We start from the raw sequence: 60,948 nt of genomic DNA on the forward strand, positions 1-60,948 counted from the left end.
CAACGCCCATGGGTACGTAAGTAAAGGTGAAGTGGGTGACTTGCAGGCATGTCGTACACATTTTTTATTTATTCAACCCTCGGAACCCTGCGCATTGTGCAAGCAGCCCGTCAGTGCTGTTCCTTGCGTGTAGCTTGACTGTTATGCTACATACCCACCAACCTCAGCAAAGTTAAGGCTAAGGCTAATGGATGTTACACGCACTTCTGACCTACAGGTCATGCTGTTATATGGTGCCCATATGCCACATTCCAGATACTAGTAAGGTGTGCATACAGACCCCCAACTGACCACAACCACACTTCCAATGAAACGTCAATGTTAACACACGCACATGCACGTTTTAGGCCTCCGCGCTCAAACGTCTCGCATAAACAATAAACGTTAAACCAGGTTGCACTTTGACCGATCAGGGACTCAGATTGGAAAAGTGACACATGGATGGCGTCCCTTTTTATTCATATAAATGATGGCCGCTTAAAAATTGATAGTGAAGGAGAGTTTACTAATTTCGGTTTGTATATCATCATCCGAAGAATTCTATGACACCAAATCTTTTGCATATTCACGGAGCCCTCCAACGGCCAGTGGTTAAAAAAAACGAAATCTGATCAGTCATCATTAGTCGTCGGGCCATGTTCGAGGCCCTGCGACTAATGATGTCGTGACAATATTTGATTAGCTGTACGTTGGTCCCATGACGTGTAAGATAGTGATTGGTCTGGACAAATTACGGTACGACCTTAGACGAAGAAATTTGCAAGTTTTTGAACGTTCACCTGGAACAGATCTGTGAAAGAAAAAGCCTAGAACAAGATTTACCAGATTTGCACCGCTTTGGCATTTTGCACCAAGACGGCAGCATCACCACCCGTCATTAGAGCGTGCAAATTGCAACGCACAACGGTACAGTCCATACACACCTGTGCTCCCTTTAAGAAGCAGCCGCTGCTCTCTATGACTCTCCACAAACCTGGACAACCCAAAAACTGGCAGCACCCTGTTCTGTGACAAAGGCTTTGTGCAGAGTATTGATGTCCACTGCACACCATCGCTATGACAAAGGTTTTAGGACTAAACTCAAAGTTGTGCCGACCCAAAAGCAGGTGTATTCGGATAGAGCAGTGGGAAAGTGACCAGCATGAGGGACGTTCAGATCAACAACCTGCTTGCAAGGGGAAAAATGGTGAACAGAGGTGGACAGGGTGTTGACTCAAAGAAAAAGAGGGAGGGAAAAACAAGACAGAAAGACAGAAACGGAGAGCAGCGCAGACGATGATTTGTGGCTCTTTCCAGTGTGCTAGCGTTACAGGAATGGGCCTCCAGGGCAGCATGAAAAGCCTCTTGATTGTAAGGAGTGGTAACTGGAGCTGCCTGCTCTTTGCCATGATAGATTTATTTACATTTCAGCGCCTGGATCCTACTAAAAAAAAAAAAAAAAAAAGATTAGAGGCAGCCAGGGCATCAATATTTTGTAGTAGTGATGATTTTTAGCCGTCCTCTGTCCTTCTACTGTTTCATGACTCAATGCTGCTGCTGCTTCTGCACCAGGAACAATTGAATCATCTGCTGCTGGACGGCACAGAAGTCGGCCATTATTTCCATTTGGGCAACTACGGCTCAGAGATTCCTGGGAGTCATCATGTCTGTAATTAACTTTAACTAACACTTAATCAATGACTACTTCATAACCATGATTGCATTACTGCATCCAACTGAACACACTTCACTTTGTTCACCCTATTCTGTAAAGGCAGACCATCACTTGACTCTGAAAGGCTTTAAAACATGCGGACCAAAGCCCCCCGCTGAGCCAAATATTAGCCTAAATTAAAGCATAAAATTATAAACGGCAGTCAAGGATTTAATTTGTGCCCACTGTGCAATTACAACAAATCAGAAAGGCTCAAATCTCTTTTAGGAAGCGGTCCTCCCTGCGTTCAGGTGCTTTGAATGTCAGGTCCTGCCTTCCTGAAGTGTGGAAAAAAGATCAATTCTTCATCACATTTTCCAGGGTAAACTCTCCAACACAGTCTGACCTTTAAAACGTTTGTGTCCAGCTGATCAGCTGAGTCTGCTCACAGTGGAGTCAGGCCTGTGGGACTGCAGGGAATTAAAAAGGGTACGTGTTGCTTTCTGCTCTAAGATTTTTATTATTTTAGCAAATTTCTTCTTTGTTTTTTTTTTTAGGATTTAGCCCAGAAAAACTGACTGTCAGAGTAAATCCCCAGACTCATCGGGCTGTTTTCATCAATAGGATCCGAGTCCAAGGACACAACGCAGATGCATTTGTGCAGCACCTTTCACACACAGAACCAATTAAAGGTGAGTTACAGGCTGAAAAAGGTCTAATGAAATTGTGAAAAGAGGTTAGGAAAATTAATTTAAAAAAATACTTTGGAAAATGACCCAGACGTTTGCAGCAGCATCCGTTAGAATTTCATTCAGAGTATTTGTTTTCTTAAATTTCAAGGAAAAGCAACCAATTCAAGTCACATTTTAATGTTTTTGGAGAAGATACATTTTTGCAGTAAAAAATAATAGTCAAATCAGGAATTATTTAGGGCATTGGTATTTAAAGAGGTCCCGTTTGAAAAAAATCTCTTGAAAGTTAAGATCCAGACTAAAAGCGATGCCTCAATATTCAGTGTGATATATTTTTAAGTAGCCGAGGATTGGTGGCACATCTACATGTAATTAATATCAAAATCTCTATATAAATTAATACAATACAATTTAAAACTTTTTGACAGTACATATTGTATTGACCGACGTTAAACTGTTCTGTGTTGCTATCCTCAGTTCGTGTTAAGTGATTCTGTCGTGTTCTGTGTTTCCATTGGTGCGCCAGTCAGTTAGATGAATGTGATTGGATGAGTGTGGGTGGAGGCGAAGGAGCAGCAACAATTTAAGCTACATTGAAGGCTTCACATTTAACAACCTCTGACTTTTCATGACGTCCAGGCACCATTACACCGGTGTCAGAAGTCAAGCAAGGGATTTTTCGGCTAGCTAGGTAAAGCTACCCGTGGTTTTTCTTAACTACACTTTACTGCGCATGGGCAGAGAGAAATTATGTCATTTTTTTCAGTCTTGGCAGACCACTTATAGTTTTGTCCATTTTACGATGCAGAAACCAGCTTTGCATTGCACATTGAACATTCCTGTAGCCACAATAAACGCCTCTAAATAAACTAAATAAACAAACCAGTAAACAAGTCTCATTATGCAAATACAGCCAGCAAAAAACATTGAAAATAACCAGATACTTTTGGAACATTATTTATGATATGATGGGATTATCTGAAGACAAAATCCATCCTCCTCTCTTTCCTCAAAACAGTTCCATCACCCTGCCATGTAGATTATGGTCTTCAGTTCCATGAAGAAGTCCTTTTCTATTCCATCAAGGCCCGTGCTGAGAGCCCGGTCTGTCCAGTTGTTCTGCATAGGTTTTTATTCACTTTAGAGCCAAAAATGTCCGCCCGACAGACACAGTGGACGGGGACGGTCAGTGCCAAACACATAGATCTGCACGGCTGCTTCATGATTCACTCTCCCGCTGATCTCCTTGATTTTCCTGCTAAATCATCCATGGAGGACATTACAGCCAGCTCTGTTTTTAACTGAGACGGATCAAAAAGTGCTCCGTGGCTCTGTGTCAAACTGGACAAGGCCGCATGTGGGACAGTTTTCCTGTATTCCTGAAACTTCTTGGGGTCATCCAATCAGAAGCCTGCTAGAAGGCCCCGCTGACACGAACTCAAAATCTGATTGGTTGAAAGAAATGAATGACCAACATTGATTTTGCATCACAAGACCTTCAGAACGAAGAGTGAAGTAGGAGTCCGCTAGTTAGTGACCCCTGATTTAGGGTGTCGCCCGTCATTAGTGTGACACTTTAGGAAAAGAAAACACAATCTACTACAAACGAAAAAACATATACATTTTTAGGTGAAAATCCCCCCTGATGTTTTTTTTTAAGACATATTGATCTAAAAAAGAGAAATCATAATTACCCCTAAATTACCATCAAGTATTTGATAACAACCCACCGTAGCACAAGGCCTCCATTCAATCACTGTGTCCTTGTTTGATACTTCAAAAGCGTCTGCAGTGAGCTGTTATGAAATCTTTTTATTCCTAAAACCCTCTTCACATGATGAGTTATTCAAACTGAACAAAGATTGAACTTCTATTAATAAAATAATAGATTCTTATGTTAACATTTTTTAGAAAATTGGTTTTAGTTTAAAAAAATTACAAGAAATTGCTTTAAGGACAATGTCTTTGATGCTCAATTGACGATGGATTTGATTAATTGGTTATACTCATTCCACTAAATATTTTTAAATCCAGGCTAAGATTGGAAGAGAAAGTCACTTTTAACTGTACCTGTTTCACAGAAGCTCTCATTTTTATTTTGTTTTTTATGTTTTAAATGTTGACATCTTTATTGTAAATGTAATTTATTTTTTCCCTCAGCCAGGACTCCCTAGAAAAGAAGATTCTTAATCTCAATGGGACAATTTCTGGATAAATAAAGGTTAAATAAAATAAAATACTGTCTGTCAATATGTCAGAAAAACAAAGGAAGTTATATTTTTTGGCTGAAAAAATGAGATTATCGACAGTAAACACATTTTAAAACTTTGTCTGGAGAATGTGTTTGTGAGTAAAATGTTTAATTTCCTCTAAACTCTATGAAGCAGATAAACAGTTGAATGATTTTTTTAAAATTCTAATGTAGACTTAAAATTTACATTTCTTATATATAATATTACTCTAATGTATCCACAAAAACCCAAAGATCCAATTAATTGGAGATAGTTTTCTACCAGTTTTTGATCACGGACATTCAATTAATGTCCTTATTTATGAAGCTAATCTTTGCAAACAGCTGTTGGACAATAACTGACATTAAAGCCTTTGTTGTCATTTAACAAAGATTTCTAATGACTTTAAAGTCAGTACACTGGAAAACAAAGAAAGCCTAAAACTAAAATCTAACCTTAAGAAAATCTCTAGAAAGCAGTACAATTATCTGCCTGTGCAGAAAGTCATTTTTACTGAAGAAGAAATAATATAAAATATAAATATCTAAAAAACAAAGGAGGTCCACACACGCATTCAAAATGGGGAAAATAAGCTTAAAATTATTAGATAGAATTACTTCAAATTAAATGTCAGAGACAATAAAACTTTGTTTTTTGTGCTTTATTAAGGTAATGGTTTGCATTTTGTAGTTTTTATTAACCTAACAAAAAGTCGTCATTTTGACCATCTTGGCCCATCGTACTTATTCCTCACATCATGGTCAAAACAACTGTGTTCAACGTAAAAAGCTGTGGCTTCTTCATGTCAGGAAGTAATTCTGTTAGATAAAATGCAGCATTTGTAAATGAAGCAACTTGAGTGTTTTTGAGTCTTAAATTAAGTTTTTCTATTTTCCAGCATTTGAAGCAAACAGATTTTGACTCATTTTGATGATAATGTCCTTATTTCTAAATCTGAGCTCTTAATGAGACAAAAAATGTTGATTGTAGGAAAAGCTTGGAAAGGTGTAGAGCAAATAGATGTTAATTGATTTAATTTAAGGTTTTGAATGTCTTAAAAAGTGAGAATTTAAGTCTTTAAAAGGATCAAATAGTTTGAAGTGTAGGGAGTCCATTCAAAAATCTGTGGTTTTAAAGCCTTCAGGCGTGTTGTTTTTCAGCTACTGTCCATCTGCTGTAATTTAAAAAAAAACCCCGCAGAGGCTCAGACCTTACCCAAGTGTTTAATTTGTCTAATTTAAAAAAAAAAGTTTTATGGTAGTTTCATTGAAAAGCCAGCAAAATCTTTTTTTCTGATAAGTTCAGTCTGTGAAGACTTTTAAAACGGATTTCTTGGTATCCTTGACGATTTAATCTCCTTTTTATATATATTTGTACCTACTGTGAAAAGGTTTTTGCTTTAATTTGCTGTTTCTTTGAATATACTGGACTGAGAGATTTTCCAAATGAGAAGTAAAAGGAAAGCGCCAGCAGCAGCAGCAGCAGCAGCAGCTCTGAGCATCCAACAGATCTCCACAAGCAGACGGCTCTCAGACTTAAGTGGAGGAGCAGCAGCCTCTCCCCCACTTAGGATAGTGGGCTATTTAGCCTAACAGCCATTAAATATGAATTAAAAACCACACAGGCCTCTTTGCCTTGGAAAATGTCATTACATATCTTTATGGCAGCCGATTGTTGAATAAGCAGTTTGCAGGGCTCCCCCGGGGGCAGGCCGGGGATGGGAGTGCAGGGAAGAAGTGCGTGGATGGAGGAAGGGGAGGAAGAAACATGGAGGGAGGTGGATGAGTGCTTGAGCGAGGAGATAGTGAGATGGGACAGATGGGTGGAAGGGAGAGAGGAGGGATATCTGAACAAAAAAAAAAAGAAAAACGGAGAGGCAGTTTTGGATGGAGACACGTGGAGGACGGAGGGAGCGCCGGGAGGATAATGAACAGGCAGGTCCGCCGGAACGGATGAGGTCCTAATAGCAGCTAAAATGGAATCTACATTACTGGTCCCAACCGAGTGCAGTACTTCAGGGGCCGGACCCCGAAAGGAGCAAATAATAGTGCTGGCTTGAAGTGGTGCTTCAGTTTCTCTTTAGAAGATGAGGGAGATGTGAGGAGGGGGAAGGGAGCATTTTATGGAGGCCTTCTTAGTATTTTAAGGCTGGTAATGATATTTAAAAAACATTTTTTTTTTTAAAGGGCTCCATCGTGTTTGTGGCCCGCCATTCAAAACGCCAGACTATAATCACCCGAGCTACACCCCCAAATTGTGACACTATTGTCCGAGAACTAAAGCCATCACCGTAGGTCTGTTTGTTCTTGAATACATCATTTGCTGCCTTAATAAAGCTAATTTCACTGAAATACATCCAGAATACCCCCAGACAATATACATTAATGATATTTTCACAGACGTGCTCGTGTTTGACCTACAGAATAAGGCTTCAATGAATGAGGGGAAAACAATTACCATAATGTATTCTTTAGGCGCTGCCTCTCAAACAAATCCCGGCAGGAGTGACTTTGACAAAAGGGAGAACTGCACAATGGATTTTTTTTTTTTTAAGAACACCAGTGTTTTTTCTTCTTCTTTTCTTTTTTTTTTTAAAAACACCCTGCAAATTGACTTCTCTGTCTTTGTATTGGCAGGTAAATCACACTTTATTTTTTTGGAAAAGTGCGGATTTCATTATGGAGCCCCGCCTCCTTCTGCTTTCCTCTCTTTCATAAGCACAACTGCCATTTCAGTTCTGGTTAAAAAGGTGCTTTTTAGTCAAGAAAAAACTAGATTTCACCCAACACAGACTAAAAAAAAAAAAAAAAGTAAAATATGTAAATTACTAAAAGTTTTGATAAATCTGAGCTTCAATCTTTTCCCACACTTACATTTATTTATTTAAATTTTTTAAATAAATGAAATGGACGATGCCTGATAGGTAATAGACGACACACACAAAACTTGCTGTGTTTAACCCTTTAACCCCAGAAAGGTCGCCGGCGACCCTTACATAACAAACACTTGTTAACATTCCATAACTTTCCAACCGTTGACACGATCGACGTGATTCCAGCAGATTTGAAAGCAGAGAAAAGTAAGTCAAAGACATTTAACATTGGACACGTCAGGTGTTAAAGTGTTAATGAATAAAGTCACCTAATTAAGCAATTATTCGTTGGTAATTTTTTTTTTTTTATCAATAAAGTCAATTTTTAAACTGAATTTTTAAAGCCATTTACCGAACGTCATGAAAGCAGATTCTGTCCCATCAAGCCGCCGCCTTTTCCTGCTGTTTATATGCCGGATTAACACACCGGAAAAATGATGACCAAAGTCTGCAACTTTATTGGTCCAGGTAAATACTTCAAAGGAGAAAAAAAACATGAAAAATGACTTCAAACCGGCCCGATCGTGTAGTTCCAGACTATATCGGATTCAGTTGTTGCTCCACAATAAGAGATCGTTTATTTGAATTTATTTATTTATGTATTTATTTATGCAACATTTATTGCCAAACAGCACAGCAGAATATGACACAACCACAGTTAAGTAAAGATAGTTGGACTTCCACGCTCTATTGTGTCTATTTAAAAAAAAAATTAAAAACAAAAAAATCCCACTCTCATTTTAGAATCATTTTGAAAGTGTTCCCAGTGGTCTTTTGATCTTTTGATTATGATTACGCCCTTTTAAGCCAAAATCAAAAAAATCTTTCATGCAAAGCGGCAGTAGTTCATTAGGAATGGGGCTCTGAGTTGGGGGCAGGACCGTCCACCCCCACTTCCCTTCCCCCATTGCTGTGAGCTCGGAGTCTGGAGCTTGTGGCCCCACCCAGCGTATTTTCCACATCACAAATGAGCTCTTTTTAAAAAAGCTTTTCTTTTTTTTTGTCTGCTCCAGAATTTACACGGATATGACAAAAGAAATACTAAAGAGCTTCTTCCTATATGTCCTCCGTCATTAGAAAAATGCCTCAAAAACATGTTAAAAACAAGAGGTTTAACGTTTAATTGACTTAAACGCTGAATGGACTTCTATTCCAGCGATTTAACCAGATCCATGTGTCTGAGGCCAGTTGTCAATCAAACCTAAACCATTATAAAATTGATTACAAAATCAAATAAATCGATAGTTATATTGTGAAAATACCATTTGGATTGAGATACTATTGGTATATTTTACTGTAAAGCAAAAACCAAGTGACCGATAACACTTGGTTATCTTGCAAGAAAAAAACGAGGAATCTGGAAAAGTTCACCTGCACTGTTCAGTTCCAGGTATTTCTCTGTGAGTCCCGCTGGTGGAGGTTTTGGTGGAAGATGTCCTAGATCGATTTTGAGTTAAGGAATCAGAACGTTCAAATCGACAATGAATCAGATCGTCAACCACAAATTATGATATGAATCAAATTAAAATGGATCGTTACACCCCTAGAAAAAACACAAAAAAACACAATTTCCAACCGAGTGGGTCTTTAAACTGACACATGGCAGTGAGTGAGTGCCAAGGGACCGTCTACAAAGTGAAAGCTCTTAGAAAAAGTGATCCAAAACACAACTCGGAGCTTGTAATTTTCAATTTCGGATTATTCAGATCCTCATAATCAAATGATTCGAAATTGAATTTGAGTTAAAAAAATAAAATAAACATAAAGCTATTTTAAACCTCCAGGTTCCATCAATTGATCATTCACAGATCTGGCAACATGTTATGCTTTTATTACCAAGTTTGCCTTGAACCAGGCTACAGTTCTGAATAATCCATCTTTATCATTTAGGATGTTTGATATTTAACAGCAGCTTTGCAGCAATATTGTTAAATGTTAGAACTTTAACATGTAAGACAGTAAAACAGTAAAATAAATAAAAAGAGAAGTTTCTATTATGTTTTTTCAAGATAAAATGAGGCTGCAGTTTAGTTTAATCCTAAATTTGAATTTCAATATTTCTTGCTTTTACTGAAAAACTTTCTATATAATTGTAATATTTTTATGTTTAATCCTTAAGCTGTATTTCTCAGTCTCATTTGAATTGTTTAATAAAGGTGATTGCAAATGAAAATGACTTTAATAACTGTCAATATTTGTTATCTTAGATTATTTCTATGCATTTAGTTTTTATTCAAAATTAATTGATGCACAAATAAAATGAATCCAATAATTGGCCAATCGAATTCAATTTGGTCGTGGTCATTAAAATGTTATGTAAAATTTAAAAAAGGAGTTTTAAAGTGAATTATTTGTGGTTTTGTTTTACTTTTTCGACACATTTTTACATTTTTGTTCTAAATGCTGAAGGAAAAAGTGAAGGAGGCTGCTGCGATCACGCAGGTTTCAGAGCTAATTAAGCTTCCCCACTGCACAACATTAAACAGCTTGAAAACTCACCTTAAAAATGTCACTTCAATCAGTGCAAACGCTGTCATTTAGCCTCTCGCTGTAAAGCGCCGCTATCATCGCAACATTTTTGCGTTTTTCATTTTTATTCTTTAGGGCGCCTTCCCGCTGACTGTCATGAGCGTGCACGCCCTCCACTGGTTCATCTTTTTATGTACTAAGCCCAAAAAACATTTGTTACTATTCATTTTCTACCTAAAGAAGTTCTTCTTTTGTTTTCTAAAGAACTGAAAATATTTACTTTTTTGATAAATTTATAATGGCAGTAAGAGACACATGAATGAAAAATATTATTTTCTTGTTTTTGAGTAAATATTTGACTGAGCCACTATTTGTCGTGGTTCTAAACATCTGAAAAGGTCAAGAAGATTTTTACTTTAAATCCACGTTTATTCAGTTTTTATTTAGTTAGTATTTGTTTATCAGAATTTCCACATGAATTTCCATTTTCTCAGTAAAACTGAGCCTTAAATCAGAAAAAAGGCGGTCGCTGAGGACTGAGTTTTTCCTTTTTTTAATAAGGAGTTTTGGATAAACTTCCAGGTACATTTTACTTTTTGCTGTAAATGATCACTAAAAAGTTTTGGCCAATATTATATTCATGACATGTTCAGAAACACGTGTTTTATGATAGACTAATGCCAAAAAAGTCATTGTTCTAAGGCTTGACGTGACCAAAAAAAAAAGAAAAGAAAGTTATTTCTATTGCTCCTTCTGAGCTTTTTTTTCTTTCATTTCGACTGAAATGACTGAAACAAATTTCCTGTTAGGCTGGTTAGACACAAACACTTCATCCAAAGCCATTTTAACCTGCGTTCTTTTCTTTTCGTGTCTCTGAGGCACATCATTCTCAGGTTTTCTGGTCTCTCATTTCTCTTTTTTTCTGTGTAAATCGCCTAAATGTTCATTTCTATGGATTGAACTGACTAAAGATGAGGTTTGGCTTACCTGTTGTACTTCTGGAGCTTCTAGTTTACCAAAAATAAACTTTATAAGTCATTATTTTGAAACTATTTCCCCAGTCTGAATGTGAAATACTTTGTGGTACATTTGTCACCTCCGCATTTAAACGTGTGACAGGTTACAAGACGCAATAATGTAAAGTAAACAGCAAAAACAAGTCATCTGTAATGTATTACAGACTAGAAATGTATGTAATTTTTACTTTTTCCTGGACTCACTTTTCACTTTAGCTCTTTTATTTTGAAACACCACCAGTGTAACTTGAGTAGAGCTTTTGGTTACTCTGGTAACAACAAATCTCAGAGACGTAGTCCTCTTATGTGCTGACAGTTTCTGCAGCAAAGAGCTCCTTTTCCTTAGATTGAGACACAAGTGAGCGCACATAATCAGAGGCATGAATGCCTAATGTCAGGAGGAAACGCGTTTCTTCTGTGCACTGATCAAATCCTGATCAGAGTGTAATCAGAAAAACAGAAATACTTGGAATTATTTCAATTTTTAGTTGGACTTTTCTTTTCTTTTTTTTCAGTTTTGTGTCTAACATTATACGACTGTTTTGAGCGCAAATACAGCTAAGGAAAAAACGAATAAAAATGTAATAGAAATATTACAGTTTATTCAGAAATTCCATTTATTCATAGTTGTTTAAGATTGAATGAATTTATCACTTAGTTTGCATCACAAATTCTACTGAATGACATTTATGTAGTGACCTTACATATGTCTGGATTGCTTATAGAGTCCTTTTTCCAAATTATTACTATTTTCCTTTTTTTTTATTGGATTTTCTAATTTTGACTGAAGTGGCACATTGATGCAAATTGGTTTTAAAAAGTCCTGATTTATGAAGCTTTTAAATCATTTGTTTTCCATCTTAGCCAAAACAGGACAAATGGAGGCTTTGCTCTTCCTTTGGCCGGTGCATTGGGTGCAGCGGCCGACAGCTGAGGGAGAATATTTCTATACAAAGACAGATAAAGAACAGGTCAGACGTTAGCAACTGCCAGTTGTATTGATTATGGGATTGCTCTGTCTGAAACAGTCTTGTGCAAAAACAAACAGAATAGTTGAGGAGTGCATGCATGGATGCACGCATGCAGCAGAGTTTCAAGCAGAGCTGCACTCAAGATTAAGATTTTTCTCCCCTATTTCCTCAGCGTCTGCCTGGAAACAGCACAGATTCAAACCAACGGCGTGCTCAGAACAGGCAAAAGCTACGTCTGGGTCGAGCACGGGGGTGCACTGCTTCACTTGCTCGCTGCTTTTTCTCCGCATTGCTTCTGTTTTGTGAGTTGGTGCATGTGTGTGCTTTTGCTCCTGTCAGTCCACTTAAGGGCCTTTGGTTTCAGAGGAGGCCATTGTATTTCCTCCATTGCCTAGCAACCGTCACCAAGGCCAGCAGTCCATTGTTGTGGAGGCTGAGCACCTGAATTGCCTGCTGCCTGTTTCTACTTTTCAAAATTGTACTGTAATTTCATAAAGTGGCGTTTCAGCATTAGAGAGAAGCAGCCGCGCTTCAAATTGGAGGGCTATGAAAATTGGGGGAAGCTTCATTTGGTCGTTACACATCAGGACCAGCGCGCATTTGCAAGAAAAGCCACGCAAACAGAGAAAAAGACGTTCAAGGTTTATTGTGCTCCGAGCTGCTGCTGAGACCAAACAAGCAATTAGCGATTTCTGTCAAATATTCCACCTTTGCTGCAGCGGCTGCAGTGGCAAGACGGAAGCAAAGCGGATGGAGATTGTGCAAAGGTGAGACGCCTGTGGGTTCTGAGGCACGAGTGCGTGTGGCCTCACTTTGCTGTAATGTACTTTACAGACTGAGATGGATACAAATCCACACAGACAAAAACTGAAGAGAGAGAAAAAACGGGAAAGAAATGAACAGAGCAACATGTAGTGGGAGGGATCTGAGTGCTGAAAAGGTTTGTGGGCTAGACTTTTTTCTCAGTGACGTCACTTTTTACACAGTTTCCTTGAATAGCACCTGTGTGCAGGGGGGCTGTGTGTCTGTCAGCCCTGAGTAAAAATGTGCACGCTGCAGAAACATATCTGTTCTGCGCTGGGCGACACAGACAGACTGAGCTTTTGCTTTGCGGAGGCCGACAGCCGCTCCATCTCTCAAACTGACCCCTTCCTGCTTTCTTTTTTTTTTGTCTGCACGTTTTTCTAAAAATCTCTTCAAAGTAACAGGTGGCTTTTTTTTTAAAACATTTTTTTCCTTTTTCCCACCTGAACTGGAAGCGGATGACCCCCCAGCTGTTTCTAAATTGGTAAGTGGAAGCATTTTCATCTCCCATCACATTACATTTAGACCCAGAATGTTTGTTTCACCTTTTTCCGCCAGTCTCATCGGTCAAGCAAATCATTTTTCCCTCACATCTCGCCATATGTCTATCAGTGTCGCCTTCTGCTCTCATTGATTTTTCTCTTGTGCAACTGGTCCAGTCTGTCTCCGCTTCAGCATCAAACGCTGACCAGATGAGACAACCTGACACACCAACTCATTCTGATTTATTCTTTGAAACACAACAAGGGGAGAGCGGATCCTAATTTGGCACCTTTTTGACCCGCTGGATCACGGTCCACTATAAAAAAGAAAGAGGGGGGAAAAAGTCTCTCTTTGTGTGGTCCTGCACACAGCGGGAGATGGCGCCTATCAAGTTTCCCTGCACCCGTCAGTTTTTCTAACTTAGATCTGAGAAAAAAATCTGCAAAAATCTGTCAATAAACAAATGTCAGAGTTGAAGGAGGCGATTAAAAGTAGTTTTCATCCGCCCGGTCCTGTTTCTGCAGAACAGAAATCTGCAAAATGAATTTGCAGCTTCTCCAAAGAAATGAAATATTTTCTTTTTTTTGAGGCGGGGCGGCATAAAAATAACTGGACTTCTTCCCTGCAGTGAGTCTCCTGGTTAAACCAACAGGTGTAGTGTTGACTCACAGCAGCGCGTCTCCTTAGAATCGATGAAATCTGCGGCGTGTCGGCTGAACGCGATCAGAGCAGCGCTGACCTTGCAGAGGAAACTCACAGCTGTGCTCTCTGCTCGCTTGCAGGCTCTGAGCCTTGAACAGTTTGTCCGGCCCTGACGTTGCCCTTTGCCCCTTCGTCATCCTCCTCAGCCTTCACGTCCAAAACACCAGGCTCGCACAGAGCCGACGCCTGAGGAGGGAGAAAATGTGTTTGAGTAAAAAATGAATGAGAATAAGGTGATCTCAGAGAAGGAGCCTGTTACGTGTTGGTCTGTTTGAAATGTTTCCAGATCGTCTTCTGCTTGAAAAGCTGCCAAGCGACTCGTTTAATCTCTGCAGGCACGAGGAGAAGGCTACTTAGGTCTGCCAGTTCTGCTGCCGAGCTGCTTCCTGCGGCCTTCGAACCACCAAGGGTTGCCTAAGAGCTCCAGCAGCCTGAAGATCTCCGTCAGCTCAAGGAGGCCACCTTGAGTACAACGTGCACGGATGCATTTCATGCTTCTTAACGCCGAGGACGCTCCACCCTCGCTGAAACTTGCTGCTGTGTCAGGAGTCCTGAGCGGCGTGGAAGACTAGTGATTTTGTTGTTTTGTGGTTAAACTGACAACAAGTCATTGTCTCCCTCACAGCTCGGAGACCATGTCAGCTGCAGAAAACTGTCCAGCAAAAAGAGGGTGGCAAGAAACTCTCCTTCCAAAAACCTTCAACCATGTGGTCTTTTTTTTAAACGTATTAATATCAATTAGGTTTTTATTTATTGATAGTTTATTTAACCAGAGGCAAAATCCAGCCAATTTAGGAACCTTTTTTTCTTTTATTTCAGACAGTCCTGATAAAAGATCCTCTGCCACAAAAATGGCTGTTAATCCCTGAAATTAAGTAAACAACATTTTGTTTTTAAAAAACTTTCAATTTGGAATTAAAAACACTCAAATAACCCCTTAAAATTCCAGCCTCGTTCCGACAGAAGATCAATTAAGAAAAAAAACAGATGATTTTGTGAACAAAAAGAGGGAGTCTCTGCAGTTTTGCACGGTTAAAGACAAATGTGGGAAAATCAAAGCCCAACAGCGTTGGTCGAACCCATTCGAGTGGTGGTGTCAGCAATAAACCTCACAGCAAAACACGGAAGCTGAAAATTAACTGCTTGAAGGTTTTGCTATCAACAAATTAGGTTTAAAAAGTATTTTTTAGTTTGACTTTGGCAGATTTAGATGTTTCGTTCTGAACGTTTTGTTCTGCTTCACAGACCGACCCGTCTGAAGACGATGAATGAAACACACAGATGTGTTCCTGTTGTGATTATGTTCAGCTTTGAGTTGCCTTTAAAGTTTCTCTGATTTCTGAGCCCAAACGTGTGACGTCCTCTGAGCTGACTTCATCTCTTAATGGAAAATGTGAGTGTTGGGGTTGGTTTGACTGTTCTCCAACCATAAACCACAGAAGCAAGTCAAACTTTCAGAGCCTTTATTTCACACACCTTTAGATAAATTAAAAACTGGACAGACAGACACCAGAGCAGTCAGGTTTACTGGGGCGGCAGCAGGGCTTTAGACTGGTCCACCACCTGCTGGAAAAGCTTCTCCATCATGTCGGTGAGCGGCTTGACCTGCTCGTGGAAGTTGTCGGTCAGGGGCTTGACGTGGCTGTTGAAGTTGTCGGTCAGAGGTCTGATGTGCTCCTCAATGTTGGAGATGTAGGGTTTGACCTGCTCCTGCAGCTTGGTGGCCTCAGCCTGGACCTGCTCCACCAGAGGCTGGATCTTAGCCCTGCTGTCCTCCATGTAAGCCCTGGGATGGTGGAGAAGTGAGTCAAACCAACGGGAAAGTCTGACGGTGGTCAATAAACAGTAGTAAACCGATGGAAGGAGTGAATCGGTCTCTTACTGGGCGGTGCTGGTCATCTCAAGCGCCTTCATCTTGTCCACCATCTCCTGGGTTGCAGCGGTGATGCTGGCGGACATGTTCTCGATCAGCTGGGTGAGCTTGTCCACGTTGGACGGGGCGTCCCGCCTCACCAGAGACACGGCTTCACATCCTGACCACACAGGGGTTTTTTTTCAGGATTTTTAGCTTTTATTTCTCAATTCTTCTGCCTACTTTTGTTTTATTCAAAACAAAAATTAGCAAAATGCCAAACACTTGAACAAAATTTTTTTGTTTGCAGAATTCTTTCAGATGAGTCCGTTCTAAATAAATGCAGAAACGTTGAGTGGCTCCTCATTTCTTCAGATTTTACCAACACGTCTACTTGGGGATTCTGTTTTTAATCTGAAGGCCTCTGAAAAAGTTTTTTTTCAGACGTTCAAGTACAGGACAAAGTGTTTCTTACCATGAGTGACCGCCAGCACAACAAGGAGAGCTGCAACACAGGAGAACGCCATGGCTGCTGATGAGAAGGACCAACCTAACAGGAGTCAAAGGAGTGAGAGGAACGCTGCAGCAATCAACTAAACCGAGAAGAATGCAAACGGGATAAGGTTTGGAGAAGGAGGGATGTACCTGAGCTCCTGCAGGGGTTCTGGACCTGATGGTACCTGCTGTCAGACAGCTGCGTCCTTTTATAGCGGCTGAGGATGAGTTAATCATGGCTGTGCAGACTTTAATCACTTCCAGCATTCAGAAGAGTCGACACGAGAACAATCACTGCTCCGGCTGGACCTTGAAGCTTGATTGCTGCGACAGCAAACATACAAAGTCCACGCCGACTGATTGAGTGGGAAAGAAATTATTCATGACGTTCTGGTCGCTCTGACTCAGTGACTCAAGCTTAGAAAAACCTGAACTTTTGATTCCATGTTTGATTAAATCTGAAGATACACTCAAAGTTCAAACTTCTGATCAGGTTAACTGAATATTGAAAACTGCAGTTTACTTGATCTATTTGTTTGCACTTTACTGTCCATCATTTGGGTTCTTTTTAAAAGTAGATCTTTTAATCATGCAAGATGTGTGTTCTCTTTATTTGATTGTGATTCGGCCAAACAGGCATGTAGAATCAAATATTTTTAAGAAAGGTTTAAAAAAATGCTTAAAAAACAGGTTTCCACAAATCTCTTAGAGTTTTGATGTTCTAACTCATAAACGGTATACTCTCAGCTTTTTTCAGGGTTTGAAATCTGATTTTTTTTATACCAGCTCAAGTATTTTTGATTAAATCGGAAAAATAAAGAGTATTTTATAGTAAATCGACACAGACTTTCATTTATTTTATATAACAATTAAAAACACATAAAAACTCACGAGAACTAAAAAATCAAAATACTAGAGTGGAGACTGAAAACAAAACAAAAAATACTTGTTAGATTTTAATCCCTCTTTCACATGTTTCTATTTTAGGATTGCTTATATTTTTTTTACTTTTTTATTACTGTTTTGGATCTGATAACTTTCTAACTGGTTAATTAAAAACCAAGATAGATTAGAGACAGAGCCGAGTGAAGTGAAAAATATTTTCTGACTGAGCTTTTTTTTTGTATTCCACTGAAAAATCTCGATTTTCTGGATATCCTGGAAAGAATGAGAACCGGGGACAGACAATTAATCTAAAAGATGAAGCCACTTTTGCTTGTCTATAAAATAAAATATTGGAGGGAGGACAGTGACTTTTAGAGTAGAAGTTGTAGTATTAGGATCTGTTGCCAAAGTTTTTACTTTTCAGACATGGAAGCAAAATTAACAAAAGACAAAAATAAAGAGATTGGAAAAAGGAAGGAAATAGCTATGAAGTTGGCATTTAATCAAAAAAAGCAGATTTACTCTTTTATTCTTATTTTATTTCAATTGCTTTCTTTTGTCCTGTTTGTGGATTTCCGACATTGGTCTTTTGCATTTCCGGGTTGAACACGTGTTCCCTCCTTTATCAATCAGCTGCTGATAAGCTCATTGATGAACCAGTGCATATGTGTTCATGCTCCTCAAAGTCATTTGTTTTATGTTTTCATTTATCGTTCACAAGTTTAGAAATCACCAATAAAATGACTTTATAATTACTCAATGAATCCCAATGTTTCTTGAAAGTCCTGTCTTTGTGTGCACACTTTTCTTTGTTGCTTTGTCACTGCAGCATGCAAGGTTGTGCATTGTGGCATCGCTATGGTAACCTGCATATCTTTTGTGGTTTCGCACCCATATTGTACTCCAGGAACAAAGAAGTGATCACAAAGAAAAATCGTATTCCTCTCCGACAGATGTTTGAAATGTGTTGCTTTGTGGAGCATCTCAGAGACGGCGTTTGTGAGTTTCTGGAGTCTGCTGTGCTTTGTGTGGAGTTTTCCTTTTCTCAAAGCACACTGAAACTGTGAAAATCTTTATGCAGCCACGGATGAATCTGCCGTCCTTTGTTTGTTTGTTGGGAAGTCTTGTGATGATTGGTAGCGGGCTGAATGGGTGTGCGTCTTCATCTGGAATGATGATTGACCCGCAGAGATTCTGCACAGCTCTACAGGTTCTGGTATGTGGCTGCGTGATAACACAAACAACAACTTGCTAGCACAACAGTTCAACATCCACTAGGCTAAAGGTCAGGTCAGCTTTAATATCTTCTTACAAAGTGGTAAGAAACCCTTCAATCTACTGTGGACTAGCTACACACAAAATCAAACGGAATTTTAACTTGACAGATTTATACTTTAAATCCAAAATTGTTGTGATCATAATCTGTTTTTGACAGAATGGCGTTCGGGCTAAATTTTATTTTTTTTGTTTCTTTTGCACCACAACAGTTCTGCATGAATGGATTTAAGCTGGCGGACTGGATCATGTGACGGACCACTCTGCTTTTTTTTTTTTTTTTCAGGAAAATCCTGATAAACGTTAAACCTTTGAATGCAACACTTTCATTTAGGGGGTTTTGTGTATTTGGAATAATTGTTGTGTGTAGTTAAAATAGTTTTAGGCTTTTTTAAAGTTTTACTGTAGTTTCGTTTGAAATTTTTCTTGGGTATTTTAACTGTTTTAGGTTTTTATTATTATTATTTGTTTATATGCATGACAGTTGTTAAGATTTTTTTTTTTTTAATCATTCCTCCTCCTGATAAAAAAATAGATGATGGTAAAAACTATTTCACCCAGAAAGCTGAAGTTCTGACTGTAGCAATGAAAATAATATTACAATTAATTAAGTAATGATTAATCTAATAAATATGTAAACAGTCGTGTAAATCACAAATATTGTATCAATCACAAATATAAACTTCTGTGAAACTCTTGAAGTTTGCAGACAACACTACAGTCAAATGCCTTACATGTGCAGTCATGCTCTTATTAGTAATAAAGATGATTCTGATTCTAAAACCTTGACATCAATATTAACACAGAATGTACTAATAATAATTATGATAGAAATTGCAACTCTAATATTAATAACAAGTATAGTCACAATTTTAATAATAGAAATGCTATCCCTTGCAGTATAATAAAGTATTTTAAATCATATTTTTGTTGTGTGAATGTTGACACTAATGTTTAAAACAAATGTATACATTTCTCATTGTTCTCATTATATCAGTGATGACACTAAATATAATACCAAGATAACAACAATTTTCAATTCTTGAAAATATATGGCATGGAAATTTTAACAATGCTATTAATAACAAATATATCATTAATTATATTGCATTAAATTGTCCACACTAAAGTATAAAAAATCATGATTATTTATTAATATCATGATTGAGTAAGTAAGTAAATTTTATTTGCATAGCACCTTTCACAGACAAAGATCACAGGTTAAAATATATATATATATATATATATATATATATATATATATATATACATATAAAAACATAAAAGATAAAAAGCACAAACCACGTAAAACAATCATCTCAAGCCCAATGAAAGCAGTTTCAGTTAAAATGCTTTGCAAAAATAAAAAGTTTTCATGATGATAAATGTAAATTATTTCATAAGGGATAAATTAGAAATCATGATTATTAAAACATAAATTATCGTTTAATATTATGCATTTTTACCAGTAACACATGTGATATTAATCATGAATATTATAATAAAACTCTGCACTAAAAATTAATAACAAAAATTTCATTTTCAAATAAAAACTCATTATTAATCTTATTATTATATTTGACTAATTTTATATTAATAAATGCAAATTTTCTTCATCTCCTATTTTTTCCCTGTGTTATTAATCAAACAAATTTAAATGTATCTCAGTAACATCTCCAAAAGTCTTAATCAGAAAGCTGCATGTTTGTATGAAAGTTGTTGAAATCTGAATGTTTTTTTTTATCTAAAACTCCTGTAATATGTATGCTACCCTGGCATATCTGAAGTTTACTTAGCAAAATTGTGTTTTGTATTAAACTTACTTACGTTTTGTACAATAAAGTTTAAAAAAAAATCTTTACGGAAGTTACGTACTCAGACTCTTTAGTGATTCTCCGTGCGCATGCGCTGTTCGTACTCAGTCAAACAGACATCATGGCGGACGTGTTGGACCTTCATGAGGCGGGAGGAGAAGACTTTCCTATGGATGAGGATGGTGACGGTATTGCGTTGTTTTACACAATTAGAGGCGGACGCACCGCAGTCCTGCCAGCCAAATAATGAAATTCAAATAGCCGCACGTGCGGTCAGAATCACGCTCAGCCCAGACTGCGTGTTTGTTAGCGGGCCGCAGCCGTGTTAGCATCCAGCTAACTCAACGAAAGGCGGTCATTCATCCACTTAGCGAGCCTCTCAGCGGGGGTGCAGCCGTCTGTGTTTGCGAGGGCCGCTTTTAAAATGTTAATTATTTAAACGGACTGTATTTTTCTCTGCACGTTAAAGCTGTTTTGTTTTCTATTAAGCTAGCGCTAGCATCCATGTTAGCCAACGGCTACATGCTGTTAGTGTTGCGCAGATGAGAGAAAAAACGTCGATTTAAAAATTGCACATTGTTCCTAAAAAAACAACCCAAAAACACATATAGTTACTCCATTTGAGAACTTCATAAACTAAACTCTTGTGAATTAAAGGAAACTGAAAACGGCGTCCTTAGGCTTTTATTCGTCTGTTTGCAGAAAGCATCCACAAGTTAAAGGAGAAAGCCAAGAAGAGGAAAGGACGAGGTTTTGGTGCAGGTGAGCTTTCAAAGCATTTTTCCCTTTATTTTTCTTGACTTCTTAGGGTTTGGTTTTGATTCTAAGTTTTTGATTCCAGATGATGGGGCCCGGTCCAGAGCCAAAGAGGACTATGATACTGTGGAACAGGACGGAGATGAGCCTGGGCCTCAGAGATGTAGGTGTTACAAGTGACCTTCATGTTCAGATAGAAGCAAATTAACAAGCTGTAGTCACACTTAGATTGTAAAAAATCTAAGATCTTTGTGTGTATTTTTTTTTATTTTATTTATTTAATTTGATTATAGAATAAATGGTCAATGTTGTGCTTTTCTACCTTTACTAAGCCACTAAGGGCTTGAAAGTCCCAGTCCCATGCACAGTCACAGCCTGTAACCCCCACGAGCGTTGTGGGGTTTAAGTGTCTTGCCCAAAAGACACGTCCACACATGGGCAGGCAAGGCAGGAACTGAACTTTTGATTGAAGGTCTACCTCTGCATCACAGCTGCAGATAACTAATTTAATTTAACCTAAAGTTCATTGTTTAAAAGTTATAAATCAGTTTCACGGCTGCGTTTTAATTTTGACCTATGCAAAAACTAAAAAACTGCTCTGAAACAATGCAGACTTTTACTTTTGAAACTGCGTGAATGCCAGCAGGTCAGGTAAACTCATCTGCTTGTCTTGGTGTGGAGACTGGGGGGTTTGGGTGTCTGATGCCCTGTTCCCTCCCCTCTCTGCAGCTGTAGAAGGCTGGATCCTGTTTGTGACGGGCGTGCACGAGGAGGCCACAGAGGAAGACATCCACGATAAGTTCTCAGAGTTTGGGGAAATCAAGAACCTCCATCTTAATCTGGATCGCAGAACTGGCTATCTGAAGGTGAGTTTAAACCATTTCCTTTTTCTTTGAACACATTTTGTATTTTAAAGACACAACATTTGGATGTCAAATGTTGCTTATGTTCCAATGAACATCTAAGCGGAAGAAGTGAATATTTGATCAACATTAAAAACAAGCATTTAGGCAGTAATTATCAGAGGGAAGGATGGAAGTCATCATATTAATGATGTGGAAGATTTCATTCAGTAGGATTTAATCATATATTTTATAATACTTGTAGAAAAGAAAGTTGGTTGCTAAAATAAGGCTGTTGTGTTCTCAGAACAGTTGCGTGAAGGGGTTAAGAGAGAGCCTGGACTGCCCTTTTGTAGCAGCACTTTAGTTTCTGTGAAGTGAAGCTGATATTTAAGAACAGTCGTATGAAAAACAAACTATTTCGGCTTTATTATTACTGAGGGATTTTCTTTCCGTCTTATTGGTGTTTGGCCGCCACTAAAGGCTAAAATGCTCAGTGTTGAGTCTTTGACTTTTCCACCAAAATAAAAGCTTTGGCATAATTCTGGTCTAACTGCACGACACAAAAATGGATGAGAAAAGCATTTGGGGGGCCGTGAGAAGAAGAGGGTTGACCTTTCTGCAGTTTGTTACTTCACGGTCTGCTCAGTGAAGGAGGAAACCGTCTGACATCTGCACTTTGTGATCAGAACTGTATTATAATAATTGTCAGATTTCAAAGGGTTGTTTTTCAGTTTTAAAACGAGTCTGAGGATACTTAAAGCCTGACTGTCACTGTATTTTCACTCAAAAAAAATATGTTTTTCTCTTTTGGTGCAGTGTTTTTCAACCAGTTTATAACTGGAAAAAAATTCCATTTCACCTAATTGGGCTAAAAAAATGTTTTCCGTTAGCAGGATATCAGTTCTGTGTTCATCCGAACAGACCCGGCTTTTCCACTGGAGTATTTAGAAATGTCTGCTTTGGTTTTATTGGTTTAGTTTAGTTTGTCATTTGCATTGTTTACCTAACATACAGTATAAACAATTAATTAAAAAAATAGGCAGAAGCATATGAAGCTTATTATATGCCTGTCCTTCAATGTCCAAGTTAATCAGTTTAACAAACCAAAAAGTAGGAAACAGTCCTTAATAAATGGAGACAAGTAAACAAAGTCCTTCTACATCTGTGTTTTGTAACCTTTAATATGTTTTAGACTTTTTTTCTTTTAACTGAGAATTACGTCATTTTAATTCATCGCTCAATTCCTTCCATTATTTCACGTCAAGAACTGAAACACATCTTGTCTTGACATTAGATCGAACATTAAACCTGTTCAAAATGAGAAAGACCCCTTAAATTATACTGACCAACTCTTCAATAGTCTGTCTTTTTTGGAACTAAATTACGTTTAACTCTATAAACAATTTCTAATACTTTACTGTAAACAATATCCTTTATTTCTAAACGTTTAGTTAAACTAAATTAGGCCTGCACACTAAATCGCAAATTTGTCGTTAACCCAATATCATTCAGTCATCTTCTATACCCTTTTTTGTCCCTGTCGGGGTCACGGGGCTGCTGGAGCCTATCCCGGCCACTTGTGGGTAAAGGCAGGGGTACACCTGGACAGGCCGCCAGCCTGTTGCACATCACACACCCATTCACACTCACAGCTAGGGACAATTTAAAGTAACCTATTAACCTATGAAACGTGTTTTTGGACGGTGGGTGGAAGCCGGAGTCCCTTGAGAAAATTCACACATGGCACGGGGAAAACATGCAAACTCCACACAGAAAGGTCCCCCATTGGGGTTCTGGTTCAGATCCCCCAGCCGGGACCTGAACCAGGAACCTTCTTGTTGTGAGGCACGAGCGCTAACCAGATCGCTGACGCAATAACAAATTTTGCAATGCCCCTTTGCTAAAGGTTGGCTAAATGTCTGATAAATGGTAACCTTAAATGTGCTAAAACAATATTATGGCAGCTTGAAGTAACAAATCAAATAAATCCTTTTATGCGTTAAGATTGACCAATGGGATGGGGCCCTTTTATGTTAGATGCTCACCTGCTATGTAGACAAGGGTCATTTGGAGTAAATAGGATTTCAGTTATGTTAAATGTAAAATAAACTGTTGCAGTGAAATGGAAATCATGGTTTTGGTTGTTCGTGTATCGCAAGTTAAATCGTCATCGCAATATTAATCACTTGTATCGCAAATCACGAGTTTTCCTCACATTGCGCAGCCATAAACTAAATAATGATTCAATGATAGTTTCTCCTGCATTTCCCCAAATATCTGCACAATATGAAAGATACGGGACAACTATTGATCAGTAAATAACATACAAGCTCTGTTCAATGCATCTCTGGTTTTGAACAGTCATTGATAAAAGATCTTAAATAAAATAAATGTATGTTTGTGTTCATTTGATTCTTAGTCAAGATACTTTGATAAGAATGACTGTGTATGTTTTTGATTTAGAAACTGACATAGCACGTTCAGTAAATTTGGGATAAATAGTGTCTGACTGTAAAACGCTTGGGGAAAGTTGCATCGTCAGTGGCGTCTATTGTGCTGCATGTTTCTTAGCCACAAGGGGGCAGCACGTCTTTGCTGTTAAAATAAATCAACCCTTAGGAAGGAATTGTTCATTTTCGTGTTTTATAAACAGAATGAACTTTTTGTCCTAATAAAATTTGCATCTTTAAAGTAAAGTTAAACATAACAAGCTAATCAATTGTAGTATTTTTTTTTTGCAAAACATTTGTTTTAAACTCTGGTAGATTCAAATGTTTTCATGTTAGCTGTGTAAAATCACAACAATAAAAACAGATGTGATTTGCATCCACCTGTTCTCAGGGCTACGCACTGGTGGAGTATGAGACGTACAAAGAGGCCCAGGCGGCCATGGAGGGGCTCAACGCTCAGGATCTGATGGGCCAGCCTGTCAGTGTAGACTGGGCATTTGTCAGGGGGCCCCCCAAGAACAAGAGAAGGTATTCATGTGCATTTTTATGTATTTGGCTGTGGTTGTAGTAACACACACAGTACAGTTTTTCTTGTACAGTTCTGTTTGACTTTTTTGTTGAAGTCTAGTGGGTTTTATTATGTTCCAGGTTATTTTTTCTGATATCTTTAAGTTTTGGTGTTTGATTATATACGTCTAAATGTTATTGTACCTCAAAGGTTGTAAACATTTCTGTTATTCCCTGTTTATTTCAGGACCGGTGGGCGGAGACGCAGCAGAAGTCCCGACAGGAGGCGGCGTTAAACACCATCTTTGGCGCGTGATAGTTGGAAAGTTTTTGTTTTGTTTTGTTTTTTGTCACATCTTCAAATGGAAAGTTCAAAGTTATTGTAGTATGTTTCTTAGTATCTGTGCTTTACATCCACGTGGAAGCAAACACCAGGATGATTTGTTTAAAATTGGATAAAAACTGGGTTTTTGTGCATCTTTTGGCCAACTTTTGTTGCACCATGTCAATTTTTTTTTCCTAGTTTGCTCTTTGTGACCTGGATTTTATTCCATTTTTTTATTGGCTTGAACTGTATTAAAGTTTTAAAGTGGAAATACATTTCCAGTGTGGTTTCTTTTTTTCAATTGCATAGTTTACATCCGGGATGATCTCATCCTGTGAATGGCGACGCCCCCGTGAACCCCGAAGCACCTGTCACTCTGCCTTCAGTGCTGCGTTCATAGGCTGCTCGGACAAAAGCCCTGTCCCTTTATTTGTCACGCAGCCAATCGGCAGACTAACGTTTCACTCCGTCCTTAAGGCTGAACACTCATTGGATATTATTGACGTCAATCAAACGGACGCGTCAGCGGGATTGGGTGATTATCAGTTGGGGGCGGGGTTAATCGCTAGTTTGACGTTGTTGTTGTAAGTGGTGGAGAAATTACTTTGTCGCTTGTGGTCCGGTCTGGGATTCTACACTGAATTTTTTTTTTTTACACCTGTGATGCTGGTAAAAAGTTGAGCAGTACTTTTCCTGGAAACTTCCATCCCACACACAAGTCGATGTTCGCTGGAAAACTCCCCGGCGGGACGATGGAAACATCTCCGAGGCCGTCAGAGGTGAGCGGTAAAACGATACTCTAGCACACTACTAGCTTTAGCAAACGTTAGCCGCTGATTAGCCTGGCTTCGGTAGCCACTTGCTAGCCAAACGTAACGGTTTCGTCTAGTCTCTGACAAATGCTCATCTCCTCTGTTTCCATCTTCAATTACAATTCTTCTTCTTGCACTTGTCTTGTTTGGCAGGCTAACCGGGGAGGGGTACGTTTTCCCCCCTCAGAAATAAAGTTTAGTCAGGAGGAGGCTGTGTGGCTACGATTCAACAACCCCGTTTGAACGCCTCAAATGCGTTTATGTAAGCATGTGTATTGTCTGATATTTGAAAGAGTAGCCACGGCCACTATATAATCTACCCACGAGTCCAAACGATGGGTGGGTTTCCTCCATCTAAATTCCTGCAAAAGAGGCGATCAGTTCTGTTTTTGTTTTTTTTTAGACGTCCGTTTATATTGTTCGCCTTTCTTGTGATAATCGTAAAGAAATACTTGCAATGTTTTAGTCCTCTTACACAGCTGTCGGCACACTACAGCCCGGCCGGTGCGCTTTTGCGGTGCATGCGTGATGTAACCTTTTATTTAAGGAACCGGCTTAGCGGGAGAATGCCAGAAATAACTGTTTACATTCCGGCTCCCGGACTCCTCGTTTCTCCGAGCTCCCCCTGAAGCGGACGCGGTCGGCTCCGTCCACCGTTCCTTCTGAAATCTCGCCTGGTCATCGGGTTCGTGGTTTTATTAAAGACACCGTCCTGTTATTTGTCAACATGGCCACGATGAGAGGGGATTAGGTTTCCTTTGCTCTTGAATTATTGAGACGTGGTTGTGGACTCAGTCTTCTTTGGGTCGCTGGTAGTCAAAAGAAGTAGGACAGATAGTTGTGTTGCTTTCTGCAGCCCGGCCACACAAAATAAACAGAGCAGAGGTCATCTAGTTCTGCTGCTCACGTCTCTCCATCCTTTGAAGAAACCCAAATGTGTAATCCTCTTTCTTCCTTTCACTTTTGGAACATCAACCTGATGGAGATTTGCTGATCAACACTGATGCTGACTGGAACAGGACCTGTGCCTTCAGTCACTCAAACCAAATTCAGCTCACTGAAAGACCCGCCTCCATGAAACATGTTCTTGTCGCATTTGCTAAAGAAAGTTTAGCGTAAAATCTGAGCATTTCTTCATTCATATTGGATCACGAGCAGAAACAAAAGCTTGTGACATAGGACCTACAATGGTGGGCCACAAGCTCCCTGCCCCGCTCCATTCTGATGCATGCATCATCTTTACCCCTTGTGCTATCTTAGATGACCCCACCTTTACATTAACGTGTTATTCCTACCATGACAAAGGTGGATAAAGGTGGAAAGATTTCATGGACACCAGTGAGGTTCACAAACCATTGAAGAAAAAAGCTTCTAGTGGGTCTGGATGACCCAATTCCCAATGTTAAAGTGCCTAGGATAGCACAAGGGTTGCTGATGATCGAAGTGGGACTTTAAGCATATTTACAAGAATTTGGAAGTGTGGTGAGATTAGAAGAATCCTTTTATATGTTTTTTTACATATGGAAACATCTTTAAAGTCCAACTCTAATCATTTTTTGATCTCTTTTAAAGCGTTCCCAGTGTTTTTTTTTTATCTATGCCGCGTTTTCCCTAAACTAATAAAATAACTGTTGTTGCAGTAGTTCATTAGAAATTGGCCTCTAAGTTGTGGGCGGGGCTGTTGGAACGCAGTAAGCCCACCCCTTATTTCCTGTCATCCATTTGATATGCTCTCCTGCTAGCTTACAGCCCCTCACACCCCCAACCTAACACTACTGGTGCTACAAAAATGGGGAGCACTATTGAAGCTATCCAGATTCCTGCTCAGACGAGGAAAACAAAGACGTCCCTGTATCTGTTTGTCTCCCAGTGGATGCATCAGAATGGAGCGGAGCAGGAAACTTGTGGACCACCCAGTTTGTTTTCTACATCACAAATATGGTCTCTATTAAAGGGCATTTTTTCATCTGCTCCTCATTCACAACATGCTGAAGAAAAAATCCTCAGAAATGCAATTTCAAGCTTAATTTTCTTTACATATGTCCACTATCATGAGAAAAATGCTACAGGAACATGATAAAAACATTGGAGCGGGTCTTTAAAGTGGAGGACTTCTTACATGTTTATGTCCATTTCACGACTAGAAGGGTCGGAACTACCCGTGTAAATCTAAAGTCTGTATTTGGACCTTTAACGTCCTTTCTGCTCAATAAGAAGCCATCTTGGGTTTTGTCCTGTCTGATCAGCAGTGCTGCCTGTCAAATCCAGAATCTAGCGCGAGCAGTGACGCTGCAGAGCCCGTGTCTGCGTGCGTGACGGCCTGGCCGTCTTCAAAAAGACCTCAGAAAACATTGCATTCATTGTTTCAGTTGCAACGAAAGCACTTTCATTTAACATTTAAAGCAAGGTGTGGCTTTCGTTTTCTTTTCCAAGCAAGCAACGTAAAAAAAAGACGAAGAGCATTTCTTCCAATGCACATTTTAGTTCCTGTTGCTGCTTCAAATCAGACATGAGTTTACTCTCAGCAACATTTGCATACCTACCTGCTGCACTTTAACTTTCTATCTATTATTTAAATTTGTTGACCTGTATTTAAAGTTGTGGTTGGGACTATTTACATTTGAAATGGGATGCAGTCAGCAGTTTAGTGTTAACTTGAATGAAACAGAAGACATGAGAAATGGCAAAAGCTGTAAGATGCGCCAATTAAAGATGAAAATAGCAGCAGAGCGGATGTTGACGTGTTTCTTTTTTTTTGCTGAAGTTAAAAAAAAACAGCAGGAGTGAGCCTTTTTGAGACAGATCTCCTGGAATCATGAAGTCCCCATACGTGCCTTTCTCAGCCGGATCTCAGCAGTCTTAAGTCATAGAAACCCGAAAGGATTTGTCAGATGTGTTGGACCGTTTTATGCTGCGTTTAAACTGCGTGTCATGAGCTGACTGTGCTGCTTCAGAACCGCACATTAAAGCACGGAAAGCGGGACGGCTTCTTAAAGCAGACGTTTAGTCGGCTCCCGTCTGTGAGCGAGTCAGTTTTGACAGTTTCCAGAAGATTTCTGACTCAAAGTCTGATTAATATTTAAAAGTTGATGCTTCTTTAGGTTGGTAGAGGACAGAAATCTTTTTCTTTTAAAGATAAAATCTTAAAATAGTGCACCTGTTTAAAGAAGTCAGGTGCACTAGAAGCGATTTAATGAGTTTATTCGTAATTCATTTTATTTATTTATGTATTTTATTGGTTCCCACACAAAGGAGACTTTAGTATTAGACCCCCCCCAGCTCCCCAATGCTTCCATAAAGTTTACTAAATTATCAGCAAAAAGGTATATTTTAATTTAATCTTCAGCCTCACACTGATTTTTCCCCCCTTTAAATATTATCAGTCTTGTTATTTTTTTTATTTTGCTACCATCTTCCCTTACATTGAAACAAACAGGTGTCAGTTATTTAATTACAGTAAAATTAGGCAAACCCAGCTTTTTCCTGCCCCTCAAACTGCATTCTCAACAGCTTTCTTTTCTCTCTGTGCTTTAAGAAACACCTTTGACCAACGTTTTGAATCGACTGACTGGATATAGAGTTCTGTAAACTTGTCATCAAGCTGACACATTAAAATGTTTTGTTTGAAAGGAATAGTCCTCCCGTTTTATGATTCCTCAAATGAAACGACCCCACATCCCCATCTCTTTACGCGGCACGTAGGCTACATTCACACTGCAGGGCTTAATGCTCAATTCCAATTTTTTGGAAAAATATCTGATTTTTTTGCAAGGCCGTTCACATTTCCAATTAAATGTGAACTTTTGTGATCTCCTGTGTGACCGTGAAATGACCCAGAAGTGACCCGCATGCACAGAAGAGTACTCAGCGGTGAACGACATCACTCGTTGTTTGCGGAAGTAGCTAATGTTTTTTTTTTTTTTTTTTAAACCTTGTCCTGTCCAACAGCTGGGCAAACAGATGAGAGCTGAGGGCCTCTTGTGTTGGACATATTTTACTTTAACAAGAGGGGTTATTAATCTTCAGACAAACCAAAGGTATGTCTGAATAAACCCCTTTTGTAATTGAGGCCAAACTTTATTAATTTCAAACATGTTTGAAGATCTTTGGTGTTGGACCGGACGGAAAAGGAAAGAGGGGAAGAAGAGAGAGGGACGTTAGAAAGAGGGGGGGAAGGAGGGTGATAGTAGGAGGGGAAGGGGGATAAGACCATGAAGCAGCATAGAGCAACAAGTTTACTGGTTGTTAATCACCATGGTAAGGCTCAAATGCAGTACAAAAAGGGCGGAGCCTGTCCACACACACACCCAAGTGTCAAACACACCTGCTAGTTGCAAAAATGTCCATCTGTCGACATGTACACAAAACAGATAGTGCTCACACGCATACTTATGCCTTAACACCAACTAGTGTGAAACATTTCAGTCATTCAGTCACGCAAACCGCCAGTGCAAAGGTGAGCCAACACCCGTGCTCAGGTGAGTGCTCATGTTCTTCTAATATGGATGGTGGAATGTGTAAAGAAGGAAGGAGAGCGCCCAGCCATCCCCACCCCAAGACCCACACCGCAGCAGCAGCGGCAGCCGGAATCCCCCCCACGCCACACGGAAACCGGCAGGGAACAACCGCCGCCCGGGCGACCAAGCCCGCCACCCAGGCCAGGGCCAGCAGGACCGCCGCAAGGCCCCCCAGAGCCAGAGAGCAGGGAGGCACAGAGGGAAAGAGAGGGCCGCCCCAGCCCAACCAGGAGAACAGCCCCCCCGCCGCGCCGGGAGAGCCCAACGCAGGGCCCCACCGGAGAGGGACGCCCACAGCCCCAGACGAGCACCCCACCACCACCCAGGAGTTCCGGGCATCCCCCCGCCCAAACCCCAGGTACGAGCCAGGACCCCCCAAGGGAGACCCGCCCCGCACTCCAGGCGGCCATCCGCCCGGCCCACGGTTGGTCCAGGGAGGAGCAAGGCAGGGGCCCGCCGCCCCCGCCCAGAGGAAGTAGCTAATGTTAACAATGGATGTCAACAACAGTGTTGTCAACAGCGGAGCTCTTTTTGCATTATTACATTTATTTTTTTAACGAAGGAGCCAGCACAATGACAATCTTCTCATTTTAAGAAGGCATTGGAGCCAGGATCGTCTGGACCCACTGTTGTGGAATGGGGATGTGTATGTGTTGGGGTTGCACGCGCGCATGTGTGTAAGAGACGAGAGAGGGCGCTTGCAGTGAGGTAGAGAATGAGGGGGGCGCGCATCCATGTTGTCTATTAGGGAGGAAAGAGAACAGTAATAAAAGAAGGCTTCCCCTAGCAGAACTGCTTTTGACTCTTTATTAACCCACTCTGGAGAATCTGAGGGTCCGAACGGGGAAGTGAACCCCAGAGGAGGATCCGCCTTTGGTCTCCCGCGCTTTTGACCACGGTCGGAAAGGGAGAAGGAAATAAAAAAAGTAATCGCAGGGAAGGTTCAACACCACGCTCGGCCATTTCGTTGGAAATTTTTTCAAAAACCGCCCGGTTGCGCTAAGAGCCCTCGAGTTTGGCCTGTGTTGGTGACCTCACTTCCCTTCCACTGACTGGTCTCAGCAGCATCGTCCGCCATGGTTGATGTTTATGTTCTAGTTCCAACCTATTTCAATGCAGAATGATGACGTTTGTAGCGTATCGTTGATGTTCGGGTCAGGTTCATGTGGCCTGGCCAGTCAGACGGAGGTCGCATTTCAAAAGATCGGATCTGTGTCGTTCAGACTGTCATGAAAAGATCCGATACAGGTCGCACAGAGGCAAAAAATACGGAATTGGGTCGTTTGAGCCTTCAGTGTGAACGTAGCCGTTTTCACTGCGGTATGTGCACTTCCACCATCAGCCTTATGGGGTCAGTGTTGAGCGCCGTTTCACCTTTGTTCTGGATCTTTGCAATTGTCATCAATTTTGCAGGGACAATGTACGTCTTGCATCCACCGCAATGCAGCTGGCTGCCTCTGGACGGCGTCGGGTGAATCTGCTCTGACTTATCAGAACGGTTTCTAATTAAAACGCCACTGTGTTCAGTGGCACCAAGTCTGGGATTTACCGCCAGAAGATTCTTAACGAAAAACGTTTTAATCTGCTCTCATCATCGGAGGCTTCATCCACTCTTGAAAATGGAGCCACACACACAGCAATATCTGTCAGGAACCATCAGAGTCGCAGAATCGTTCTCTAGAGCCCTGTCACCAAACTCACAATGGCATCTCGCCTGTGTTGTGCCAGCATAAGGTCTTAGTCTGCTCATAAAGCAGAGAAGAACAGTCGTGTTGCATTCATGTTTACATTTTTGCGGTACACGATCTGCAGGTTGTTAAATGGGTTTGCGGTTGTGGACCTGAACCCGGGTTCCTGGTCACCGTTTACTTAATAGCCCAACATGAGGCGCCCTGTAAAATTAGGAGTTCTGTGCAGTCCAGATATAATCGAACTCTCTGTCCTCATGGGAAGCCCGCCTCCTGCCGTAACCTCACTCTGAGGCTGATGGGAAGTCACCCCACGGCAGAGGGCCTGGTCTGCGGCACAGCGATGCTCACGTGAAGACGAGAGCTGCCAGACACCAGCGCCTGTTTACTTCCTGGATTTAGCTGCGTGTTATTCACTTTCACTTGGATTCAGGGAGATCATTAAATATTCTTCTGCGTTTTCTATTATTTTTAGGAGTGGGAGGAATGTTGTTTGTTCAAAAGCAGACAAAGATCATGCTGGTGTGGAGAAAATGTCTTGGATTTCCTCGAGGCCTCTTTATACACATTAAACAGTGGCCACCGCGCCTACCAGTTAAATGTGACTTATATAATAATGAGCACATTGTTGGTGCACTAAGCAATTTTTCCATAATGACTTTCCTCATGACATTATCTGTGGTTGATCCTGAGACCCCGTGCGCTCGCGTGTGGATTTTGGTCTGAATCAAACCCAGGGCCCGGGTCTCTGAAGGCTCCCTCCTCCTGAAGCCGTCTGTAATTTCAGGAGGATTTCCACAAAAGGATGTCAGCGTGGTTTTGGAAATCCTGTTGTCTTAACGCAGGGGTGTCAAACTCCAGGTCTCGAGGGCCGACATCCTGCTGGTTTTTCAGAAATCCTGTCTCATCTGCTGCTGATTACCTGGATCAGGTGTGTTTAGCCAATATGGAGCTTCAATGGCAGGTTGGTTAGAAAAAACATGCAGGACACCGGCCCTCCAGGCCTGGAGTTTGACACCTGTGTCTCAACGAGTCACGCAGCAGTAATGAAGCTGACGTTGATCAGACGGATGCAGAAGCTACTGCTTCATTAACCCGCTTTCACTCACACATTTGAAATTCCACACAGCAACCACAACCTGGAGCCTTCTTTCAGTGCAGTCTTCTTCCAGCGGTGTGCTGACAGTGGATCGCTTTGACTTCCTTCACTTACTCTCAGGATCAGGCTGTCATTCACATCGGCGCCGGTCAGTGTAACTCCGTCTGTGTGGGGGACGTAGGGATGCCTGTCAGGATGCCCTCAGGCCGCTTCCACAGAAACGGCTGTTAATTAGCGCTCTCTGACTGGTGATTACTTGGCTTGACTGCAGAGAAAAGCCCGGAGCGCAGCTTACCTCTACACTTCTGAAGCCAGCTCAGCACTCACCAACTAGAAAAGGAAAGCTGGACAATGGCGATGCCCTTAAAACACAACCATAGTGGCTAAAGCGTACGTTCTGCTCCAACCTGTGGACTTTTAGGATTTTTTTACTCTGGCACCTTTGGTGGTATGGTTCTTCAGTTTGTCTGCAGGTGTGACAGCTCACCTGAACTTCAGTGCGGCCCAAGGGGGTCTTTTTTTGGACGAGCTTTAACTTCAGCGTGATTACATATCATCACCAATTTTTAAAGCCAATCTGGAAATAAAAACTGCTGCAGTTCCTTGAATGGCCTCTTGAGGCTGTCTTCAAAAAATGAAGTTATTTCCCCTTCACCTCCTAATTTAACCCTTTCACACCTGAGATGTCGCCGGCGACGGCAAAAAAAAAAGACACTCTTTTACATGAACGTACTTCCATTGAACTCGTACTTTAGGAAAGTGCTGCACATCAGCGCTTTTCTCAACTCCAGAATCCGTTGGAATTACATTATTTGCGTAAATGAGTTAAAAAAAACTTCAACACTGAAGCTGAAACTCTGGCTTTAGAGGTTGATAAATATTGTGTAGCACCTCAAGACAACTTTGGTTGTGAAGTGGCACTTTACAAATGATGTGATTTGATTAGAATCAGGATGTACCATAACATTTGTACATAATCCACTTCTCTGCACTTGCAGCAGACTTTAATGTGTCGGTCGCGTAGAGGTCGACTTTTCCAGCTCCTATGATATTTTTACACACCTTTGGAAGCTAACCTGCTGCACTGAGAGTCACTAAAAGCTTTTCGGAACTTTTCAAGAGAAGACATACATTCAACTGTTAGAGAGAACAGCTGGCGAGTTCGGCGAGCAGGAGTACGGCGAGGTGTCGGCGTTCACAGCCCTGTGGTAAAAACAACGACCTAGTAAGGTCCGTATTCTCCCACCTGATGAATAATAAAATATTCTTTGACAATAGTTGTTAATTTATGTGTCACCAGACTTTCTTAAAGGTTACTTAATGCCAAAACCTGGAATGGATTCTACCATTTGAGGGACCAGATTAGTGGAAACAAAGTTCTTCTTTGATTCTCGCCCTCATTAACTTTTTAGTCGTTATTTTAAGGTCAAATTTGAGATTTAGGTGGATTTTATTTGGCTAGATTTGAACTAAACTGCCTTCTTGTTTTTCTTACTGCCGACTAGATATTTAGGTGGCTTGGTTTTATATGTTGCATAAGTGAAAACAAAATGGTACTGGTAAACATTGGGACAATATTAGGATATACAATACCAGCAAAACTTTTGTCCACTTGTATCTAGTACCGTATTCTTGAAGATTAGCAGAGCCTTATCGAAGAAAAAAGCAACCCAAAAAACAGTTTCTTTTCATTAGAATGGAGAATACGTTGGTGTGTGCCGTTCAGAGAAGAGTCCAGGCTGGAAGCATCGGTCCTCTGAGGCTGATGCTGCCCATTCCTGCGAGCTGGACTGAGCGGCAGCGGCTTTGCTCCGGGCAGTATCAGCACAAGTCTGCACCCTCATGCACTTGCATGTTTTCCAGCTATCTGTGTCTGAACCCAGTGTCTGTTTTCAGAAGCAGAACTTCCACTTTCTGCCCAGATCAGGTTTAACTTCAGAAACATTCCTAACTATCAAAGAAGTCCTGCAGCCCTTCGTGTGACTGTGACATCACGGTGGTGATCTTCATTAACTCTGTTTTTTGACAACAGGAAATCAAACCTTTTTCCTCATTTGTACTCGAATTTCATTGGATACGATTTTCTTTCCCTTTCAGAAGTTAGATATCAACCTTTTAATTTTCCAGCTTTAAACAGCACCATCTAAGCTGTAACTATAAGGGGGTTATTCTTTGACGTAAACGCAAGGCTGTTTTTAGTCTTTTGAGTCACATTAAGTCATAAGTCTCTCTATGCCTTTTAAATAGCATTTGCACCTTTTGTTGGTTTAAATCCAGGAATAATTCTAAAGGACCTATTGTCTCTGTGTGACAGACTTTAGAAGATAGAAAAACTGTTAAAGAACACCTGCAAGAGTCTTTTTTTCCCCTTATTTCTTGTGTGCTGCTGATAATCTGAACAAGATAAAGTAAATAAATTCAATCTCTGAGGTTTAAAGAAGTCAGGGGTTAACAGATCCTTTCCTTCTCCCCTCACAAGACCAAACGTCGCATCGTCTTGTTTGCTTAATTGGATTGTGGGTTTCCTCTTGTGGATCAGGGTTGGCTCCTTCCAAGCGAGCAAGCGTGTTATGGACGATGCCAGAGGGAAGTTGTACTTGGCAGAATTTGCCGCATGACTGGCCAGCTTCAGGATGAGGCGAGCTCCGCTGGCGTGGCCTCTGAGAGGAATCTCTGACATCAGCTGAGTCTGCAGGCTGGTGTTGTCTAACGCACAACACCCAGACTCCCACAACAGGCAATCAAGCCCTCACCCAGGCTGAGAGATCTCCAATCTGCTGATCTCATCTCCTCATTTTAAAAGTCGCCTTTTCCCAAGTTGCTTTTTCAGTCAGCGGAACAAGAATAGACCTTTCCTGCCAAGTCAAGCAGGCGTGAAACCGCTAGGTACCTTATTTGGAAAGATGATAGATGATTTTGCAAATACCTTAAGGCTCGATGCTTCACACGACCAAGTGGACTCAAATGTATCACTTTTCTTTAATGATTGGATCAATGTTTTTGCTTTTTTCAGAGATTTGTTGCTTTGTCTCCACCGAGCAGCTGTAGGTTTCTGGTTTCTGACATAAACTAAACACAAACAGGATTAAAATGTTCCCCTTTCATGCTGAGAAAAGAGGGAAGGATTTAACGTGATCTCGTTTGATACTTTAGATAAATCTATATAACTAAAGACCATACATGCAAAACGGTTGCTCTTTAAAGGGCAGGATTGTTAAGGAGATTGTTTTTAAAGATAATTTAAGGTTGGAGAAGCTGAGATTTATTGTTGTTTTTTCATTTTCTTGATGATCAATATCGGTAATATAGGATTCATCCACTCTGTTTATTTGTCAATATAGTTGTAACTGTATATTATTGTGAGGTAAGAAAGTTTCTGTTGCTTTTCCTTGCATTTGTCTTCAACAGGGCATGTTATGAAACCGTGATCAGCGGTTCTAGGTTCTACGTTGTGAGGAACGTCAGTGAAAGTCCTGGATTTCCCCCGTTCCTCCAGCAGACATCGATCACCCTCCTTCCAGCTGCAGCTCCTGTTATGTAACCGTGGAGGCTGGAAGGCTCAGTCAGAAGCCTGATTGCTGCACTCTGCAGATAAAGACAGACCGCGGACAGTCCTCTCACCACATCTCTGTTTGCCTTCCTCCCCTTATTTCCTCCACAAGTGTTTTGCTTAGATTGTTTGGAACCAACTTGCCCTTCTTTAGAGGAACGAAAGTCCTTTGTGTTTTTACCATTGACTGTATAAGAGAACAGGACTGAGCGAACCTTGCCCCCCTGGCGTTCCAAACAGGAAGTACCCGCTGGTCCCAACAAGCCAAAATCCCATAGACTTCTATAGAGAACTACAGTCACATTTGCTCAGTCCAGTTCTGTTATACAGTAAATGCTTTTTACTGACCATACTTGGCGGCTTGGTGATTTTATTAGGACTTTGTCCATTTTGCCTTTGATCTTCTTCAAAAGTTACACGGAGAACTTGACACATTTAAGCAGTAGCACGTTTGTTCTGAAGATCAGTTTAAAACGAGTTAAAGACATGTTGGTTTTGAAGATCGAATGAACCTATTTGGAGGAGTCACACAATGTTTCAAGTAGAGAAGACTTTAGCTCCAAATTCCATGACTCAACTTCCTGTTGGATGGCATGAAAACATTTATTATCAACACAATCTAAAGAATTTGAAGTTGAAGTGGATTTGTTGAGAAAAAGTTGTATTGAGTGGCAGCTAAACTTGTTGGACTTTTTTCTCCTGGTGCGTCTTTTCTATCTGTCCTTGAAGGCTAGTAATACTTTGGAGTCTTTGTGCAAGCAAACTGTAACATTATTGCAGTGAAACAGCAGTATGATACAGGAGGGAAAGACGTCAGTCAGGCCATCTGTCAGCCCACTCATGAGTTTTATACTCTGATTTTAAAAGCTGTTTTATGTTTTTGGAACCTTTTCTAAAATGATTGTTTAATTTGAGAGTCTTCTTGATTCTGATTTGAAATGCTGCTTTCACATAGTCTGTACGGTCATTCAAAACAACAGCAAAGCATCCACTAGTATGCGTCATTTTTCTGCATGTGGTTCAAAAGGAGGTCGGTCTGAAACATTGACTGTATATGAGAACTGGATTAAGTGGCCCCTCCCTCGTGGCATCTCAATACCCGCTGGCTCCAAGAAGCCACAATCCCAAAGACTTCTATAGAGAAATAAACAGCTGGTACTCAGTCATTCTATTGGTCAGGAGAACCGTTCTTGCTCTGTTACCTTTTTTTAACATGCTTTCGACATCCTCTTTGTTTTCACCATATTTTTTCTGTAGTGCAAGTTATTCAAGTAAAAAACTGACCAGGCTGCACGGTGGCGCAGTGGTTAGCGCTCTTGCCTCACAGCAAGAAGGCCTCCGGTTCAAGTCCCGGCTGGGGGACATGAAAAACTACATCAACGGGGGACCTTTCTGTGTGGAGTTTGCATGTTCTCCCCGTGCATGCGTGGGTTGTCTCCGGTGTCTCCGGCTTCCTCCCACCGTCCAAAAACATGCTTCATAGGTTAATTGGCAACTCTAAATTGTCCCTAGGTGTGAGTGTGAGAGTGAATGGGTGTGTGTTTGTGGACATTCTACCCTGCGACAGACTGGTGACCTGTCCAGGGTGTCCCCTGCCTTCGCCCACAAGTGGCCGGGATAGGCTCCGGCAGCCCCGTGACCCCGAAAGGGAAAAAACGGAAGAAGATGAATGAATGAATGATGAATGAAAACTGACCAATCAGTTGTCTCGTGTTGAATGTCTGAAACGTTTGATTGACATATTCTCCCGAGCCCACTTTCAAGTGGTAGGGGTGTGGCCTTCCAATAAGTTCCCCCCCGGTTTGGCGAGAGTGGTTGCCGTAGAAATGTTGACTCAAACTGAACGGGACCATTGACTGCTTACTGACAGCGTCTGGGTCCAGCATGGTGTATGGAATAAATGGCAACCAAATAGACTTTGTTTGATTGGAGCTGGAAATAAACCGTTTTCTGTGGGTGATGTCACATTCACTCACTCCAATTCTCTTATGCAGTCAATGGTCTGAACATGTTTTAAGATAAGAGACAGGAAACACTGGATGCCGGAACAGGAAGTTCACAGTGGTCCAAGAATAAGCCTTTCTGACCACCCCACAGTCTTTATGCTCTAATGGAGTCTTTCGGATAGCAGTCTTCATCCATTGAGATGAAGCTGAAAGGTTTAAGTTTCTGAACCCGAACCGCCATCTGTCCTCGCTAAGCATGGAGCCCATAACTCACACTTATCACCTCTGTTACAACTCCCAACTCGCCGTGTAGCCGGACCATGTTTTGATGCCCTTAATCTCATTACTCATAGGGCTTTGCAATGTGGAGAGGGTGTGCCACATCAACTGAGATCACAGGAAAGGTTTATGGGATGGAGCTAAAATAGAACTGACTCATTAATAGATATGGTTTTCATCAAACCTGGACCGCTGAAGGAAAACTGCACCACTCGGTTGTCCTCATTTGGTAAAGTCTTTGCTCAGACTGCGGAGAAAACCCTGCCTGGGTCATAATAATGGAAGGAATTGGTTTTCTTGTGGAACACTTTGTTCAGAAGAAGTGTATTTATGTTTCACGTGAATATTGGAGCCAGACGGGCTGATGTTCCTCAGATTTCTGGATGGAGTATCACAGAAGTGCTGCCTGTGTCTAACCAGCATGTAGAGAAAACCCTTCAGCTGAGAACTTTACTCATGATCTGGATTTCAATGAACCAGAAGAAGCAACCACCTCTGTAGGTAGATGCTAAATAAGAAAGTGTGTCTGAATAAACCAGTCTTGTTTACAACATTTAAAAAAAAAAAGGGAGATGATTTGTGCTTAAACAAACATTCAGGGACAAATGGATGGAATTTTCTATCAATCCTGAAGGACCACGGCGATAAATAACCAGAAGAAAGTTTGTCTTTAAAAACCTGAGCCTTGACGGGCTGTTTTTTTTTTTGCCAGGCTGTTTTTTTATGGGTTATTGTTTCTCTTTGGTTATGTTTAGAGATTGTTTGACTCTCTTTATCTTTAGGTTCTGGTATTTGGAGAAACGGGTTTCTGCAGAGCAAGTTTTAAGCAAGCTGGCAAGCTGCCATAAGATTGTTTTTACAATACATTTCAGGAGCTGTCAATAAGTTTCTACGTTTTTATTTATTTATTTTTATTTAAATGTGCTCTGTGTTTACATCTTTCTACATGAGTAGTGTGTGTGTGAGGAGCAAAGCCTCCATGATCATCCATGCAGACTGTGAAGGCCAGCACAGCAAACAGGCAGGGAAGTGACCCTCCTAGCCCGCTGAAGGTTGCTGCATGGGTCTGTGGTGACCCCCCCGTCGTCTCCCTCTGTGATCCAGGCCTTCTCAGATCAGCACCCACGTGTTGTCAGCAGCTCCTGTTACATAAGCGTTCCTGCCAGACAAAAGCTCAGCCGTGGCAGATACAAATCGCTGCCCGGCCCGTGGTGGCAGCGCTGATGTTAATGTTAGCCAGTAATCCACAAAGAGTCATTTCTGTGTAAAATGTCTCTGCTCGCTTTGTTCCTGGCCGAATGTTCCCAACTCTGAGAGGAAAAACAGGGTTTCAGATGCTCAGCTGCCTTGATTTGAAAGAACATCAGAACCAAAAGCCTTCTGTTCTATCCACACCACAGCTCTTTATCTTGTGGCAAAGGTTGGATTAAAAAAAAGATGCAGTTGCACCTTTTGTATCAAACGGTTTTGTAAGAATGAGCATCATTTTCGGAGAATCTTTGAGATTCAACATGAATAACGGACTATTCCTGCACTCATTTCCAGCTTTCTGATTTGATTGTGTTCATCCTAGAGACTGAAAGAAGGGAGACCATATATGGGAGAGTGTGCAACAACATGGGATGCACTTAAAGGCACAGATATACTGCAATGCTGCAGCAAACAGGCTGCGTTTGGTTTCTGGGCTTCTTACAAACATACTTTTCCCTGCAGCTGTCATGGTTGGCTGCCTGGCTCTGGCATACACTTATTGTGCATAGCAGGATTAGAAAATCCCTCCTGACGGATTTTTTGTGTGTTTATTTTTTTTAGAGCCCGTCTTTGTTTTAGAAGCAGAACAGAAAGGTACAGGAATTGCCAGAAGATCTGAGACTCTGCGATTCTTTTACATTTGTTAAATCTATGCTGCCTTTAGATGGATGAGATGCAGAATTTGTTCCGACCTTACAGGTTTGATTTACACTGGGCTCCATTTCCCATCAGCGAAACAAGTTTTGGTGATTTTTAAAAGCTCACAAGGATCCAAATTCACTCACTACTCCCCGGTTTGTGCACTACACACGCCGGTAACCATTTTATCGGGGTATCTGGATCTACAATTCCAAAATGCAGGGCCCTGGAAATTTCCCAGGAGTCTCTGCAAAAATAAAAGTACATTGATGCTCACTAGATTGATATAGACCCACAATGCATTGTGTTTGATTGGCTTGTCATTTGAAAAAAAAATAGCTTTTTCAAATCGTCCTCAACATAATGTTAGATGTTCATATTTATTAGGATTTTACTTTTGCAAATGGCTGATGTTATATTTGGCAGTTAAACAAAGAGAGGTAGACAGCATGTGCCCAAAATGCATTAAAATCCAGGGCACTGGATAACCCTGCTCTATATAGTCTTTTGGAGGTTAGTCGGGGAGTAGAGTGTAAATTGGGACGTAGACCCAAGCTGTAGTGCAGATCAAACTGGTGATTCCTGGTCCGCTTTAAGAACAAGCACCTTCGTTCACTTGCAGATGGACTCTGGTGTGGTTTTCTCTACTTTGAGTGCAGACAGACCAAAAAAGACCAATAGCACTACATGTGTTGAACTCAAGAGTTGAAGCCAACAGAAACAGAACAGTCAAAGCACAAATCAAAAGAAGCAGAGTTCACAAAGTAGTCCCAATTGTCCTGGATACGGGCCGTCTGCCCGTGAAAAATGGGCAAACCTGTACGGGGCACGCAGGTGACCTGCAGGAAATGACAAGGTCGCAGACCGCTCATTTACCCCGTAGAGAGAAAATATTCCTGCACACTTTTTTTCTACGCGCATGTGGCGGGAGACAGGTTTTGGCGAACACTTATACAACACTTATGGCTTAGCAAGGGTGAAGGAGGTCAGACACAGACATGTTTTATAGATTTATGCGTGTGAGCATTTAAGCCAAGGTTACCATTAATCATGGTTTGGCCGTGTCTTTCGCGAGACACGTATTACACAAGCTGATTTTGCAATGTTTTTGGATGTATTGTGCAGGCAGAGACAATGGTACGTTCCGTTTACATGACGACCCTTCAGGTAGCCATGTGTGCCTCAAGGGAACTGCAGGCGCTCCCCACGGATCTGATGACGGTCAACATGCTCAGTGGCCTTGTGGTAGAGTGTCCACCCTGTGACTGGAAGGTCGTGAGTTCAAATCCAGGCTGAGTCATACCTATAGGTATCATATACATGACGATAGGTATCATATACAAAGACTCTAAAAATGGGACCTGATGCTTGCTTGACAGTCAGCATTAAGGGGTTGGATTGGGGGGTTAAACCACCAAATGGTTCCCGAGTGCGGCTGTGTCACCGCTCACTGTGTGTCACATAAAGGGACTTTAAACCCTTTAACTTTAACTTTTAGGTGTCTGCTGGGTAAATATGGAGCTTATTATGATGAAAAATGTCCCGGTCAGTGCTAATCACGTGGTTTTTATTTTGTTTTCAAAAACAGAAACACAAATAAATACTAACAACAAATGAAACCTTTATGTTACGGTGAAATATTGGCTCATATGTTTGGATGAAGTCATGAAACGTGATTGGACGAGTGAGCTCGGGCAGAGACCACAGGCCAGCCTTTGTTGGCCTGTTGGTACATTCAGTCCTTTACTTCTCCCTCGCTGCCATTGGCCTTCGCTGCCTCTTGTTTTCTTTGTATTGATGGACACCGTCATCACTTTTTCATGGGAGAAACACCTGAAGGGTTCCACAGGTCTGCGGCTTCAACAGTGAGTCAGTTAGAAGCCGCTACTTTTGTCGCACGCTTTCAACCCTGTTGAATTAGCCGCATTCAATGGTGTGGCTAATTTATGCATTTTTTTTCTTTATTTTAATGCATTTTTTCTATCGGCCTCTAGTGGCGCTCGAGCAGAAAGGGCAAGAGTGAGACGGGGGGAATACGGTTTATGTGTCGAGGAAGACGCAAGTTTAATGTAAATTCCTGCTTTGTGAATGAATAACACGAACAGACCCTCATCATGGAAAATGCAAGAAGAAATGCATGTGACGCAGCTTTCAAGTTAAAAGCAGTGTGATAGAAATCCACCATCACCAACGGGTTTGGAAAAGCCGGTCCGCTGAGGGATAGGGAGATAGGGAGAGGACAGTGCAAGCTCAGGAGAGAATTTACCTCAGAGTGACACTGACAGCGACAACGAAGGAGAGACTGAGAGAGTGTGCGGCAGGAATATCTGACGCGTTTCAAATCTGACACTGAGGAGGAAGACTTCGATAGTTACAGTGCACAGGATGCGAGTGCCGCGCAGAAGCGCCTATAAGTTACTGCTGCTCTCAGTGACCATGTTGACCAGCCCTGTTAGTGCTCTTACTACCATATTGCTGCCGTGTTACTGCCGCATCACAGGCACTGTATAGAATAGAGCTGTGACGGTGTGGGATTTTTGTTCACCATGGTGATGAAGCAGCAGGAGTTGCGGTGTCCTCCAAAACACAAAATCTCCCGGCGTATAAGTCGCAAATGAAAACCGGTACAAGTAATGATCACGACGCACTATTCTTTATTAACAAATAACAGTAACAACTACCTATATAACTAATGAACTAACTACATAGGTGTTGTAGAATGAGTGTGTGTGTGTTTGTGTGTCAGCGCGCTGCGTGCGTAAGAGGAAAGAGCGCGAGAGTGCGTGAGAGCTCTGGGGGTGTGTGTGTGTGTGTGTTCATGTTTGGTGTTACGGAATGAAGGAGAACAGTAATAAAAGGTTTCCCCCAGAAGACCCCTAGTTTGGAAAGAAAAGCTCAGGTATATTATTGAAACTTAGAAAACTCTTTCTGTGTACCGTCTTTCTTTGTAAATATTTCATGTGTTGAACCTTTTCTGCGATTTCTTTCTGATGGTGGTCAGAAAATGCAGGGGAGATCCTCTCCGCCGAAGGCGGATCTTCCTTCAGGGTTCACTTCCCCGTTGGGACCCTCAGAGCCTCCAGAGCGGGTTAATAAAGAATCATTCACTGTTCTTCTGGGGGAAACCTTCTTTTATTACAGTTCCCCTTCACTCTGTATATCCAGGGCTCCAGACTGCGAGCAATTGGTAGCATTTTGCGACCAAAATTTGAGAGTGTGCGACTGAATTTTACATCCAGTCGCACATGTGCTACCAGTAAATTTGCCTCCCCCACCCTACGTATTTTTTATACATTAAACGTGGAAGGGGCACGTCAATGATCAATGAAATAATCAATGAGACGCAAGCCCACATGGACGCAGGCACACACACTCGCGCACATACTCATGAAACGCAAGCACGTACACACTCGCGTGATACCTGTCTGTGAGGCGGCCACTGCGTGTGAGAAGAAAGGGAAAGCCACTGTGAGTGGCTAAATGCGTGGAGGGGGAGGGGCCTAGAGATAATCGAGCGCGCGTAAACATCTGTGGGAAGGAAACGGAGACAAATATCACAACCTGATATGTGCGTCTGAACTATGGGTAAAAGAACTATTGATTCGTTCTTCCGACCTGCGGCTAGTGTACCAGTGCCAGAGTGTACAGCAGGGGTCTCAAACTTGCGGCCCGCAGGCTATTTGCGGCCCCCAAGATGATATTTTGCGGTCCCCGCCTTAATATGAAGGTTTAATGTTACTGCAGCCCGCCAGTTTGTATGAATGACACTTTTTCATTGTCGTGCGCGGAGCTGACCAACCAATCACAGTGGGGTATATGACTCTTGGGGGGCGTGACAATGACCGGGCTTGAAAGCAGGACACCTGACAGCCCCCTCCCCGGACCACATTAAGGAGTTCCTTACTTTCCTTTAGAACGTATTTATTCGCTCGTAATTTTCTAAATACATGCAGTCCGTGCTGAACTTTTCTCTGGGCCGCACAGAACCGGAGGAAGGTTTAGGTTTTGGTTACGGCGGTGCATCAAACGGTTATGCACGGCTGTTACGGCAGCACACCGCTCCCGCGGGAGTCGGGTCAGCTGAGGAGAATAAATGTCCCACACCTACATGCTGACAGCTAACGTGGCTTGAACTTTAAACACGCTCGAGCAAAAACAACATTAGTTTTAGACACACTGAAAATATGTGGGGAAAATGCAACGATAGACGTGTTTGAGATGAACCGGCACCTCGCCTGGATCGTTGGGGAGACCAGGCGGGGGGGCTGTGAGATGAAAGCGAATCTGCAGCAAGACTGAAGGAGAACAGGAAATTGGAGTTGTCCTTAACATTCAATTTAGTTTTAATATTCTTCTCCCCCTTAGTATGATCTGTGTTATTATATATTTTATCATTATTTTAATGTTTTGTGATGTATGTAGCCTTTTTTAATGAATTGGTATTTTAAATTATTTTAATTAATCACTCCACTACAAAAACCATCAGGACACATGTCCCATAATGCATTGTTTTGTAGTCTGTAGGGCAGCTTTCAGTCAGTTCAGTTTCCAGCCGTGTCCGGGTAGGTTTGCCCCTTGCTCCCACCCCTTTCTCGTGATATTTTTGTGATGATTGACAGTTGATGTTGGAGCAAAAACAAAAATATATGTCACACACCAGGTGATCTGCGCAGCGTTGAGTTCACCTGGGTGATCTCAAACACGCTTATTGTGCATCTTGGCTGCACCTATTTGGTGTCACAAAGATAAATTTCCATCCGTTTTCTTTACTTATTTGTACTGTCATGACAGCGATGGTGATGTCAGTTTACCTTCTTGTTGCATCTTCAAAAGTGCAGAATAAAATGTGACACTGAATTTGAAACAGCACATTGTAATTTCTGCATCTATTATTAAAGTATTTATTAGTAATACAGTGGAAATTAGTAGATTTGGTTAGCATGTTAATTTACGGTATGCGCCCCTAAATTTTCTGGTTGTGCCCCTAAAATTTTCAGTTAGGGGCCACTGTGCTCCTAGTGAAAAAAGTTAGTCTGGAGCCCTGATCAAACATGAACGCTCACCCAACACACTTCTGCTGCACACGCTCCCCCCTCTTTTTTACACATGGGGTTTCAGCACATACACATCCTCATTCTAGAACACATGTTTCAATGTGGGCACATGCGGCTTATGTATGTACAAAATGTTTTATCCTTTAAAAATGTAATGGGTGCAGCTTATAATGAGGTGCGCTCTATAGTCCGGAAATTACCGTAACCTTCTATTTTGACTTCTGTTTTTTCTGTTTTAAGTGATGAATGAACGTTTGGGTTCAGATCTTCTGAAAATTCAACTCTGTCTATTATTGGTCCAGCTTCTCTGTTGGTGGACTTTCTTCTAGAATGACACAGAACCTCCAAAAAAAGAGGGAAAGGAGACCTGCTGAAATGTCAAAGAAATTCAGGCCAGAGATACAGACCCCCGTCTTCTGGTGGTGTTTTCCCTGCTGTTGCAGTAGTTGACATTGCAAGAAAACTGCTGAAACAGAACATTGAAATGCCATTTTTGATGCTTTTAGACTATTCTTGAAGGCCATTTTAATGATTTGAAAAGGACTTTTTTCTCATACACATTAACATTTGTTTGTTTATTTGTACATCTGTGCTTAGAGAGTCTGTCTTTCAGGTCCATGCTGCAAAGCAGCCAACGGCCTTAACATTTTGAACTGACCGTTTCACCTGCATGTCTGATCTGCCTGCGCTCAGGGTTGTTGGTCACATTCTTCTGTGGGTGTGGGATCAGTGGACATCTGCAGGAATGTTGGGAGAGCGCTCGGCGAGCAGCCGAACCTTGGAGAAAACCTCAGCAGCGCAGAAGAAACGGAAGCACGGTTCCTCCCCTGCATGCCTGTGTGGCTTTTAATGAAGAAAGTGACGGAGGAGGGAGGGAGGGAGGGTAACAGCAAGGTGCAAGAAGGGTGAAGGCGTGACTCATCAGCTGCATCGGGAAGAAAGGTGCACTGAGTCAGAGCAGGAAGTTCTGCAGAAATGCCGGTCTGTGCCGGAGCCACAAGGACTTTAAGTAGATCTAAAAAAAAAACCTGAATCAAGAACCCCCTGAACTCTGAAACACTAGAACTTAAAAGTCTGGTTCTGTTGGATCTTTCTTACCGCAGTAACTTCCGCACATGCTTATATACACACATGATTATACACACAACCCTTTAGCGAAAATCCTGTTTGACATTTTTAAGATTCTCTGCTGACATTTCTGTTTTCCTGGAATAGAAAAGAATCACAACACTTGATTCATGTCTTGAAACGAATGTTTTCTTCTGAAGTTCAGGGGTTTTGTGCTCGTCTGCTGTGTTCTGCGGCAGAGAGGGTTGTGTGTTTGTGTGAAGAAGCTCTGGGCCTGCTGGCTGCCCCCCCCCCACCCCCCCTGCATCGATTGTCCTCAGCATCCTTTTTTCCTGACGCTCTCTTTCTCTGGGTCTTGATGATGTCGCCATTGATTTTAGTCGTCAAATGACGCAGCGCTCAGTCTTTTAGGCCCAAACGCAGAAGCGCCTTCAGCTGCAAACGAAGATCTCACCTTCAAATGTCATGGACAGAGAGTGAAAGTTGACTTTGGTCGTGTTTGTGTGCAGCACATTTCTGTCGGATGACTCACTTGTGGTTTCCACATGGATGTGTCACAATCCAGCGCAGCGGCGAAGCATTTTGCTGATTCAAAGCTGAGCAGCTCGTCCACTTTATTTGGACTCGGGACCGGCACGATAAGCCCCGGCTTGGTCCCCCTCATGGCGACGTTGTGTGATTTGTAGAAGAAGGGTTAGGGTTGGCAACTGAGGTTTTAATTTTTTTTGGTTAACCACACCCACATTCCTCATATGCTCATATTGTGTCTTGCCGTTTTGTTCAGAGTGAGCCAATGAAAGAAGAATCGTGAAAACAAGCGGATCCTTGCAGTCCGGGACAGAATGAATGAATCAAAGGGGACGTTTGTGTGACATAGTAGACGTTTTGGATCATGTGTGTTAAAGGTGTCTGGTTTAAATTCAGCCTCGGCTGGTGCCTCTGCAACTCCGTCCTGAAGTGTTTGATGCCGATGTTGGCCGGCCGCTGAGTTCTCCCGCTCCGGCCTAACCTCCTTGTGTTCTGGTCTCAGGTGTGGCCGGCAGAGTAGCTCTCGCTCCAGGACTGCCCTGCGTTCTCCGCTCGCCTCGTCGTCCTTTGGAGGAGACCAGTGTTCCTGATTGTTTTTTTACGCCCAGATGCAAGCCCCCAACCTGTGAATTCATGATCACATGACCTTGGACATGGACGCAGTCCTGTCCGACTTTGTGCGTTCTACTGGAGCTGAGCCCGGACTGGCCAGAGACCTGCTTGAGGGTAAGTTTCTGAGCATTGAGCCAAAACACAGCATACCATGAAGATTATTGCAGGAGGGGTTTTATTCTCTCAAAGTTTCTTAGATTTGTTTTGACCCATTTACTGCTGAACCAAGAGGAGATGTAGAACTGCAGAGTTCACAGCAGCCCCGTCCTGCTTCTGTCACGTGACCGTTAGCTTACCAAGTATGGACACAGGAAGGTATAGCCGGAGTCAGCAGGGTTCCTGTTGCCTAGCAGCAGCGGCAGCAGCACAACTTGCAGATAAAAATATGGGCTGACAAATGCGGTGCAGTGCAGCAGCACTACCCACGTAAAGGGAAGTATCGGGTCGGGGCGGCCCGCTGCGTGCTCCTGCACAGGAATCCTGGTTTTCAGCCGAGCGGTGAGAGTTTATCCTCTCGTCCCTGTAGGGAAGAACTGGGACTTCACTGCTGCTCTCAGCGACTTTGAGCAGCTGCGACAGGTGCATGCCGGAAACCTCACCTACTCCATCCCAGAGGAGCAGACGTATCAGCCGCCGGAGAAGGACATGGCCCGAGTCGGGCGACCATTACTCCACCGCCAAGATGAGGTGGTGCAAGGTGAGAGCCGGAGGATTCATATTAACAATGATCCACTTCACATTCAAAGAAATGTCAACATTTCTGAGTGATGTTCTGCTGTCTTCTGCTCTGGTGGCGCCGCAGCTTCAGAGAAGCGCCTGTCCAGGGGAATTTCCCACGCCAGCTCCACCATCGTTTCCCTGGCGCGCTCCCACGTCTCCAACCCTGGCGGCACCAGCAACGAGCCTCTGCTGGACACTCCTCTGTGCACGTTCCAGCTACCGGACCTCACTGTGTACCGGGACGACTTCCGGAGCTTCATCGAGAGGGACCTGATCGAGCAGTCCATGATGGTGGCGCTGGAGCACGCCGGTTTGTGCACGCATGTTTAAAACAAAACATTATTCATCTTTTCAACGCTGACCTTCCACGGTTCAGGATTAGGGTGAATGCTTTGATCTCCCTCAATGTCGGTCTTTCCCTTGAAAAAAAAACGAGTTTCATGTTGCTGTTCTCCTCAAACCGCATTGGGATGTGCTACTTCCTGTTTGTAACGCCAGGGGGGAGGGATTACTCAGTCCAGTTCTCAGTCACTGCCCACTAGTTACTGCAGAAACTTCAAATCTTGAGCGTTTACTTCTGTGACTCTTTCCCTCTGAACGTGTTGTAGGAGGCCTGAGCATCCTTTTAGATTTTGCATACACATCGTGTGATGTGCTGCTTTGTACCAGCTGACTTTGTGCGTGGCGGCGGCGGCGGCGGTGGTAGTGGGGTAGAGGTGAGCTAAACTCACAGAGCCACTCGCTGGTTATTGGATCAGCCAGCGCACGTGCCAGAGCACGATGTAAACAACCTTCAGGAGGAGTTTAAGGATCCTTACAGCCGGGGCGGAGGCGGAGCTTATGATGGAAAAACCGAAAACTAGAGATTCACCTGAATCATGGATGTTTTATGATCATTTATTGTTGGAATTATTATAATAAATGTAGATAATTAAAATGAAATGATTATTTTAGGGATGTATGTTTTTAGAATTTTTTTCAATATTCATTTTCTCTGTGAAGTTTGCCACTCTTAGGATCCTGATTGTTGGGTTAAAAAACCCAAAAGGGTCGGTTCTGGCCCGCCCTTCAACACTGACATTGTGCTGCTGTTCCTGCAGGACGCCTGAACTGGTGGACAAAGGTGGTTCCAAACTGCCAGAGCCTGCTGCCGCTGGCGACCAGCGGAGACGGGAACTGTCTGCTGCACGCCGCCTCCCTCGGTGGGTCCCACGTGTCTTTGACCCCGCCCCCTTTCAGCCTTGCAGCTTCACACTTCATCCGCCTCGGCTGTTGGTGAAAGGCTGTGTGCTGCTCCTGTCCGTCAAAGATCCTTTCCAGCCAGTAAACAAGCTTTTTGTTGGCGCTGCAGGGATGTGGGGCTTCCACGACCGCGACCTGATGCTGCGGAAGTCCCTGTACGCGCTGATGGACCACGGCTCTGAGAGGGAGGCCCTGAAGCGCCGGTGGAGGTGGCAGCAGACGCAGCAGAACAAAGAGGTCTGCTCCTCCACAGCACACACACTTCCTGGTTCACTTCACTCCAGTCCAATGCTACACCCATCAGAAAGTTTGATCATCTTTATTAACACAAATCCAAAAAAACATCATACTGCATCTCTACTATTGAGCTAAATCATATCTGATTCTGTTGAATCATAATAAATGTATCAATATTATTCCCCTCAGCTTCAATTTCTTAGCTATCAGTGGGAAATTTTGTCTTTTTTTCTAGATTTGTTTTTCTGACAGTGTGAGGGGAAAAAAAGAGTAAACTTTGTGCACCAAATTTGTGTTTATTTGCAAAAAAAAAGTTTTGTCCTCGACATTTTTCCATCAATCCGTTTTTGTCATTATTTGTGCAAGTTGTTTAATTGTCTTGGAAAACATTTTGGTGATGCTTTGGGAAATTCTTTCAGGCTTTAAAAGTGTGTCATCTAACAAACACTTTCTGAGGTAAAACAATAATTCTTTTTTGTCAGTACCACTGGATGAGCCTCGCGCCTTTATTCCCAATTGCTCTTACGAGTGGATACAGGTGTAAAATAGTCCAACCTGTACGGGACACCCTCAAAATATCAAGGTTGTAGACTTCTCAGTGATGCACAACCCCCCCATATCCGGCTGCAAACTGTACAAGTAGCCCAATAGTGGACATCATACGGGCACTTACCTGTCACATGCACACCCCGCACATCTGACATTCACGCGCTCATGCACGTGACAGGGCTCACAGAAGGCTCACCTTACTAATAAGGTAGAGGCGCCGTACGACTGCATCACCAGTACGTCACAGGTGCGGGTAACTTGACGATACGGTACGCTCCATTCTAACAACGGCCCTTAAGATGTTCCGTTGGGGCCACGGGGGAAATGCAAAACAAACCCTATGGTCTCTGGAAGGGGCAGCCGCTCCTCTCTTATGACCCTCCACGGACCCGGACAGCCCAGTATGGGTCGCCCCCCCCCTCCCGTACGGGCGCACGTGACTAAGGCTTCAGTTGTTACAGAAAAGAGAAGCTCCTTCCAGGCCTCTATTCCTCTGATTGGCTTTAAGCTGGATTTACCTCCTGCTCTACGCAAAAATCAAGACAATGTCGGAGCATTTTACGGGGCCTAAGGAGAACCCCCCCCCTCCTCAATGAAAGCCGGCTTTGAGGCACAGAGAGCTTGTTTATGGTCTGGAGACGCCCTCAGAGGATGACCGTTCTGTGGCAGCTTCCTCCGAAGGGCCCTCCAGAGCAGAGCCGGGGTGGGACGGGGGTGTTTGGACTGGGGGGGGGGGGGGGGGGGGGGGGCTTCCTGATGCAGCTGATTCCAATCCAGACAGAATCCTGCATTCGTTCTCCGACGCTCTTGTGAGACTCAGAGGCTCAGCTTTCAGTGTGAGGCGCTGTGGCAGGACACTGTAACGCCAGCACATGCTTTTGTGACATTCGACACCCCCTTTCTAAAAGCCTAATGGCTGCATGCCTGTCTTTGTGCCCCCCCCCCCCTCAGTCTGGTCTGGTGTACACAGAGGAGGAGTGGCAGAGAGAGTGGAACGAACTGCTGAAGCTGGCCTCCAGTGAGCCCAGGATACACTACAGCGCCAACGGCACCAACGGGTAAGGCCCCCACGCCGCGGCGCATGTTAGCCCACGCCGCTTAGTCACCGTCCTGTTTGTGTCTGTGAGCAAACGAGCGCCCCGTCAGAAGTGAGTGGCCGGGCCTCATGCTGTCAATCTGCTGTTTACGGACCCAAATGTCAGAACATGACGGTTCCACAGCAGAAGCCTGTTCCACAAACAGGAGGAACCAACCGCAGTTTGTGTTTTCTGCAGGGCGGAGTCTTCCGACGAGCCCGTTTACGAGAGTTTAGAGGAGTTTCATGTCTTCGTCTTGGCTCACGTGCTCAGGCGGCCCATCGTTGTGGTGGCTGACACCATGCTGAGGGACTCTGGGGGGGAAGGTGAGTCTGCACAGAGCTCTGTTTTCCCTCCATGCTTCGCTCTGACTCACTTCCTGGTGCTGCTGCATTATTTTGGCTTCAGCCAATGCTGCAGCCCGTTTCCAGATGTCTAACATCTCAATCTTCCTGCCTAGCTTTTGCCCCCATCCCGTTTGGAGGCATCTACCTTCCGCTGGAGGTTCCAGCCGCTAAGTGCCATCGCTCCCCGCTGGTCCTGGCGTACGATCAGGCGCATTTCTCTGCCCTCGTCTCCATGGAGCAGAAGGACAGCTCCAAAGAGCAAGGTGATCCCAGCGTCATCGGTCGGCGCGCTCATTTGTCCTCTAGCTGAAATGTGAATGAAAGGTGGATTGCGTCACGTTAAAGTTCTTTGCAATATGGACGCCGCCATGTTGGAGCCAGTAAGCAGGGATTGGTCTGTGAGTAACCATTTCTATGGGAACCACTCTCACCAATCAGGAGTTAGCTTGTTGGAAGGCCACACCCCTACCACTTGAAAGCAAACTCTGTCAAAGGTTTTGAACGTTGGATGTGGGGGCCAGTAGGCTCCACCTACTTTTATTGAGGCATCTGATTAGTCTGTTCATGTCTTGAGCTACCTAAAAAATGTGATGGGAAAAAAAAGAGAATTATCAAGAAAAATAAATGGATATTCTCACCAAAGGAATGATTGAGTGACAGTTGTTTATTTCTCTATAGAAGTCTGTGGGATTTTGATTTTTTGGCACCAGCAGGTAATTCCTGTTTGGAATGTCAGGTGGGCGGGGCCAGTCAGTCTAATTCTCATAAACAGTCAATGGTGCAATCAAAGGTATTTTTAAGGATAAAGATAAATAAAACACAAATAAATGCTAATGAAAATGTCGAAAAACAAGAACTCCAGCTGCTGATTCATTGAGTTTTCAATGGTTGACCAGTTTTGTTCATAAAATAGCGTAAAACTGAGCCTATTTCTGGGATTCTCCTCTCATCCTGTCTTCTCGTTTTCTGCAGTCGTGATCCCGCTCACCGACTCCGAGCACAAAATGCTGCCTCTGCACTTCGCCGTGGATCCTGGGAAGGACTGGGAGTGGGGAAAGGATGACACGGACAACGTGATGCTGGCGAGGTAAAAAAAACATAACCAAAATAGAAACACCTACACCACCTTGACGTGCTGCTGTGGGCTCGCACATGCGCAGACGGTGCAGTCCTCCTTCCATGGGGGTCAGGAGCAGCACGTGTTCACCGGCGTGCGCTGGCCCTGCAGCACTAAACGACGGCCTCCAGCCACTGACGCCTGACTCCAGATTAGAAACAACAGGATTAGCTAGAAAGACTTTCTATGAATGAGCGCGAGCAGCCAAAGCTAGAACAGCAGAAACTGTAACCTGCGACATTATCTATGCCATCTGGAGACTCCGAGAACGCCTGCTGAACTCCAAATGGTCGGCACAGATGATATTACACGAGCGACCGTTTGCATGGTTTTGAGAGGCTAAAAGTCCGCTACAGAATGTGAGGGCAGCACAGCCAGGGGCAGTTTAGGCACCTTTTACCCCAGCAGCCACCTCAGTGCAGCCACTGAGCACGCTCTGGGAAAGTCGTCACCCGAGTTTCCAACCTCAGCAGTAAAATAAAACCCTCAACAAACGATAATAACAGGATTGATGGAGCATTCGTGCTCTAAGAATCAATCATACAATTTGTTTACAAAAACAGGAAAGGTGTAAATATTTGTACACAAACCTGGAGTGGTGAGTCAAATGTTTATAGCTTTCCTTCTAAAAGTATTTGCATGCTTCTCTGATCCTGTCTTTTTTTATTTTTTTTTTACAGCGTGGCTTTGTCTTTGGAGGCTAAGCTCCAGATGTTGCACACCTACCTGACGGTCACCTGGCTGCCGCTGCCCTGTGAGGTAAACCACAAAGGATGTCATCTGTTTTTTTGAGTTTCTCTCAGGATTTCTGTCCCACATCAGCTGCAGTAATCTGTGTCAAAGTAATATTTTAGATTTTCAATTCCTATTTTGCTCTTTTTTATCCATCTTTAAAGACCCACTCTAATGAAATCAGCAGGTTTTTTTTTACATGTTCTTGTGGCATTTTTCTGATGATGGAGGGCATTTATAGAGGAAATTAAGCTAAAAATTGCATTTCTGAGTACTCCTATATTCAAATCATTGTGAATCGAGAGCAGACGAAAAAATGCAGTTTGACAGGAGAGCTTACAAACTCTACGGGGTGCTCCTTGCCAATGGTCCCGCCCACAATTTTCGATGAACTTCTGCCGCTCTGCAGACACTATGTCCTAGTTTGATTTTTGGCCAAACACGGCATAATCCTAATTAAAAACCAGTTTGAAAATAGATCAAAAGATGATCAGAGTGAGTTTAATACCTAATTACAGATGAACTAAAACCCCTCAAGTCAGCAGAAATGAGTTTAAAATTGACATATTAGAACAGTGAAATATGTAAATGTATAATGATGGGAATCTTTTAGGATATAGTGATTGAAATGCGTACACCTCCTTGATCATATTTGCTGTTTTTACAGTTGAAAAGAAGTGTTCCCTCGTTGCAAACTGAAAATAACCCGTGATAAACAAAATAAATGTTTCAAGGCAGTGAAACTCCTCATCACTCATTTTCTAAACTTTTCTCAGACAAACATAACCTTTTTGACACGTCTTGTTTGAACTCTCAAAGTTCAAACCTTCCTAGAAAACAGTTCAGTTTTAGAGAATGAAAGCAAAGATCAGATCCCGGTCTAAGATTTCTGTGAATTTGGTAAACTGAATGCATTCTGTACAGGAGAAACGGCACGGAGGACATTGATCGACGAGGTCTACACCCAATCATGACGCACTGTAAAATAATCTTTGTAAAATTGCACTGAAAAAAAATCCCAAAACAGCGAAAGGTGAACTGCGATAAAGTGAGAGAACGTGTTTAACCTTCAAGTGTGTTTTCCTTTTTTTTTTTAATTCTTCCTCATTATGTTATTTAAAATAAACAATCCCATCATCAGCGTAAGGTGAAACTTTGACCATCAGCCAGCCCCTGCTTTTCCTTCCATTACAGTGACGGCATCTTTTCTCAGGTCCTTTTCCCGTCCTGATCTTCGTCTTCCTGTCTCCCTGCAGCAGGCCCCGCTGGCTCAGCCCGAGTCCCCCACAGCTTCGGCCGGAGAGGACGCCCGAACGCCCCCCGACTCTGGCGAATCTGACAAGGAGTCGGTCAGCAGCAGCTCCAACGGCAACGGGGACGCCGCCGCGGGACCGACCCTCAACGGAAACGCATCTTTGGCCAAGAACAGCTCCTCTTCCTCCTCCAGTTCCTCCTGCAGCGGGTCGGGGGGGAAGGACAAAAGTAAGAAGGACAAGGACAAGAAGAGGGCCGATTCTGTGGCCAACAAACTGGGGAGTTTTGGCAAAAGCCTCGGCAGCAAGCTGAAGAAAAATGTGGGGGGGCTGATGACGGGAAAGAACGCGGGAGGGGTCAGTGGCAAGCAGGAGGGGGCAGAGAAGAAGAAAGGCTCATTTAGGGGCAGGGAGGGCAGCAAGGACAGCTCGCCCTCAGCCCAAGCCTCCGAGGATTCTGGGAAAGGTTCCCCGTCCTCGGGCAGCGAGCGTCTCATCGGAACGGGGAGCAGCATGAGCAGCTGTGGGGGGAGCAGCACCGAGAGTGAGAACTACAAGTACAGCGCGGACGTGAAGGTCAGCCTGGGCATCCTGCGAGCCGCCATGCAGGGCGAGAGGAAGTTCATCTTCTCCAGCCTCCTCACCACCAGCAACCGCCAGCCCTTCCAGGAGGAGATGATCCAGCGCTACCTGGCGGATGCGGAGGAGCGCTTCCGGGTGGAGCAGGAGCAACAGCGCCGGGACGCAGAGAGGAAAGGCGTGGTCAACAGCGTCCAGCCCCCCAAGAAGGAGCCGGTTGGTGGTTCGGAGCAAAAGTATCGGCCTTATGAGGCCAAAGAGGAGCTTTCAGACAACCTGTCGCCTCCCTTCAGCCAGTTCAAGTACTCTCCTTTGAGCCCCTCCATGTACTCGGGGGTGGTACCCATCCCTCGACCTTCTTTAATCGAGCCCCCCCCTGCTGCCGTGCCCCTCACTCAGCACCCTTACATGCCCAACTTCTTGGATTCTCGCCGTCAGTTAGCGGGCGGTTCTCCAGCGACTTCTTATTCCGGCCTTCCGTCGTACGCCACCCTCCCCCGGCATTGCCCCACATCGCAGGGCCTCTCCCACCCCCACTTCAACATCTCTCAAGGCCCCTCCTCTTTGAGTCCGCCTCGCCTTGCGCCCTCGTACCCCCCGGAGTTTGACCCGCCGGATTACCCCGGAGCCGAACCCGCCGCCGGAAGCTACACCAACGGCTTCCGGGACGTGAGCTCCACCCTGGACCCTCGGAGCGGGCAGGCCCCGGTCAGACACTACTCGCTGGGCAGCGCGGGCGGCCTGGCGTGCCTGCAGTCCAGCCGCTGTCGGACACCCAGCTGCATCTACTACGGACACCCCGAGACTGGAAACTACTGCTCCTGCTGTTACAAGGAGGAGCTGAAGAAGAGGGAGGCGGAACCGGGCATCCACCGTTTCTGAACGGACCTGACTTCAGCTCCCCGTATAAGAGTGGCCTTTTCGTGTGTCGTTAAATTAGAGCGGGGGTGGGGGGGGGGTGTCTCATTTGTCTCGTTGACCTGGAAAGGTGAAGAGAGTGGATGGAACCAGGGACAGCGGGCTGGTGTTGGACCTTAGGATGAACCGACTGCACTTCTGTTTCATTTTGCTGTGGCTCTTACGTAGGTGTTGTGTATGAGTGAGTGTGTGTGTGTCTGTGTGTGTGTGTGGGAACAACAGGCTCTCCTCCTTTTGTAAGAGATCTTCACCTTGCTGCTGTCTCCTCCTATTGGAGAGAATGTAAATGGCAGGCTGAGTACATGACACTACAGGCAGAAACTTTAGACGTCTGCAAACCCAGGGAAGCAAGCACAAACAGGGACGCTGCGCCCGTCTGCACACGCGTCTGCACACGCATACGTGGGCCGCTTAAGGGTGTGGAAAGCATTTAAATGTCCCATGAAGATCTTTTAAGTGTTAAAATGACGCTGCGGTTAGATGATGCTCGCGTCAGTTGTCTATGGAAACGGCACAGCGCTCGTTGAACTGCTTTCCAGCCTCTATTTGCATTATGCAAACTCAATCTGTCATGCAACGCTAACGATTAACCGCTCGGCAGGCATGGAAACGCACGTCTGCGCTGCCGTCCCTGACCAAAGCCTCACCTTATGTCTGACTCGTGAATCATTATACTGGACTTTTAGGGTGTCAACCTCTAACGATGTTGAGAGCTATTGACCAGGTCAGGCCACTGACCAGCTTTATGGAACAACCCAAACTTTCCTAAAAACAAGGTTTTGGCGTCCCTCTGTTAAGGTCTTCCCGCTTTCCTGTTTTCGCCGCGTCAGGTTGCTGGCCGACTCTGCCTTCACTCATCCGTGCGGTTGAAAGACTCCGACTTCTGCTGTAGAAACACCAAACTAACCGAAGGATTTTAGCTAAATCTCCAGATATGCGTTTTATGTCCCAAAGGGACCTTATGAGTTGGAACAATAGTAACTGTGTGCTGCAGAGCTGCTGTTTGGATGTCTAAAGTGGGTCTGAAAATGCACCGTTCGGTCAGCGGGCCGAGTTCGCAGGTTTCCAGCAGGAAGCTGCAACCCTTTCGTACTACAGGAAGTTATCCAAACGTTTTTTTTTTTTTTTCGTTTGTTTGTTTTTTTCTGGCTTTCGCTCAGCCAAATCCATTCTGCACAGTCCAAGCACTTTCCTGATGTGAGATCCTCCCCGCTCGTCTCTGCAGACACTGCCACCTGTTTTCCAGGAAGGAGAGGCTCTGCGGCGCTCGTGTCGCCCACTGACCGAAGATGCCTTTGTTCCTCATTTGTCCTCTGACAAACCTCAAGTTTGCTTCCTCGCCTGCAGTTTCCTCCACAACGATGCCCAAAGATTAGCGTACGAATTCTGCATTTTGACTTTATGCCCGATGACGTTAGTAAATTAGTTTCAGTCTTCCACCCTCAACACTGTTTAAGATATTTAAATAATGTTTTTGTTTATTTCCCCTTTATTAGTGGAAGTAGTTTTCAGCTGTAGGTACTCGACTTGTGTTGGTTCTGTTTGGTTTTTTTTCTGTCTCTAAGGTTATTAGAAAAGCACAATTCAGTATGCAATTCACTGCCTTGCCCAAAGGAGGGCACTGTTGGGTTTATTTTCTCTGCAGCTTTTGGCTCTTTCTTTCTTTCTTTCTTTCTTTCTTTCTTTCTTTCTTTCTTTCTTTCTTTCTTTCTTTCTTTCTTTCTTTCTTTCTCTCTTTCTTTCTTTCTTTCTCTCTCTCTCAGCTGACAGAAGGAGCATTTTCCACAGATGAAGGTATCTTCTGTGCTGCTGAAGCTGCTAAAACCGCGAGGGAATCTCTGAAATGAAAACACTGACGTTTTCTGGTTTCCGATAATATTTATAATATTTGCATTTACTGTGTGAATGTTTCTGTGTTCATACTTGCGGTTCCTATTGCAAGAACTCTAGAAAAAAAAATGAGACCTTTTTAAAAAAAATAAATTAAAAAACAAAGATAGCTTTGTGCTTTCTCCAAAGTAGTAATCAGATGACAAACCATCCTGTTTTTGTGTTTATTTTTCTAAGAGCCTCTAAAAACGTCTGCCCTCTTTTTTGTTTTTGTTTTTTGGGTATTTCATTATAAAGGAAGCAGAAGGAGAGGTTGTACAAATATGTTTCCATTTATTTTTGTACGGCCATAGTTTTACAGTGTTTTTTTGTTTTGTTTTTGTAAAGGATAAAGAATGTATTTTGTCGTCTTCTTCCACGCGTGTGGATCTGAAGCTCGTCGGGGTAAAAACAGTTTTGGCCGTTGAAGGAGAACCCAGAGGGCCTGCTCACTGCAAACTGACTTCAGTTTGAACCATTGAAGAAAATATATATATTTATAGAAAGATTTTGTTCTATATAGTTTACCTTTTTTGGTAATGTTTAGTTGGGAAAAGTTAGGACGTTCTCTCTCACACGGCTAATTGTTGTGCAGTCTGGCTTTTATTTCTTAGTTTTATTTTGAAACATCTCGAAACCACCGGTCTGCACTCATACACGCGTCTTTTATTTTCTGTCCCTTCTGTGAGAAGCAGGAAGTTCCTAACTCATGACAGAGAACATGGAATACCTGGAGCTGCATGGGACTGAGTCTGTTGCATGCAAACGGAGAACCATTGTACCAAGTGCATTAATAACTTGATTTTTCTTTCTTTTTTGTCCCCGTCCTTTGTGTTGGGTTTTTTTATACATATTTTTATTTTTCAGAGGAGAGCTCCGATGCCGTGTGACAGTGCAATCTGGATAGAACATCTGATTTTATGTTAGATTGTTATTATTAATATTATTTTTTGCACTGTTTGAATAAATTCTCATTGTATTTCAAACTGTTCACTGTTGCTTTATTCTGTTTTTTTAACCTCCTAATTTTTTAAAAGCAAACGATGTCAAAGTTTTAGTAAAGATTCACTTTGTTTAACTAAAATTAGAATTTAGGGACAAGAAGTTTTTTTTAAAAAAATCACACCTAGTCGTTTGGAATTTTGCTAAAATGAGGGAAAACTTCAAATGTGCAACAAAAAAAGAAAAAAGGTTTTAACAACTACAAAAAGTCATTAATAGACTCAAGTTGCTAAAAATGGAAACAACAAAATATGCACAAAAATAGTAATTAAGCCATATTTGTTCATTTCTAAATTAGCTGAAAAATGTTTCAAATAGCTGAAAAAGAAGCTAAATAATCACCGAGACAAAAATTAATTTTAAACATACAAGGTGAACTGACATCTATTCATTCGGCTAAAAAAGAGAAAACCTCAAAGGAAATGTCAGTACCTTAAATAATGAATATAATAAATATCTAATCATAAAGTAGCTAAAGTGGTTAAGACGGCTGAACAGTTGGAGATGCTTACTTATGCTGCAAAGCTCAGTTGAATTTCAAAATGTGAAATGAGCTAAAAAAAAGATTAAAGAAGCTGAAAATCAACTAATTCATGCTGAATAAAGCTAAGAAAGCAAACATTTGTGAAATGCATTTAAATGTTGATTTAAATGCATCTTCAGCATAAAAATGTATGAGAACTGCAAAGACAGGTAAAGGTGCTTTGAAATGCTCATATGTTTAATTGGAAGTTAGAAGAAAATAGGACGGCTGGACAGAAAAAAACCTCACATTCATATCTTTGCCGTGCTAAGAAAACTACATAATGATCAGTGAAATAGGAAATAAAAATGTGCAAGACAGTGAGAAAAAGCTGGAAAACTGCTGAATGAAAAAGTGGATAAATTAAAAAAGAAAAACCTGGAAAGGGAAGTTTTCACTAAATCTGTCTAAAAGTCCAAAACTACAAGCCTTAAATTGCCCAAATCCACAGTGTTGTTAGATGACCCGAACCTTTCATGAGTCCAAATATGATTCCGTATTTTGAATTTGATGTACAAATATTATTTTTTAATTATCTTTCATTTTATGCTTTGCTAGTTCGTTCCCTTAGACTTTAAAGTTAGATCTAAATCCAACTTTTGCATTAAAACCTATTTAAGACAGCAGTTTTAAAAAAACATATTAGATAAAAATCAGCATTTTT

General features: G+C 42.5%; 3 protein-coding genes across 4 annotated transcripts; 2 read left to right on the plus strand and 1 right to left on the minus strand.

Moving 5' to 3' along the window:
- Window positions 1-15,319: 15,319 nt before the first annotated feature.
- On the minus strand, window positions 15,320-16,413 carry LOC101173251 (type-4 ice-structuring protein LS-12). Its single transcript, XM_004078375.3, has 4 exons — window positions 16,371-16,413; window positions 16,201-16,275; window positions 15,756-15,906; window positions 15,320-15,659 (listed from the first exon to the last, which is right to left on the minus strand). The coding sequence occupies exons 2-4, from the start codon at window positions 16,250-16,252 to the stop codon at window positions 15,398-15,400; spliced, it is 465 nt and encodes a 154-aa protein (XP_004078423.1). The 5' UTR covers window positions 16,253-16,275; window positions 16,371-16,413; the 3' UTR covers window positions 15,320-15,397.
- A 3,854-nt stretch (window positions 16,414-20,267) lies between these two features.
- Window positions 20,268-25,351, plus strand: rbm8a (RNA binding motif protein 8A). Of its 2 annotated transcripts, none has more exons than XM_011485632.3 (6): window positions 20,268-20,382; window positions 20,897-20,956; window positions 21,036-21,113; window positions 21,680-21,816; window positions 24,637-24,773; window positions 25,000-25,351. In XM_011485632.3, exons 1-6 carry the CDS (start codon window positions 20,316-20,318, stop codon window positions 25,046-25,048), a joined length of 528 nt encoding a protein of 175 aa, XP_011483934.1. In that variant the 5' UTR covers window positions 20,268-20,315; the 3' UTR covers window positions 25,049-25,351.
- A 28-nt stretch (window positions 25,352-25,379) lies between these two features.
- Window positions 25,380-59,750, plus strand: otud7b (OTU deubiquitinase 7B). The gene is made up of 12 exons (XM_023964106.1): window positions 25,380-25,856; window positions 48,011-48,234; window positions 48,647-48,817; window positions 48,923-49,150; window positions 49,941-50,042; window positions 50,192-50,319; window positions 51,820-51,926; window positions 52,143-52,270; window positions 52,405-52,554; window positions 53,264-53,378; window positions 54,089-54,167; window positions 55,397-59,750. Exons 2-12 carry the CDS (start codon window positions 48,150-48,152, stop codon window positions 56,852-56,854), a joined length of 2,751 nt encoding a protein of 916 aa, XP_023819874.1. The 5' UTR covers window positions 25,380-25,856; window positions 48,011-48,149; the 3' UTR covers window positions 56,855-59,750.
- Window positions 59,751-60,948: the final 1,198 nt, after the last annotated feature.

The sequence above is a fragment of the Oryzias latipes genome, chromosome 16 (genome assembly GCF_002234675.1).
Source record: "Oryzias latipes chromosome 16, ASM223467v1".
Classification (NCBI taxonomy): Eukaryota; Metazoa; Chordata; class Actinopteri; order Beloniformes; family Adrianichthyidae; genus Oryzias; species Oryzias latipes.

Coding starts and splice junctions, on each gene's coding strand:
- rbm8a (XM_011485632.3), top strand. CDS start 20,316: ATGGCGGACGTGTTGGACCTTCATGAGGCGGGAGGAGAAGACTTTCCT. Junction 20,383..20,896: donor TATGGATGAGGATGGTGACG/GTATTGCGTTGT, acceptor GTCTGTTTGCAG/AAAGCATCCACAAGTTAAAG. Junction 21,817..24,636: donor GCAGAACTGGCTATCTGAAG/GTGAGTTTAAAC, acceptor ACCTGTTCTCAG/GGCTACGCACTGGTGGAGTA.
- LOC101173251 (XM_004078375.3), bottom strand. CDS start 16,252: ATGGCGTTCTCCTGTGTTGCAGCTCTCCTTGTTGTGCTGGCGGTCACT. Junction 15,907..16,200: donor TGTGCTGGCGGTCACTCATG/GTAAGAAACACT, acceptor CTGTGTGGTCAG/GATGTGAAGCCGTGTCTCTG. Junction 15,660..15,755: donor GAGATGACCAGCACCGCCCA/GTAAGAGACCGA, acceptor CCACCATCCCAG/GGCTTACATGGAGGACAGCA.
- otud7b (XM_023964106.1), top strand. CDS start 48,150: ATGACCTTGGACATGGACGCAGTCCTGTCCGACTTTGTGCGTTCTACT. Junction 49,151..49,940: donor GGTGGCGCTGGAGCACGCCG/GTTTGTGCACGC, acceptor CTGTTCCTGCAG/GACGCCTGAACTGGTGGACA. Junction 50,320..51,819: donor AGACGCAGCAGAACAAAGAG/GTCTGCTCCTCC, acceptor CCCCCCCCTCAG/TCTGGTCTGGTGTACACAGA.